Below are 64,020 nucleotides of genomic sequence, written 5' to 3'. Positions count from 1 at the left end.
AGCTTTCCGCTTAGAGGTGCACACTTGGAGAAAGTCCACAAGCCAGCAACCACCAACAGATGCAGCCTTCCTCCAAAACAACAAGGAACCACTAAGAATATCGATTTCACAGTAGCTAAATAATCCCCAGCCAGAGGCCACCATTGCCAAGTGGAACGAAGCCCACCACCCCCATTTCCACCTACTCTCCTCAACCAGGCTTTTCCCCAGGAGCCGCAAAAACACAGTCTGGAGAGGGAGGACTGTTCCTGAGCTTGGTCCAGAAGGGCCAGAAGCAACTCCTAGAGTAGGGATGGGGGTCCAAGGAGCACATGAACATCAGGAGCAGATCTCAAGGCTAAAGGAAACTGAGTTATATGAGATGACAAAGTATGTAATTCCCATAGATGGCTTTGAACTCCTACTGACACTTCGGTTCTAGTAATTACAGAGCTTCCCCTCTTCCTAAGTTAGATCTTTTCTACCAAAACTGATTGCATGCTTGGTCCTTTTATTTTGCTTATTTAATAGCATCTCTGCATGCAGCTACCCCAGGAAGTCTTCTAAAGTCAGGGAATGCCAGAGCTAATATGAATCACGACCAAATACAATTTCATTCTGTCCCTGCATGGAGGAGCTGATTTTATTCTCAATTTCTGAAAACAGTATTAATCTTATTTTTTGGTAAGATCCAACCCAGAGCAATTCAGCCACAAAAAAGCAGGTCCCAAATCCCTAGAAGTGGGTGGGGATTACAGTAAGTGTCCTAAAACAATTCACCTGGGCAGCTGAAGTCACTTTCCAGTGCATAAAGCAACCTTTGGTTTCAGAATCATTCTCTGTCCACCAACTCAGATCATCACAGCGGTTTATCAGAGACTCGGTTTTTACAACTGGGTCATGACTGATCTGGACCTGACCTTATCTTGATGTTCTGCTCCAGACTAACAGAGCTATTGTGTGTGCTTATAAATCCTGTTTTGGACTATTTTGCTGTAACTGTTTTGGGCTTTTTGCCTGGAAAGCCAAGCCCAGAGAAGGGCAGCCTTCAAGCGCTGTTCCTGCTATCGTTACCTGGCAAGAAGGAGCTTTAATTGATTCCGGATGCTACGACTTCGGACTGAAGTCCAGCTGTGGGGTCTGTAGCCCAACAAACGTGCCCACAAAATGGTCCAAGTGGCTGTAAGAGAAGAAATAAATGAACAGTTTAGCCTAGGACAAGTTAAATCTTGATCGCTTGAATTCCGCTGCTTTTGTTATGTCTTTGCCCAAATTTCATACGAGATGCAATGAGGGAAGGAATGATTTCCCAGTCTGTATTCACCAAAGAGCAACTCTTCACAGCTTAAAGCAATACATAACAATTGAAAACCCAGAACGTAACATAGAAAATGTTGCCTTTTCAAATCTGTATTTAGCTTTCAAACAATATAAAGGGATGTTTGCATTTCCTCTACACTTTGTGACTTTTGGAAATAGTTTAATAGAGCATTTCCAGGGAAGCAACTCTTGCTGCTGCTGTCCACCTGACCTTTCTCACTTGATTGCGCTGCACAGAAGACCAGGTCCTTAGCATTTTTGCGTCTTTGAAGTGGAAAACTGGTGCCTGCAGCTCAGGGCAGGAGAAACTGAAGTTGTTGCACCTTGGGAAATACCCTCCATACAGAAGCATGGTGGTGGCCCTAGAGCCCCCCGGTTTCCTCTGTCACGGCATATATAGAGGGAAAAGGCTAGAGACATGTTCAAATAAAGAGCAGTAATTCAGTGGAAACAGACAATTTACCTTTCGTTTAAAATATTCTGGAACGGCAGGGGAGAAGGGCAAAGGAGGTAGAAAATTTGCCCAAACCCCAGCAGATTCTGCTTAAAGAAACCCCATTTTCCTCTGCCAGAGTGCTGGAAGGGACCTTTCAGAAGTGCCCAGCCAAGATCTCACTGCAGTGGAGCAAACAGCAGTCCCAGATGGGGTTGCTCAGGGCTGCAAGTCGGTGCTTTCCGTTGAAACGAGGGAAATCCTGTCCCCTGGACACCGAATGACCAGAGCTGCAGCTCAGGCACGGGGCGGGGGGGGGACGGGACGGGACACGGAGCGGGGACACGGGGCTCCCTGCGCTTTCCTGCCCCCGTAAGCGGGTCGAACCGGGAGAGGGAGACCGGCCGGGTCGGGTCAGGACGGGGATTCACCCTCGCCCACCCTCTCCCGGCCGCCACCCCCTCCAGCAGGTTCGGGGCGGGCTGCCCGGAGGGCGCGAAGGGCCGGGCCGGCAGCGGGCTCCCCACCGGGGGCGGCGGCGGGCGGGCCGGTGCGGGGCGCGGCGGACCTTTCCCCCCCCACCTACCTGGCGGCGGCGGCGGCAGCAGAGGAGCTCAGGCGGCACCGTCCCGCACCGCGCTCTTATAGGCGCGGAGCACTATCTAAACGCCGGCGTGGCCCGCCCCGCCGCACTGCTCGCCGCACCGCACCGCCGCGCAGGTGAGCGCTGAGACCGGGGGCTGGGGGTTCTGGGCCACGTGGGAGCCAGGGCTGTGCCCGCCGCTGCATGCGGGGGTCGGGCTACGCGTGTTGTCCCCGAGGGGGGGGAGGGGAGGGCGGGGCGGCACAGGGGGTCGTGCTGCCCCTGTCCCGTCCTGCTTGGGGGAACAAGTTGGGACAGGGTCGTTGGGTGGGGAGAGGGAAGGGGTCGGGCCACACCTCTCTGATGGGCAAGGTGGGATGGGAACACGTGACTACCCCCCACCGGCGTGAGAACCAGGGTGCTGGGCTACTGGTGTCCCTGCCTGCGTGGGGCACAGGGCACTGGGGGAGGTGGGGGTACCCATCCCCGTCTGCATGGGGGACAAAGGGGCCAGGGGCACCGGTGTCCCTGCCTGCGTGGGGCACAGGGTGCTGGGGGAGGTGGGGGTACCCATCCCTGTCTGCATGGGGGACCAAGGGGCCAGGGACACCGGTGTCCCTGCCCGCCCGAGGGACAGGGTACTGGGGGAGGTGGGGGTACCCATCCCCGTCTGCATGGGGGACAAAGGGGCCAGGGGCTCTGGTGTCCCCGCCTGTCTGGAGCACAGGGCACTGGGTAAGGTGGGGGTACCTGTCCCCATCAGCATGGGGGACCAAGGGGCCAGGGGCTCCGGTGTCCCCACCTGCCTGGGGCACACACTTGTGACAGCAGGAGGTTGAGACCACCCGTGTCCCTGCCTGCATGGAGGGCTGGGGTGGGGGGGGTCTGGGTCCTGTGTTGAGGACTAAGCAGAGGAAGTTCTGTCCGAACATGAGGAAGAACTTTTTCACTCTGAGGGTGACGGAGCCCTGGCCCAGGCTGCCGAGGGAGGTTGTGGAGTCTCCGTCTCTGGAGATATTCCAGACCCACCTGGACGTGGTCCTGTGCCACCTGCTCTGGGTGACCCTGCTTCGGCAGGGGGCTGGACTGGGTGACCCACAGAGGTCCCTTCCAACCCCGAACGTTCTGTGATTCTGTGACAGGGTCTCCTTGCCTGCAGGGAGCGATGGAGCCACGCACAAACCTGCCTGTGAGGTAGCAGGGCCGCAGGACAGGGTGGATTGGGACATGTCAGGGTCAGGGCTGGGACATGCCCCTGCCTGCTTGGGCACAGGATGCCACGGGGAAAGCAGGGACCCTTTCTGTCCCACCATGGGAGTGGGTCCCTGCTGTGCGTTGTGCTGGCACTGAGGCATCTGGCCCCAGGGGTGTCCTCGGGTGGGAAGGCTGGAGACACTGCTGGTCCCAGTGCACATGCTGTCTATAGCATGTGCACAGGTCTGGGATTTTCTGGATGACATCCAAGGCTGGGGAGATGCAAGCCTGTTCTGAGACCCCAGGCCTGGATGGTTGATGGGGAAAGGTGGCAGCCCCCCACTCTGTCCCACCAGCACTGGGAAGAGCTAGAAGGAAGCTGTGACTAGCAAGGACCATAGGGATCAGGCTCCAGGCTTCTTGAATGCCTTGAAACTGCTGTCCTCTACCTGTATGGTCACACTAAGTTCTGCAGTGGGGCTGCTGCTCCCTCAGTATGCTGATGTGTCCCACAGTCCCAGCTGACATGTGGCTCTGGGGAGAGCTCAGGAGACATTTGGAGGCTGAAGCCCTAACTTTAGGGAAGCCAAATCTGCTGAGATCAGGTGGAGCGGGAGATCCTTGCTCTGGGGGAAGCCATGTGTTTGCACAGTTTTTGGAGGGGTGTGAAACTCCAGGTCTCGATAGGGCCCAGGGATCCTCTCTGATGGGAGAAGAAAAGGCTGGGGAAGCAGGTACTTGATTTCATTAGGTGCAGAGGGAGGGAAAGACTTTCCAAAGGGCACATGGAATCTGTGGAAAAGCAGAGACTGGAGGGCTCATCAAACCTTACAAAATTCCTGGAAAGCTTGACAAATCTGTGGAACTAATCTAAGCTTGCGAAGCTTTCCCTCAGCAAGCTGCACCATGGGCTTCCAAGGTCAGCCTTGTTTCATTATGTCAAGGAAACCCCTGGGTGGTTTGTGAGATTTGGGAGGCAGGTGTGAGAGCATCGGGCTCCTTCTGGAGAAGCCTGGCAACTCAACACATGGAAAGCACACTGGGGATCATGAAGCTGGAGCTCTCAGCCGAAGCATGGGAAAGGAGCTTGTAGGACAGCTGAATGCCGCTCATGATCTGCCCATATTCCTTGGGCATGAGGCCTCTAGCCCAGATGTGCATATTGCTCTTCTTGAGTGCATCCTGTAAGGACTGCTGTGACTCAGCCTTGCCTGTGAGGAGGTTCCCAGCAAGAGCTGGAGAAGGTTTGATAGGCAGGGGAGACATGGTTTCCATGTCTCCTCATGCCTTTACAGACCAAGTTCTGCCAGGGAGAGCAGCTCCTGGGAAGGAAAATGGTTGTTGAAGTTTGGTTAGGAGAGACAAACTGTTGATGAGCCGAGTAACTTGTAGGAAGACATAAAGGCAGCATAGAGGCATGGAAGAAAAGTTCTGTGTTGGTGGGAAAGGCCCTCAGAAGTCTGTGGTTCAACCTACTGCTTGGAGCAAGGCCACCACTGTCGCTGTATCAGGTTGGCCATAGTCGAGGCTGGAAAGCCTCCAGAGATTCCCCCCCTCCCCCAGTTTTGGCAGTAAGTTGGTTTTCAGTGCTGGGCCACGGGGTGATGAAAAGTGCGTAAGAACTGTCATGTCATCTCATGGCTTGGGTTAAGAGCAATTCCCGTATCTGAGGAAAATGGAGGTTTGCTCAGTGGCAGAAGGAATTTTGAAACACATTTTATGCTGGAGCCCTGCAAGAAGACCCAAGAGGAAGGGGAAGACATGGTACGCTGTGACTATGGAGAGAGCTCCTCCTCTGGAGGAGCAACAGAGCGCAGTCAGTGTCACCACATGGGACTCTCCTGCCAGAAAGCTCTCTCCATTGAAACAGCCTGTTCCCTGATGAAACCAATGTAGAGGGTTGCATGGCTGGAGATCTCCTGGGCAACCTGCAGCAGCTGTGGTTTGCTTGTGCACAGAAATGCACAATTTCCAGTAAATCAGAAATAAAACCCAGAGCTGCTGGCAACGTGTAAGCCTTTCTGAAAATATCATTTCTTTAAGTTTTGATTAAAACAACGAAAAAGAAACTAAAAGCATCACTTGGGCTTGCAACAGAGCAATGTGGGAAAAGCTGAAACCTGTGCAACGCCACACCTCTTGGCAACACAGCTCCTGTGAAATGATGCTGGTCTTTGGATACACACCTGCAATGCTGCAACAAGGGACAAAGTGCTGTATTTAGCAGAAAACCCTATCTTGGACTTAAATCCAAGTTTGATGTTCCTGTGCATGGAAAGCCAGCAGCAGCATGGTAGCGTTTATGACCAAAAAATGTCACCTTTGCTGTTCATGGCTGGGTATCCCTCTCCTCAGCCAGGTATTAGCCTGGGTTTTAAAGGTTCAGGTCCCACTGAAATTTGCCCTTGATCCAGTGCCTTTGTGGAAAGTGAGATGGTAAAGTGTCATGAGAAAGGATGGTCATGAGAGAGTGCTGTCGAGATAGCCCAGGGGTGATCAAGAGGTCTTGATCTGCAGTACCAGCACACTTCGGGATGTCTGACTGCATGCTGAGGTGGTTCGCATCGTGTTCACAGCTGGATTTTGCCTGGATGGGACAATGCCTGTGCAGAGAAATGGCCAGCTGAAACGTGTCTGTTTCTGTAACGAAGGGCATGTTGCTATAACAGAGCTGGCACCGCTTAACATCTTCCTGCTGTGGATGGTGAGTTGTGAACCTACAGGTGGGGTACCCAGAGGAGGGGTGCTGGTCCTTCTCCAGAAGAAAGGTCTTCTCAGGCCAGTTGGCACCCCCTGACAGAGCTTTCCCAGAGCGATGGGGTCTCACGTGCCCCCTGCGACCTTCCAGCAGCCCAAATTGGGAGATACTGCTGACTGGATGATGACCGCAGCAGGGTTTTACCAGGCAGCAGAAACCCCAAGAGGGAGCTGAGATAATGGTCTGTGCCCAGCTCCAGCTCCCTCCTTCTCCTCTCCATTTGCAGGTCGCTGCTTCCAAAGGCGCAGTGGATAACGCAAGCCGCAGAGATGATGTTGAGTTTGACTGTGGTTCTGCTGGTGACATGGACCTTAGGGAGTAAGTGTGGTTTCAGGGAAGGGGATCCAAGGGGAGACTGGATAGTTTCTCTCTCTCAGAGGAATTTCCTCTAACTCACTGGGCATCGTATTAGAGATGAGGATGATTCAGTTTGTGGTGAGAGCAGAAAAAAATGGAGCAAAACGCTGAACTTGCAGAGCCTGCAGGTTGGGAGCCTCACCTACTTCTGTTTACATGTATACACAGCTTGTAACCAGGGACTGGAGCTTCTTCCTAGTACAGTAATAAAAGCAATAAAAATTAACACAAAGGAAACAAAGTATGTGTTTTTTGACAAAGCTGATGTTGATACACAGAGCACAGCGTAACTCCAGTGTCAAAGCCTTTGCTTGACTCGCATAGAGATTGTTGGAGTCAGAAGTAATGAGAGACTTCTTCTGATACAATGAGAGAGAAAGACGAAACGAAGATTCTTTGGGAGTAAACTGGTGGGAGCCAGAAACTGTTCTGGGGACATCAGGATCACAAGCATGAATTTCTAATTTTAGACATTGCTTAGTGCTCAAAAGGAGTGTAAAACTTCTCTAAAAACACGTTTGTGTTTCAGAAAGTTTCAAAAAGACTATGGGAAAATATCACAATATAAATATAATTCTGTAATGGAGGTGCTTGTTTCATGCCTTTTTTTTTTTGCTGTTCACCAATTGGGTCCGGTCTCTTGCAGGAGCCCAGGAGAGCATCTCCTGGGAGGTGCAGCGCTACGATGGCTGGTACAACAACCTGCTGCACCACAGCCGCGGCTCGGTGGGTGAGTGCCAGGCCTGGGGATGGAGATGGAGGGACGGGGCGAGCTGGCACTTGGGCATCTGGCTTGCTCTATGACTGAGAGAGAAACCTTTTCTGATTTGAGCTTGAACCAGGCAGGTGACCAGGCAATGCCACCTCCCATGGCACTGAGACATGGCTGTTTGCACTCAGGGTATGTCCCTAGATGCATCTAAGAGCCCTGCTGGAGCAGTCTGGAGGGGCAGCTGCCCAGCTGTGACTCCGATGTCTTGGCCTTGCCACTTTTACCTGCTGTCCAGGCACCATCTGCAGGTCGCGCTGGTGTTGGATGAGTCCCAGACCAGAAATATGCCTTTGCAGGGCTGTTCAAAATATCCGAGGCGTTTCAGTGATGATCAGCAGGCATTTCAGTGATGATCAGGGGTCCTAGAGTTGGGAAAAGGCACCTTTAGCCAAAGTCAGCATGCAGTTCAATCAGCATTCAACACAAGGACAGAGACAGAAGAGTTCATGGTCCAGGCATGTTGGACCTACTCCTTTCGCACTCTGCACAGGGCAGATATTGCACTGTTGGGCTGCTGTGCAGCATTTACTGGTCTGTACTGGGACAGTGATGGGGGATTTCCCTGTGCCAGTGGTGAGCTGCTTTCTCATGCCTGCAACGAGCCCATGGGCCCACTTCCAGCAGAAGTTCCTGAGCCAGGGATCAGGGCAGATCAAGCAGGATCTTATCTAAAACACTAAAGATTGTGAATCCTTCTGTTTCCTGCAGCCCAGATGAGTCACCTACACGGTGACACAAGGCATGGTGACAATTACACAGCTTCCTCTGAGTCCAAATAACTCTCCAACGTGATGTGTATCATCAGCCCTTTGGTTACACCAAAGCCTGTCAGGGAGATCCAGCAGGTCCCTTGCAGACAAGATCTCCCTCTTCCAGAACAGACAGATCAGTCTTAACATTTGGAAACAAACCTATGGATACTAAGCCTGAAACTAAGCCAGTAATTCAGGATTTCCCCCATCACTGGGGAGCTCCAGCAAATGAAGCCCACCAGACTGGTGAAGAGTCTTTTGGAACAAACTCTCTCATCAGTGAGAAACAACCTCCTGCCTCTGGGCTTTTCAGTTAGAGGACGGGCAGTGGGTGCGAAGTCAGGGTGTTTCTCTCTTGTCTTCTCCCTTGTCTCTCTGCCTCTCTGGCTGTTCTCTCTCCTGTTTGCTATGGTGCTGGCAATCACCATGCTTGTGTATGATTGCATAGTCAACATAGGCAGCTTAACATTACTCCAGTTACCTGCTGGACCACACCACCCCTGAGCTCCAGGAGGCAATGGGGATGCACATGGACCAGAGAAGGACAACTGGAAGGGAACATGCTCACGGAGGATCCCTCCTAGTTTTAAGAGGTCTGATCCCAGTGTTGCGAGATTATTTTGGGTGTTGGTTCCAAAACTTGCACATTCTTGGCCACTGTAAGCTTCTATGCCAGCCTCTTGCTCTCTTCTGGGACCATCGCACATGCCAGTGTATTGTTGCATCTCCCATCTGCTGGGTGCCGCTGGACCTATGCCATGTTGCTTTGCTGCTGCAGGTGCCCATCTGCTGCGTCTCCTGCCAGCCAACTACGCAGACGGCGTCTACCAGGCACTACAGGAGCCCCACGTGCCTAACGCTCGCCAGCTCAGTAATGCATTGGCACGGGGACCCTCCGGGCTGCCCTCCTGCAAGAACACAACCGTGCTGGCTGTCTTCTTCGGTAAGAGCTGGGGCCTGGCACCAGGTGGAGAAATGTTGGTTTGTGTGGAAAAATGTTGGTTTCTCATACCCCAAGACCATGCATCGGAGCGCTCCTCATCCACTGCTTCATAGCAGACCCACACCTGGAAGATAAAGCCTTGGGTATTGCCATACCGAAGTAGTGTTGCCAAGAGAGTTTGCATGAAATTTCATCGATCTTTGGCAGTTGCCCCAAATGCTGATATTTGTTGTTTGGAAACTTCCTCATTTGTTTTAGCCATAGAGTTATCTCATTGCAAAATGCATGACAGATGCGACAAAAAGCTGCGCCATGAGTGACTGCTGGGCAGAATCGCTGCAAGTTGGAGCAGTTTCTGCTGTCATTCAGGAGCTCGGTGGGGTCTTGGGTCTCCAAGCCCAGAGATGTCTGTCTCTGGGAAATACCCTTGGCCCATTGAGAAAACAGGGTGAACCTGTCAGAAAAGTGGAGACAGTTAACTCCCTGTACAGCTTCAGGTTCATAGAATCCCTGGACACCCAAGCTCGTGTGCTTGACCCAAAATAGGCCACAGGAGGGCAGACACTGCTGTGGTACCTTTTAGCCTCTCCCTGGAGGTAGTTTCTCCCATCACACCAAAGCTCAAATGGGCAAACGGCAATGGCAGCTGCCAGGCTCAGCACCAGAAGCAGCCCTTGGCCTTGAAGGCCACAAGCAAGCAGGAGTTCAGGGAAATAATGGCTAAATGCAGAGCCTTGAGCCTGGTGAAGTGGTGGCCAGCAGATGGTCCAGCTGCCAGTGGTCTCTGAACATTCACTGGCGGAGTTTCTCCAGCCTGGTCCCTGAATAACTCTACCCTACTCATGAGATCTGGCCAGGAGCACCTGGGAGTGGAGCTTAGCACATGTGGGCTCCAGTCCAAAGTGACTTATTCAAAGTCATGGAGAAAACCAGCAGTGAAGGCAGGAAGGAAACCACTCTTACTGCACAGGGTGATCCCCTCAGCCCACGTATGGCCTAGCTGCTGACCGTAGGGTTCTCTGGCAGGTTTCCACGTGCTCTCGGACATCCTGGGGACAGAGAAACCTGGCTGCCCTGCTGAGTTCCTGAACATTCACATCCCATCTGGAGACCTAGTGTTTGACCCTGCAGGCACTGGAGACGTGGTACTGCCCTTCCAGCGCATCCACTGGGCGATGGAGACGGGGCAGAGCCCAAACAGCCCCCGGGAACAGGTTGGTAGCATTTTGTCTGCTCTTTGCCTTTTGGCTAAATTCATCTTCACCCAGCATCGGTGTCTGTAGCAGCCAAGATAGCGTTTGCAAAAACGAAAGGAAAGGACTGCTGTTTCCTTAAAAATATACGTCTCTTGTGTTTTTGAACCAATTGCAAATGAACCCAAAGCAGCACAGCCGCCAAGGTACTGGTTCACATGGAGCAACATTTGTGGTTGCTCAAGGTCGGTGTTTTTCTTGGGCAAAGAAAATGTGATTCTCTAGATCTGCCTGTGTCATCTATTTTAATGCAAATTTGAGTATCTTGCATGGTTTAGGGAAGGCAGAAGAGGAAAGGCTAAAGCAGGAGCAATTCAGTCTTCCTTGGCTGCTGAAGTTTTTACCACTTCAGTCAAAATGAGCACAAGTAGGGCTGTCTGTATCTGGTGAAACAAGTGATAGCTGGAGCCTTTTTAGTACAAGTGTAATGAACTTGCATAACCAATGTATACACTTGTGCCACTGTAGAAGGTGGGTAATTATGACACATTATTTAGGCACCAACTTTTATCTTTAATAATGCATCACAAAACTGAGCCGGTACCATCATAAAGTTGTAAAACTTCTCTGCATTTCAGTCATTTTTGAAAAAATCCAGATTTTACCCCAGTTTCTCTGTGTTTTGCTGTGCTGAGGCTGAATGTGTTCCCAAGCCCAGGTGCTTTTTCTTTCATGCTGGTAAACTTCCCAATCAAAATTGCCAAAGCAAAATACCCCCCTGAACCTTTCACGTGACAAACCATGATGACATCAGATTAGCAAGTCATGTTTTTAGCCATATTTCAAACCTTAGAAAAATGAAAACTCCAGCATGTTTTCAGACTAAAAAGGATATTTTCATGAAAACATTTGGCAGGGGAGATACTCAACAGTGGGACTCCCTGCTGCGAGGACAGGGCTCCCCAGAGGGGACAGCTCCAGCGTTTCCTGTTGCCCCAGAGATGGGTTTCATTCCCTTCCACCTTGGTCTTGCCTGCATAGGGATCCACAGGTGTCTGCTTCTGGACATAGCCGAAAATAATGGGGATGAAAACCTCAAAATGTACTTTTGAAAAACCTGTACCTGGTCTTTTCCTGTACTTTGCACTAATCCCTGCAGTCTGCATAGAGATTGTCAGTGCATATATTTGCATCCCGATAGCTCGTGTTAAAACAGGGGATGGGGTGGCTGCTTTGCAAGACCAAAAGGGCCGGGTTGGGGCTTTTCAGACCTTTTTTTTGCACCTTTCTGCCGAGACCCTGGTGCCTGTTAATGCCTGTTCTCCGTGCCTGCCCTAGATCAATGAGGTGACAGCTTGGCTGGATGGCAGCTCCATCTACGGCCCTTCGCACTCCTGGAGTGATGCCCTGAGGAGCTTCTCAGGGGGACAGCTGGCATCAGGGCCCAGCGGGCAGCTTCCGAGGGAGACAGACGGGAGGCTCCCCATGTGGAAGGCGCTGGATCCATCCACAGGACAGGGTGGTCCCCAGGGGATCTATGGTAACGGTGGCATCCTCAATGGGTTTACAGATGCTTGGCTTCATCGGTGACTGTGAACAGGGGGAGCAGGAGGGCCCTGGAGCTGAGCGCAGAGGGGACCCCAGGAAAGGGCAGGGGATGTGGTGAGCTGGGACACGGGGATCAGTAGTCCCATGGGAGAGCACGCAGTTTCCCAAGGGGGAGGAATATGCGTGCCCCGGCAAAGGCTTCCCACGCCATGCATTAAAGGTGCTGCATCGCTGGGAGACAACGGGTCATTTCCCAGCCAACATGCAGAGACCAGTAGGTGCTGGTCTCTCTGATCCAAGGTGATCTCATCTGGGAAAAGGGGCTGCTGCCCATAAAATCCTGCTCAGCTTTCTTTGAAATCCTTACTTGCTCGACCTTTTGTCCACGCTGGGGGCCCAGTGCTGCTTCTTGCTCACTCAGACTGCGTGTCTCCCTGGGGAGGAAGGAAGGACAAAGGGATGCTGGGCTGCAGCCACAGGGCTGAGGCTGCTCCTCCAGCCACAGATGAAGCTAGACCCAGTGGCGGCATCCCCCACTGATGGTCCTGGCGGCTCTTGCAGACCTGGGGAGTGCCTGGGGGAATGAGAACCGCTTCCTGCAGGCTGAGAGCATTGCCTGGTTTCGGTATCACAACCACCTGGCCGCAGCACTTGCCCAGGCACATCCAACCTGGTCCGATGAGGACCTTTTCCAGCATGCTCGCAAGAGGGTCATCGCCACATTCCAGGTGAGGGATGGGACCCCCCGGTTCTGCCAGGACCCCCTATAACCCTCCCCATCTCTGTCCCTGACCGGACTCCCCTGTGCTCCAGAGCATCGTGCTGTATGAGTGGCTGCCGACCCTGCTGGGGACATCCATCCCAGAGTACAAAGGTGAGGGGCAAGCGGGTAATAGAGCTGTGGGGTGTGTGGGGAGCAAGGGTAGGGGCATCATGGGAGCCGGGGAATGGGGTAGAAGGGTGGGGGTTAGCCCCCTTTCCCTCCAGCCTAGCTGCTGGACCATGGCTGCTGCCTTGCAGGTTACCAGCAGCACCTGGACCCCAGCATCTCACCGGAGTTCGTGGCAGCCGCGGGGCAGTTCCTGGCCACCATGGTGCCACCGGGTGTTTACAAGAGGTAGGATCAGCCCAGTGGGACTGTGGGAGAGCAGTGCCCATGCTAACAAAGGGGATGCCTGAGCTGGGGTGGTGGCAAGGGATGATCCCTGTCCCTTCCCCGCATCCTGCCCCTTGCTGGGAGGGCCAAGTGCAGCCCCAGCTGGGACCTGTGGGCTCAGCCCTTCTCTGCTGTTCCAGAGACCCCAGGTGCCAGTTCCAGGAGGTGGACGGTCACGGTGGCTCATTCCCAGCGATGCGGCTCTGCAACAGCTACTGGAGCAGAGAGGTACAGGGAAGGGAGTGCTGGGGTCCTGAAGACATGGCAGGCTGGCCAGGGGTGCTCCATTCTTTGCTTTATGTTACGGAGGACCCCAAAGGCGTCTGAAAGGGAAATTGGGTGCAAAGCATGACAGCCAACCAAGGGATGTGAGATCCTCCCCATCCAGACATCCCCAGATATTGCCTCCAGCTGCAGCAGGCTCAGACCTCAAGGTTGAGCTGTCATGGAGAAAATGAGCCTGGAAGAAGTCGCTGGTCCCCCTATACCCAGGGTCTGCACTCCTATGGGCACCAGTTCAGGGATGTGGGTCTGCCCTACGTCCTCAGTCCTGTGGCGAATCACCTGCTCTTCCCATCTCCTCTCAGAGCGCCGGGTTGCAGCAGCCAGAGGCTGTGGACGTGGACAACCTCCTGCTGGGAATGAGCTCACAGATTGCAGAGCGGGAGGACAACATTGTGGTGGAAGATCTCCAAGGTCTGCACTCCCTTGCACTGAAGCTGGCGTGTTGGTGGGGTCCCTCTCTCCTGGGCCTATGCAGGGGCTGAGGTGGGGAGGCATGTCCCATCACCACCCCAATCAGCACTCAACCACATACTCAAATCAGGTTCAGCCTTGTTAATGGAGGTGCGGAGAAGCTGCGGGGCATGTTAAGCATGTTACTGTGACTGTCCTGGAAATGGCATGGAGATGATCTCCATGTTCAGTATGGCCCGTGCCAGGGGGCCGAGGCCAGCCCAGCAGCTCTGGCAGTTGGGGTTGCTCCTCTGGCTCTGCCCTGCCATCACCATGGCTTCGAATCTACCCACAGATTACTGGTACGGGCCCCTGAAGTACTCCCGCACTGACTACGTGGCCAGCTGGCTTCAGCGCGGGCGAGACCTTGGCCTGCCCACCTATAACCAAGCCCAGGAGCGATTTGGGTTGGAGCCTCTCCAGAACTGGTCAGACCTTGCTCCACACCTGGAGCAACAGGTAACAGCAAACTGGTCTGGGAACAGAAAGTGTGTGGGTCAAAGGACGTTGGGGCAGTCCAGGCAGCAACTGGCTTGTCCAGCAATGTAAGAGGAACATCAGTGCGCATTCTGCCCTAGCTCATTTTCATGCCTGGGGGGCTGTTGCATTGGGGTAACTGTGCAATCACATGGCATGAATAAAAACGTCCCGCCCTAGTGTTAGCTCCTGTGCCACTTTGTGCTCTCCTTCTCCGGGAGCTGAGATGCTCTGGGAGTGATGCTTAGTTGCTCAAGTCCAAGCCATGAGCTCAAGGCTGCGTGGGGCTGAGCATGCTTCCAGCACATGAATGTGAGATACCTGAGAAATGCATGTTCCTCGCTCCTCCTGAGGCTGTCCAAGGCTTTCTGAGGCCTCAACAGAATTCCCTCTGCTCATACGTGCGGTGGGTGTTTCTGGCCAGGTCCTGGAGAAGGTGGCTGCACTGTATGCCAACAACACGGCCGGGCTGGAGCTGCTCCCTGGAGGCATGTTGGAGGTTAACAGCTCCCTCTTCAGTGCCATCATCTTGGACCAGTTTGTGCGCCTGCGTGATGGTGACAGATTTTGGTTCGAAAACACCAGGAATGGGTAAATGCCTCTTCTTCGTCTGGCACACAGAGTAGGCTGCCCACTGCTCTGCCAGCTCCAGTAAGGTGTAACAACTGGTGCTGGAAGGAAAATCATCCTCCAGCTTTCTCTTTTCCTAAAAAGTGTGGGGAGCAAATCCCTCAGGCCACCAGACAGTGACACCCAGAGACACTGCTTGGCCCCACATCTTTTTCCCCAGGCTGTTCACAGCAGAGGAAATCAGGGAGATCCGTAACACCACATTCCATGATGTCCTGGTTGCTGTCACCCACGCAAACTCCACAGACCTCCAGCCCCACGTGTTCGTCTGGAGCGACGGTGAGTGCTCCATGCAATGGCAAGGTGCAGGGAGCAAATGACACCAGCGAGTTAGGGAGGAAAGCAGACCCATTTTGGTGACACAGCTGGTGACTCAGTGACACAGGGAAAGCATGTCTGGCAGTTTCTCAAGCCTGAAATGTGCTATGCCTCTAAGCCAGCAAAATGTAAGGGTTTCTTGCAAGCAAGGTGGGCAGTGCTGATGTTGAAAGTGGGCTGAAGTCCAGGCAGGAGTATTGCACGAGTCTTGGAAAGATCACTAGGTACAAAAATGCAACTGATGCCCTGGAAGGTCGTGCCGGGTTAAAACTTGGCCTCTGCCTAACTCATGCTGTGTCACACTCCTCACTGACGTGTCCTCTAGCTCCTTTGATCTACAAGCACACACAGGTCTGCAGGTTAAACTGATGAGTGACCCGAAAAGTGATGAAGTTTACAGATGAGTTAAGCTTTGCATACTGTAACTGTGTAATGTTGCCTACTTTTACCTTTAATTGCATCAACCCCTGAATGTGCCCTGGGCGCTGCACTGCAATGCCCACTCCTGCCCGGCTGCTCCGCTGACAGCGTTGTTGGTTAACCACAGCTGCTGGAAGGGCTGGCCAGGCTTTCCTGCAGATGTGGTTGCAATGGCAGCATGAACAGCGCCAACAGGATTTCAGCCCAGGGAGAGCTCAGGGCTTGTGTCTCAGCACCTTTTGGGTTTCCAGCAGCCTAGGAGCAGACTAGTTCCATGCTGATGTGCATTCCTCACCCTGGTGCCCTCCTGTGCCATCCTTGAAATGAGCTTTCCTCTCCCCACCGAGACCCACAAAGAGTCCTGCTGCCATGTTCAGGGTGAGGTGTGGCCAAACACAAACTCGCCTTTTTCTCTCAGGATCTTGCCACACCCTTCCCATTTACCAAAAGTGTTTTATTTGGTGCACATTCCAGCCCTTGCAAGGCGCCTTGGTTCCCTTGGTGTACTGTCCATGCAATTGCACCAGGATGACTCCCTGGACTTGCACCATATGGATGAGCAGAGACCCCGAGTCCCAATTTGCCCTGGCACAGGGTGCTTCTGGCTCAGCCCATCCCATCGGGTGAGGTGATGCTGCTGATCTCCCAGAGTGCTGGAGTCCAGTTCTGTGCTTGGTTTGCTGTGGCAGGCAAAGATTCAACCCAAAAACAAGGATTGCCCCCTAAGCTCTGGATTTCAACTCAAGCATCCCAGTTTTGTGGTGCTCCCTAGGTCACTTGGCAATGAACCCCACCAGCATCTTCATGCAGAGGTTCCTGGGGATGATAGAGGTGAGATGAGTAAAAGGTCCATGACACTCACAGCCTGTCTCTCCCCATGCAGGGGACCCGTGCCCCCAGCCCCAGCAGCTGACAGCTCAACACCTGGCCAACTGCACGCCCATGGTGGTGCTGGACTACTTTGAAGGCAGCGGTGCAGGCTTTGGGATCATCATCGTTGTGCTCTGCTGTCTGCCTTTAGGTTTGCTGCTCCATTTCTTTACCCATCTCCTTTTCCACCGGAGAAAGGGGCTGAGTGCCCATGGACCAAGCATCTCCCAGCAGGAGCTGCTGAGTCTTGGCCACTCTTGAGGTCCTTGGGTATCACATGGAAACGGGGCTTTCATGTTGCAGCCCTGCATTAATTAAAACCATGGAGCATTGAACTGGGGGTGATGAGGAAGAAATAAACCCCTCTCTGCCCCAGTCGTACAGGTGATGCTGCCAAGGCGGGAAGGAGCTTTGTGATATTTCATGCTTTCCTTTCCCATGTGTCCCCAGTGACTCTGTTTGTTGCCTGGATCGTTGCCGTTCTCCGCAAGAGAGATTTCAAGAAGCTGCAGAAGAAGCAGGGCTCCAGTGTGAGGAGGGAGGTGACCAGCGAGGCGATACATGGTGAGGTGGCACTGTCGATCCCGTGATGGTGTCTGGTGGTGCTGCTGAAGTCAGGGCACATACCGAGGCAGGGCTGGGCTTGGAGCTTGTATCCCAGCTGGATGTAAGGAGAAACAGTTTCCCCAGAAGGACAGTCAAGCAGTGGACCAGGCAGTCCAAAGAGGTTGTGCAGTCTCCATCCTATCCAAGACCTGGCGAGATAAAGCCTTGAGCAGACTGGCCTGACCCTGTAGCTGGTCGTACTTTAGGCAGGAGACTGGGCGAGAGACACTTCCAACCTGTGTCCCTTCCAATGACCCTCTAATTCCAAACCTCTCCAGATCACACCTTACCTGAAGGAAACCTATGTAAAGCAGCTGGACAAGTAGCTCCAGGACAGGGACTGTATATCCTTGCTCTGGATGCTGCAAAAACACTGCCTTGCTGCTCCATGACTTCTACTCCTCCTGTGTCCTTGCACTTCAGCTCTGTGGTTGGGAGATCATTGTTTTCTCCCTAAGATGTGTCTGGTCATGCAATCACTCCCAAGCTGCACCTTGGTGAGGGAGGTGCTGGGATGAAAAGGAGCGCAGGGATGCCTTTGCCTCTAAGTCTTGTGCTCTCTCCCATCAGCCTTGGAGTGGCACGGTCCCAAGACAGACAGCTCCCCCATCCTCATTCAGCTCCAACCTGACAAAGTGCTCAAAGTGCTGGATGTGAGAGGGTCTGTGCTCCGGAGCATCAGCCTGAAAGCCCATCAAAGGGTGGAGGTGATCGTCTCCAGCAACAAAGGCAACAAAGCTCTCCTCCTGAAGAGCCCCAAAGAGTATGACCTGGTGAGTATCATGATGTCTTGGGTATGATGCCTTCCCCTGGACCCTCCACTACCCTCTGCCACTGGTCACGTACACCCTGTTACCACTCAGTCCTGGGCACTGGGAGAAAAGTAGCTCCCTGAAGGGTGGCTGTGGCCTCCTGAGAACCACCAGGTCCAGTTCATACCATGGAGAAACCACAGCAGCACTCACATCCCGACTGAACATCTGCTTCTCACAGCTGTTCTGTGGGGTCTTTTGCAGGTGCTGCTTTTCAGTGAGGAGGCAGAGAGGAGCAACTTCATTGGGAAGCTACAAGGCTATTTGGAGGAAAGCGGGCTTGATCTCCATGTGTCTGAGATGAAGGAGAAGAGCCTGATGAAACGGGCAGTCACCCAGGAACAGAGAAAACAAATTCTGGAGACTTTCTTCAGGCACCTGTTTGCGCAGGTATGTAGAGGCGTGGCAGACTATGATGCATGGAGGAAGGTATTTCTGATTTGATTAAGCAAAGAACGTTGTTGCCGTTGCTTTCTGTAAGAGCTGGTAAGCCATGGACAAGGAAGCTGCTGATACTTTCAGGACCAAGGGACATTTTCCCTTGCAGAAGACAAAGGAAGTTCTGCTCTCTTGCAAAGAGACATTTGGATGATGTCACCAAGCTCTCCACAATCTGTCAGTGGTGTTTAGTGCGAAAGTCTCATTGTGTAGGAGGGACATGGGACTTCCCCATGGTATCTGCCATGAGTTTTATTCCAGGGGAGCCACTGGTCTCTGTGCAATAGGTCAGGCAAGTGAACATGAGCCTTCTGCTCTGCCAGCACTCATGGGATTTCTTTTCTGGGACACAATCTGCAGGTGCTGGAAATTGACAGGTCCGATGCTGGAGAGCTCAACTTTGAATCTTCACAGAAGGCAAAGGAGTCTCTAACATGTGAGCTGAGCAGGGCTGAGTTTGCCGAGGCCCTGGGGCTCAAAGCACACTCCATGTTTGTGGACTCCATGTTCTCCCTGGCCGACAAAGACGGCAATAGCTACATCTCCTTCAGGGAATTTCTGGACATTTTGGTGGTCTTCATGAAAGGTAGGAGGTGGAACTGATGTTCGTTTGTTGCCCCAAGTCCTGTTACTAGGCTCTGGCAACAGCACCAGCACAGTGAAGGAGAAGATCCTACCGGCAGGTCAATCTGTAGACGCATCTACAGATTAAAATTCCCTTCACTTAGGGTGCTGTGGCGCAGTGACAACATAATTATGTCTTCTATAAGACTATCCATCAGGGGAGCTATCTCAGAGCAGTGATTTGCTGATCTGTCGCCTCCATAGACAAGTCTACCCTGTCTTCTGAATGGACCACGCATCCTGTCCTTAACAGACAATAACAGCCACATCAGATATAATATCTGATCCCCCCTAAGTGGCAACTGGAAAGGTAGATTCGTAGGTGGAGGTGGTGATCACCAGATTCAACCGAAGCAGCTCCCAGAAAAATCATTGCTGTGTAAAAGCACATTTTGAGTTTGCAAAATAATGCACAAGAAAGAATGTGTATCCACCTGATTTTTCACCTTGCACTTGAGAAAGCCAAGCATACTATTCACAGTCACTATTCAAGCTGTGATCAGCAGCGTGCTTTCAGTCTTTTCAGAGCTAGGTGAGACTTCACTGCTGCAGGTCTGGAATCTTGAAGACAATGTTTGAAAGCACTTTTGCCTATGAAAATAGGATCTTGTCTTACTTTGCCTCTCTTCCTCCCCACCAGGGTCCTCAGAGGAGAAGTCCAAGGTGATGTTCAGGATGTATGACATTGATGAGAATGGGTTCCTCTCCAAGGAGGAGTTTCTGAGGATGCTCAGGTACTTCGCCTCATCTCTCTAGATGTTTACACAATGTCTGTAAACATAAATGGCTTCAGAAGCAGCTCCCAGTTTCTGTGCTTCACTCCCCAATGGTGCTATGTGAGACCCCATGGGTTCAGCACTCGCAACCAAGAGCCGATTTCTCCTGTGAAATCGGTTTAGGGCTCTGCCCTGTGTTATCTGACCGACTCAAGCTGTGGTCCTCTGAAGTTCCCATCTCCCCTCCTTGGTCCAGGTCCTTCATCGAGATCTCCAACAACTGCCTGTCAAGAGACCAGGCAGAGCAGGTGACCGAGTCCATGTTTCAGGCCTCAGGGTTTCAGGACAGGGATGAGCTGACATGGGAGGATTTCCACTACATGTTGCGGGACCACGACAGCGAGCTTCGTCTCACCCAGCTCTGCATCAAAGGTCAGCGGGCAGGAGCACTGGGTCATGCCAGGATCTGCAGGGCTGGAGGCCACAGGCAGCACCCAATGCGTAGCTCCCAGATCTTGTCCCATCAATCTCTCCAGCCCAACTGCAGTAATGGGACATCAGCTGTCCACGCATGACATGTTTGGGGTCAGCTCAGAGCCTCTCCCCACCCCACTCCTGCCCAGGGGAGATGCCTAAACCTTGTCCACCACATCTCACATGCTCTAAACTGCTGTTTGTCCTTTTGGCTCCTGAAAGGTGTTCCCGAGTTGTTCAAACAAAACCTGCAAAACCGCGTCTCCTTCATAAAAAAGAAAGAGTCAAAAAGGTAAGCTCTCCTCCTTAGTCTTGCTGCTGCTGCTATTTCTTCTTCTCTTTCTGCCTGGATGCATGTCTGTCTTTCACCTGGGACAACCATGCTGGGACATGCCCATGAGCAAGCCGAACGCTGCAGTGGGGCTGCTGCCCTCCTCCCCTGGCACCCAGGCGGGCAGAGGGGAGGAACTATCTCCCGCTGAGTCCCTGTTGCATCCATGACACGGGGATGGGAGTCCTACCTTGCTTTTCAGAGGGGAAGGTTATCTTGAGTGAATCCGGCCTGGGTACTATGCAGTTAAAGCTAATGCAAGCAAGCTTGCAGGAAAGAGCTGGACACCTTCTTAGCTGAGCCTGAGATGGAAAGTGGAGAAATGGGGAGAATTTTGGCAAGCCCTTCCTGCAAGTACAGCCTTGGGCTAGACATAGGTGTATTCTTAACAGAACCATCTCAGAGGAGGAGAAAGACCCAAACATGGACACCATGAGCCACTACATGGAGCGAGAAGGGCAAGAGCTGAGGAAGAGACCAGGCAGAAAGTGAGTACGCCCTCTCCTCACTGGGTGCGCTTCAAGGGTTTGGGTTCAGCCTGTTTGCTGTGTCTCGTATTTCTGTGTCAGATTGGGTAACCCTCTGGTCAAACGGCACTGCTGCAAGGAGCCACCACCCCCATGATGGTGGTGCAATGTATGGAGGGGATGTGAGACCGTCGCTGCAGGAGATGCCCCAGCCCAGGGAGGCAGATCACAGCCTCTCGCTTGCCGAGCAGCTACAGGAACAACCCTGTCTCAGTGGGGACAGTGCCGTAGCGGGGTCTGGGTGATGTGCCTCTACAAAAAGAAAAAAAAAAAAAAAATGAAGTGGCCAACTCCAGAGCCCAGGATGGTGGTTTTTAGAGTGTATGCCTTACCCACAGAGAGGCCCTTTGCCTGGCAGGTCCTGCCTGTGCTCCTCCACCCTGTGGGATGCTGCTAGTTCACTTGTGGGCTGCCTGCAAGAGCTGCAGGAGAGACTCTGGTCATCACTGATGTGCCAGAAGAAAATATTTATGGAAGGAAGCAGTGAAGTGGTTGTTATTCATGGCCAGAATATCCTTATTTGCCTTAATAGCTCCAAGCACCTTCCCTTACCCCAGGATAGGTTTGGAGGTGTCGTGGTTTAACCCCAGCCAGCAACTAAGCACCACGCAGCTGTTCACTCACTCCTCGCCCAGTGGGATGGGGGAGAAAATAGGAAGAGTGAAAGTAAGAAAACTCATGAGTTGAGATAAAGGCAGTTTAATGGGTAAAGCAAAAGCTGTGTGTGCAAGCAAAGCGAAACAAGGTATTCATTCGCTACTTCCCATCAGCAGCCATCTCCAGCAAAACAGGGCTCTTGGGAAGACAAATGTCATAACTCCCCATGTCCTCCCCTTCCTTCTTCCCCCCCACTTTATATGCGAGCATGACATCACACGGCATGGAACAGCCCTTTGGTCAGTTGAGGTCAGCTGTCCCGGCTGCGTCCCCTCCCAACTTCTTGTGCACTCCCAGCCTACTTGCTGGTGAGGTGGTGTGAGAAATAGAAAAGGCCTTGACGCTGTGTAAGTAGTGCTCAGCGATAATTAAAATATCTCTGCTTTATCAACACTGTTTTCAGCACAAGTCCAAAACATAGCCCCATACTAGCTACTATGAAGAAAATTAACCCTATCCCAGCCAACACCAGCACATTCTCCACTCCTTATTCCTTACCATTTACATCATGCTGAGGTCCCACACTATCGAATACATTACCACCTCATTAGCCACCATCCCCCTTCCCATCCTTTGATATAATATGCAGGTATCATGCCCTTAGTCTATGGACCACCCCGTAAAATATCTTTAGAATGTCCACAGAATGTCCGCTGAGTTCATTTAGTCCATGACTTTGGGCTCCGTTACAGTGGTCTCTCAGGACAGGAGAGGTGGTGTGTCGCATGGAGTTACTGGGCACCAAAGCCAGCTCAGGTCGGGTCACTGCCGCACTTGCACTGCTTCTTGTGAGGCTTGTCCTCCATTGGTTCAGGTGGTTCCTGCTATAGTAGTTCCTATAACATGGAACTCAAATCATGGGTTACAACAGTTTAAAGGTATTTCCATTACAGTCTTCACTCCTGGTCCCTTTGGACCAGACCACAGGGTTTAACATTGCAGTTAACTCCTCCCCTTGCCTCTGCTGCAGCTTGGACTTATCCATGGACCATAGTTCCTTAGGGGAGTAGCTGCTCCAAGTAGAGCCTTATCTATGGGTATATCTATGGTTATCTTCAGGAGTATACCTGCTGTGGTGTAGACTTATCCACAGCCACAGTCACTTGGAGGTGCTCCTGCTCCAGCTTGGCCTTACCCACAGTCACAGTCCCTTCAGGAGTGTACCTGGTCCAACATGGCTTTACAGAATCACAGAATGGTAGGGGTTGGAAGGGTCCTCTGTTGGTCATCTAGTCCAACCCCCCTGCCGAAGCAGGTTCACCTACAGCAGGCTGCACAGGACTTTGTCCAGGTGAGTCTTGAATATCTCCAGAGAAGAAAACTCCACAACCTCCCTGGGCAGCCTATTCCAGTGCTACCCATGGCAGCAGTCCATCCAGGGGTGTACCTGCTCTGTCATGGGCTTAGCTGTGGCCACATGCTTTGAGGTGCTCCAGCATGACCTCATGCACAGCCACTGATGCTTCAAGGTGTACCTTCTCCAGCATGGACTTATCCACAGCCACAGATGCTTTGAGGTTTACCTTCTCCAGCATGGGGTTATCCTTGGGCCACAATCCCTTCAGAGATATATCTACTGCAGCAAAAATATAACCATGGCCACAGATGCTTTGAGATGTACCTGCTTTGATGTGGGCTTATCCACGGCCACAGATGCTTCAGGGTGTCTTGCTCCCATGTGGATTCATCCACAGGTCGCAGTCCCTTCCACTCAAATTCGTGCTGGAGTTCCAGCCTGTTCAGTACAGCAGCACAGAAACAGCAGTGATGTCCTGGCCATCTGCCAGGCAAGGGCATGGCCATCACTGTTATCAGAATGTTCCCAGACACAGCAGAGTAGCGTGGATAAGCAGTATAGCACCACAACAAACAGCAAAAGCAAAAAGCAGCCACTAAAAAGCACTAAAATATAATATACAGTAAGGCAAGCATGTCCCACGACAAGCACAGAAGCCTGCTAATTACTAGCTAAACAGCAATAACAGTTATAGATTCAATATTGATTGAATATTGCTATGAAAATTACCATTTACAGTTCTGATCTGTGGTTTCATTTGTCACTGTCTGCATGTTTGTTAATAGCTTTCAAAAGTGTGTAGACTGTGGGATGACCTGAGATCAACCACTGACGCTGTGGTCTGCAGATCACTGCACTCAACAGCGTGCAGAGGTGATTGCTGTGTGGCACAGGGAGGAAGACCCAAATCTGCGCAGCATGGCCCTGAGTCATAGCTTGCTAACTAAACCTGGAAATGACTCCAGCCCTACTCTTTTTGCCAGGGTGAATCAGTACCAGCTGCATTTGTACACCGAAGCACAACAGAAGAAGTACGAGCGGAGCAAAGTTCAGCAGAAGATCCAAGAGTTCAAGCGCTTCATTGAGAATTACCGGCGCCATATTGTGTGTGTGGTCCTCTTCTCCGCCATCACCGCTGGCGTGTTCGTGGAGAGAGCCTACTGTGAGTTCCCACCCAGCCCTGCTGCCCTAGATGCGGAGGAGTGCGCGGGCTTGGCTCCTCAAGGCTGCCAGCTTCGTGGGGCATGCTGGGGTGTGAAAGGTCCTGGCACAGCTTTTGGAAACAGTGTTGTCCCTCCCCTGGAATAACCAAAAGGTTACTGAGGTTGGAAGGGACCTCTGGAAGGGTCTGGTCCAATGCCCTACTCAAAGCAAGCCCAATTTCAAAGCTGAATCAAGCTGCTGAAGGCCTTATCTAGAGCAGGTTTGAAGAGCTCCAAGGTTGGAGATCCTGCCACCTCATTGGGCCTGTGACAGTTTTTGACCATATTCCCTGTGAAGAGTTTTTATTTTACATCAAACCTGACTTTGCTTCAGTGAAACTCATGCTGTTGCCTCGTCCTTTCACTGTGCATCTCTGAGAAAGAGTTTGGCTCTCTCCCCTCTGTAACACCCATTAAGTGGTTGCAGACAGCCACGAGGTCTTTCCTGATCCATCTCCTTCAGCCTGAACAAGCATGTTTCCTTCAGCCTTTCCCCTACATGACGTCCACTAGCTCCCACCCATCCTGGTGGCCTCCACTGAGCTCATTCCGGTTTGTTGATGCCTCTCAGATACCCAGCTGAGCCTGAACCTGTACCATCCCCTCCCTTGACCACCAAGGAGACCCTGTCACCCAGCCGCTCTCAAGGGTCTGACATGGAGAATTGTGCCGCTGTCCCCACACAGCCTCATCCCTGGTGACCTTTTCGTGATGCAGCCACACAGGTGGCTGTCCCCTTGTTGCAGGAAGGAAGGGTCATGGCTCTCAGCACCGGGTATGTTGATGCCCCCTCTGCTCTCTCCCCAGACTATGCCTTCGCATCCCCCAGCACTGGAATCGCACAGACCACCTTTGTGGGCATCATCATCTCCCGGGGATCGGCTGCCTGTATCTCCTTCCTGTACTCCTACATCCTGCTTACCATGTGCCGCAACCTCATCACTGTCCTGCGGGAAACCTTCCTCAATCACTACATCCCCTTTGATGCTGCCGTGGACTTCCACCGCTGGGTTGCCATGGCAGCCCTGATTTTCTCAGGTAGGTGGGGTTATGGGGGATGTGTCAGCCACAAACCACAGCTAAAGCAAGAGGAACAGCCCATCACGGCACAGCAAGACCAGGCAGAAGCTTGAAGACCTATACGGAGCCTGGAGAGGCATAGGTGCTTTGCACCAGAGAAGAGGAGGAACCGCCAGGTCCCTGGGCAGATCAGCAGGGTCTGCTGCATTTCCATCCACAGCAGCAGTGATGCTTTTCTCTCCTGGTTTCTGTCTCTTACAGTGCTCCACACTGCAGGTCACATAGTGAACGTCTACATCTTCTCAGTCATGCCTCTCAGCGTGTTGTCCTGCCTCTTTTCCAGTGTCTTTATGGATGATGGGTAGGTGAAATTTAAAGCACTGTCCGGACAGAGTGTCCTGGGCACAGACGGGAACAAAAGTGGAAACCAGCAGTTTGTTCTGGCCACTCCATGGTGCAATCTCTTGTCCCTCTCCAGGTCACAGCTCCCACAGAAGTATTACTGGTGGTTCTTCCAGACTATTCCAGGTGAGACCACCTAGCAGGCAGAACACCTGCACGCCTGTGCTCAGCCCAGGTGGAGCCCTCGTGGGGCTACCCTGATCCCTGCTGGGACCTCCCAACCTCTTCACTCACAGGCATGACGGGAGTGCTGCTGCTCGTGATCCTGGCTGTGATGTATGTGTTTGCCACCCGCCACTTCCGGCATGTCAGCTTCCAAGGCTTCTGGATCACCCATCATCTCTACGTGCTGCTCTATGTCCTGGTAAAGCATTTGGGCTGGGAGGGTGGGTGGTGCCAATGCCCTGCAAGCCCATGAGTCAGCCTGACCAACAAGGTGAAATAGCTGGGGAGGTCCCAAGGGAGATGGTGACTGCAGTCCTGGATCCCGGCTGCTGCTGAGCTGCTGCCAAATCAGACACGGGGCAATGGCTTGCTGTGCCAAGTGCCATGCTGATGGGGCCTGCTCCCTGCCCAGGTCATCATCCACGGCAGCTATGCGCTGATCCAGCAGCCCCGCTTCCACATCTACTTCATCATCCCAGCTCTCATCTACAGTGCAGACAAGCTGCTCAGCCTGAGCAGGAAGAAGGTGGAGATCAGCGTGGTGAAAGCCGAGCTCCTACCCTCAGGTACCACATCCTCCCCGGCCATCTGGGGCTGCAGCGATGGAAGAAATGCAGCTACCAGCCCTGCCAACACCGAGATGGCAGCAGTTCCCAACCCAGGTCTGGTCCCAGCAACTGTCCTGCTGACTATCACACGTGCTGGTGGCTCAGACTGGCACCTCCAAGAGTTAGCTGCATCCTGTTACACGTGTTGTCCCAATGCCTTTGCAGCACCCCTGTATGGCAAGGGTCTCCTGTGCCATCCCTCCCCACACAGGTAGGGAACCTGAGGCACAGAGCGCATGCCATCACACCCGGGGATCAGTTGTTTACCCAAGAAGAACTGCTTGGCCCCCGGGCTGTGCCCCAGCACAGCCTCTCCAGCATCCTGAGCCTTGTGCCTGCCTCCACGTCTTGTGCTGATGTCCCCTCCCACCCACGCTGCACATAGCTCTAGTGCTCCACCTTTCCTTGAGCCCACTCATCTCCTCCAGCCTTTCCTCTCCAATGCTCAGTGTCTCCACCTTAACGAAGTCCTCATCCCTGTCCTCTCCTAGGTGTCACCCACCTCCAGTTCCAGCGGCCACAGGACTTTGACTACAAGTCCGGGCAGTGGGTGCGCATCGCCTGTGTGGCCCTGGGCACCACCGAGTACCACCCCTTCACCCTGACCTCGGCGCCACACGAAGACACATTGAGCCTGCATATCCGGGCCGTGGGGCCCTGGACCACCCGCCTGCGGGAGCTGTACTCCCCTGAGAGCCTGGCCGTCATCGGCAAGCTGCCCAAGGTGAGCCCTGTGCTGCTTCTGCGGGGACTGGGACATCCGAGCCCAAGAGGATCTTGGCAATGGGTTGCACCCAGCCCAAGGCACTTCTCCAGCCTTGAAGGAGGCCAAGACCTGGGCAAGTGGAGGAGTGACATGCTCTGCTGATGGCTGGCTCCCTTCCAGCTCTATCTGGACGGGCCCTTTGGGGAGGGCCACCAGGAGTGGAACAAGTTTGAGGTGTCGGTGCTGGTGGGAGGAGGCATCGGGGTGACGCCCTTCGCATCCATCCTCAAGGACCTGGTCTTCAAGTCATCCATCAACTCCAAGATGCTGTGTAAAAAGGTAAGAGGAAGCCTCTGGAGGACAAGAGTCCTCCCGAGATGCCTTGTGCTGCTGATGGCCTCTTCAGGGGCAAAATCCCCCATGACCTGGCTGAGAAGGACTCCCATGGATGTGCGTGCAATGCTGGCCCCATGCCGAGCCTCATCCCCATGTGCCGCAGATCTACTTCATCTGGGTGACGCGCACACAGCGGCAGTTTGAGTGGTTGACAGACATCATCCGCGAGGTGGAGGAGGCAGACGGGAAAGACCTGGTCTCCGTGCACATCTACATCACGCAGCTGGCCGAGAAGTTTGACCTGCGCACCACCATGCTGGTGAGCCTGGCCGCCCACCGGGGAGGATGCCATGCCACGCTGGGTTATGTTGGGCCATCTGACGTGCACTGATCTCTCTTTCAGTACATCTGCGAGCGGCACTTCCAGAAGGTGCTGAACAAGAGCCTGTTCACGGGGCTGCGCTCCATCACCCATTTTGGGCGCCCTCCCTTCATACCCTTCTTCAGCTCGCTGCAGGAGGTGCACCCTGAGGTCAGTGCCTGGCTGAGGGCAGGAGGGGGTCTCCCACTGGCCCGTGTGGACGACTGGTCCCAGCCTCTCCCCGAGGCCATTGGGACCTTTGTGGTATCTGCACCAAGGGGAAGGCAGAAGGGGCATGAACCTGACTTTCCCTCTGGAGCCCTGATGAGGGTCACTAGTGCCCTGCGGCATCCAAATACCCGCTGCTATGGTGAGAACCCCACTGCAGACCTGCCATCCTTCCTCCATGGCCCCAGTGGGTCCAAAGGGATGTGACAACATCCTGAAAGCCTCTTCAGGCGGGGCAGACTGCTCAACTGGTGCCTGTGCCCAAAGCTACCGAAGGGCAAGGGGCCAAGGGGAGCTGGGCTGGAGAGAGAGCCTGTGCTGCTGGGTTTGACCCCTTTGGCTCCCTCCTTCCCCAGGTGCAGAAGATCGGGGTGTTCAGCTGTGGTCCGCCTGGAATGACAAAGAGTGTGGAGAAGGCTTGTCGGCAGCTGAACAAGAAGGACCAGACCTACTTTGCACATCACTACGAGAATTTCTGAGCCTACCCTGTGCTGTTTCACCAATCCTGCAATCTCCATTGGAAATGTGTGTTCAACCCCAGCACCTGTGTGGTGATGCTTTTGGCTGGTCACGGTCCTGAGCTCCCACCCACCACCATCCCCAGGAGAAAGCCACCCATGGGCGAGTGCACAGATGCTGAGACCCACAGAGCTGAGACCAGCACGTGGTGCACCAGTGAAGCGCTGCCTTCCCAGCATTGCTCCCCACAGCCCCACTGTGAGCCCCTGGCCCTGGGCGTCCTGCTACCCCACATCCACTCCTGCAGCCCTGTGCCCAGGGTCAGGCTGGCATGTCCCAGTCCAGAAAACCCAGTGTTCGAGTCAAGCCTGGCTCTGCCACCTTAATCCCGCAAAACAGAGCTCGTGCTCTGCCAGGTGGCTCAGGGATTGTTGCTGAACAGCTTTGGGGAACAGCTTGGTACCCGCACAACCCGAGTTCTCAGCACTTTGCCCCAAAACCCAAGCAGCACACACAGGGGATGAGGACCCAGAGAGCTCCCCACCATCCCTCTCCTTGAAACAGGCTTGGCTTTCCCAACGTGTTGGTTTGTGCCTGCTCGTTTTCACTCCGAGCCTTCCCTGGGTTTGCATAGGGTCTTAGTTGTGTTTGCCCTGATTTCTTGTCGCCATCCTTTGATCAGGGATCATTTGTGCTTGTGTAACTAATGCCTGGCTTTGCATTGCAGGGCTGCTGCTCTCAGAGGCTGTTACTGGCCTTAAATAAAGCTGACTGATTGAAGTTTTAAATCATTTTCTTGCCTCCTGTAAGTGGGTCTCGGTCACCTGGAGACTTGCGGCGCAGTGCTGCCCTTGCTCCAGTTACAGAGTATTTGCAACAGCCCACTGGGAAATGGGTTAAACAGGAGTGAGCTTCCGCTGCACTGGTGACGCACGTGGGGTGGGGTGGGGTGGGGTACAGACCTGAGCCCAGGCACAGCCCCTCAGACTGTGTCCTGCCAGCCTCAGCACCCCCAGCAACGTCCCCGTGGTGGCAACGCCACGCAGCAGGACCTGGCATGGGAACAAATTACAGCCAAGGATCTGAAGAAGGAATAGTTTCAGCCCTTGGGGTGTTAAACAGCCCCCCCAAGACCACGGGAGTGGCCAGCAGGCCCCCATCCATGCCAGTGGGGGCCCCCAGGATGGGAGTTGGGGGCTAGGCTCAGCAAGAAGAGCTGGGCAGCCCTCCCCTCCCCACCACCACGCACCCTTCAGCAAGGCACATTTTAGCAATTCTCGGACAGTCTCCACTAACACCACGTCTGATTACGAGGCGAGGCTCCCAGGTAGCTTCTACCTGCTCAGGCTGACACATGAACAACGCAGTTTGCTCCGAGCAGGACTTTGATCGCTTCTCTTTCTGGCTACAGGAAGTTTCCCTGGGTTACATCTTAGCCCCATAAAACACAGCACAGACTTGCAGGCCCTCCGCCCAGATTAACCTACCCAACCCAGCAACAAACACAAGCTTTGATTTGCAGGCCCTTGGGTCATTTAAGGTTTCGTGGTGCTGCCAGCGCCACGCTCCCCTGCAGCCTGGTGAGACCAGCAGTGCAACAGCCCAGGAGTCTGCAATCCCCAGGGCCCAAAGTCAGACCCCTTCAGACCACCACCACCCACCCAACGTTTCAGTGGACACAGACACATCGGGTAGGCAGAATTTATTGAGCAAAGTTCAGTCCCAGCCCAAGAAAGGGACTAATCAGTACTAAAATTAACATGACTGTAATCAAAGATTAGATTTTGTTATGTGCAACCTGCTACCTTGTTAGTACCTTGTTCGTGGCTCACAAACTCAGCAGGAAGGCCTGGTATCCCTGAAAAGCTATGATTTGTTAGCAGTGGTAAAACCTTGGAGTGATGCTGTCCCCTTCTCACCTGCGCTCCCCTCCGTGCTAAAAGCGAGCTGTGCCCCCCAACAGCGGCCCCTCCTCGGGAGCCACACAAGGGCAGGGCTCCCTGCAGTCCCTGAGACAGGGCAGTTCCCCTGCAGACACCCTGCAGCCTGCCCTGCATCGCTCCTTTCTGCCCCACCGGGAGCTGCTGGGGATGGCACAGCAGATATGGTCCCCAAACTATCTACTCCAAAAAAGCCCTGGGCTTTGGGCCCGCAGTAAGCTATTGGCCAAGACCATGACGACAACGACCTGAACGTGCAGATGCTTCCCTCAGGGAAGCTGGCCAGGCTTTGTTCCACAGGCTGTTACAGCCCCCGCGCGTCACCAGGGGAAGGTGTGGCCAGAAGGCGCAGCAGGGCCGCAGGGCGATCCCGTGCCCCGGGACTGCCAGGCAGGGAGAGCTGCGGCAAGCGCAGCCCCAGGGCCGTGCTGGGGCGGGAAGGTGGAGAGCCAGCATCTCCGACCCGGCTTCACCCACGCAGCTGGTGACAGCCGCCCGCACAGACAAAGCCGCAGCCCTGCAGGCAGCTCTGCCCGCCACACGCACAGACAGCATGCTCTGCCGGAGGAGAGCCAGCTGTGCGAACCATCGTCTCTAGCCAAGCAGCAGCATTTTGATTCAAGTTATTCCCCATATTCCCTATTGGTTCTCCATTTGTAGTTACCTGTCAGTCCTCTAATGGTGTGTCCCTCAGTGCCACAAGCCCTCATCACCATTTGATTTTCCAGCTCTGTTACAAAGCAGCGCCTGCATAAGGTGACTGTGTAAACATGCAACAGCCATACATCAGCCTCCTGCGGCCTCATGCTTCGCATCTCAGGCAGGCGGTGTAACGGGGGAGAGGGCTGGGCACCGTGGCATCTTCAGGGGTTGTGGTCAGTGGGGTCACACTTCAGCATGACTTTGACCCCCTCGCCCCTCCTGGTGGTCTCGAACGCCTCAAGAGCCTTTTCCAGGGGGAAGCGGTGCGTAACCAAGGGCCTGACGTTGATTCGCTTGGATGCAAGCAGAGCAATTGCCACGGGCCACCTGCAAGGGCAATGGAGAGCAGGAGGTGAGAGCAGCCACCAGCTTGGAGCCCCAAGGTAAGAGCATGGAGAGCCTAGGTTCATTGCAGTAATGTCCCCAGCCCAGGCAGCCAAGCGGAGTTTTGCCCACAAACAACCTTCCAGAGCAGGATCCTCAGGGGAGATGGGACAAGCAAACTGCTTTGGGCTGCTGAGCTCCGAGAAGGCAGGCACTGCTACACAGACACATGGCCATGAGAGGCTGCCTAAGCGAAAATCACAGGAAACAACTACACACCCGAAGCGTCGAATGAACAACGACACTGCGCGCCGCTCTCCTCCTGCCCTGCCTCCTTGCCTGCAGGCTGATCCCTGCGGAGCTCAAACTCACCGACTCGGTGCAGGAAGAAGAAAGGAAAAGCCTCTCATCAGCTTCCAACCTCTGCTTTGGTGGAGATTCGTGCAATTTGGTTGCCTTGCCGCTCCATTTGAGTGGGCCAAATTAGAGTGATGGGGATACAAAGGGATGCAGCAGCTAATCTAATTCCCAGACCAAATCCTTAAAGATTTCTCTCATTTTAAGGAGCTTGACTATGTCTCATAAATCCTTCCTGGAAAACAACCTCTACAAAGCACAGATTCCTGCTCTGCTAGGAAGAAACTACAGCTCTGAACACAGCAGAAACCAGGCTGCAAGCGTGCAATGCTGGGTCTCACGGCCTGCCCAAGGTGAACAAGACCAAAGAGAGAACAGCTGAGCTTTTCCTGCCTTCGGGGCAAGGCCAGCTCTCAGTAGACTCAGAGACCTGCCTGTCCACAAACCGTGCAGTCCAGCTCTCCTTAGAGAGCACATACACCTTCAAACTGGCTCCAGACATATCTTCAGCTCCACCAAAATGACGAAAACTAAACAACGCTCTTGCTCACCCAAGCATTTGCTGATCTCTGATACAAATGACGATGTGAATTCCTTCCATGATGAGCGAGGAGAGCAGAGCTGGGCACCACCAGCAAGGCTGGGTATTCACAGCTTGACACAGGATCTGGCGCTCAGGATTTTGACTCTTTGCCCAGAATTAAGATTCCCCGTATCACTTGCCTCAAAATTGGCAACGTAACAGTTAGGAAGGTGGATGCCAGGAGGCAGCCAGCCTTTCACAAAGCAGTGCGGGGCATCAGCGCCAGGCCAAGCTGCTGCCAAGAGATCTCCCAACCCAAAGAGTTGAAGCAGCTAAAAGCTGTGTGTTCCTCTCTGCCATGCCATGAGCCAGCACACCGGTGGACAAGCCAGTCTCTGCCAAACCACCCCTAGCACTTGGCCTTCCCTTTCTACAGGGCACGAGTTGAAGGTACAAATGTTAATTTTGATTTTTTTTTTCATTTTGGCTTGCTTGCTTACAGCAGAGTAAGGGTTTGTTGGGTCTCTTCCTTTTTTTGCACCAAATGCTGCATGAGATAGGACAGGAGGACAGCCCAACTGGGCTGCTTTGTTGTGGTCAAGTTTGCAGTGCAGGGCTCTTCCAGGAACCAAGGCAAAAAATGCCAGACATCAGCCACACTGTCTGCACTGCAGCGCCCGTATTTCAGAGTGACATGAGGTTTAACCAACTGTAAGGAAAACCAGCCTTTTCCAAGTCTTCTCTCCCTGTGGAAAGCAAGAATTTCTTAGGGACAGACATGGAGTCACATCAGCCCACCCTGCACAAGACTCACGTGTTGCAGTAGCGGAATATCCCCCGGATGTCCACCTCCCGCACAGCGGCATTCACAATGGGCACAGTGACCATCTCAGGCCCCAGCCCCACCAGCACCAAGGTCCCACCAGAACGAGTGGCCTGGAGAACAAACACATAAATATGTTGTATTTTGCAAAAACCAGTCACCAAGGTCTACGAGAAGTCTGTGAAAAATTAAAGCCACGCTTTGTGGCTGTAATGGAGTGTCCAGGGCACAGCAGAGAAACCAGGGGAGAGGCAGGATGCTGTCAGGAGCCCATAAGCATGAAACACACAATAAACAAGGCTTAAAAAGCAATCTTTCAAAAATCCCTGAAGGATTTGGGGATCTAAATCTTATTCTGAAAAATGACCGGCACTTAGGAGTACGAAACGGACTTTCAGATTTCAGCGGGAGATATTTAAAACTAAGAGCCTGATGCTCCACTGGAATTTCTCTTTCTGCAGCTTGTCCCATTTGTCTCCTGTCCTTTCATTGTGAAACTCTGCACTACCTTCTCCACGTCCTCCCATTAGGCAGTTCCTGACAGCAAAACATCCCCTCTTTAACTGCTTTCTTCACCTGCTGGAATCAATTTTCTTAAGTATTCTCCTTATTTGGACATAACTTCAATTTAATGAAAGCTGCTGCCCTACTTGCACCAGCTGCCTGACACGGCTGCGTAGCCATGCCTGGGTTTTGGGGTCTTACTGTAGCCTCTTTGATAAGTGGTACAGCAGCTGAGCATCAAAGCAGACAGTTCTCTCCACGCTGCCTGCAAAGACATCTTTAATCGTCTCTCTTAGCTGTCTAACGAGCACCTTGTCTCCCCCATACCAAGTGTGCTGAAACTAAGCGCTATGGGAGTGAAATAACGGTCATTCACTACAGCGTCCCAGAAAGAGGAAAACAAATGGCAGCACTGCTCTAGCCGGGGACAAGTGGTACTCACGTAAATGCCAGCCTGGATGCAGGCTTGCACTCCCGTACACTCCACAGTTATCTCAGGCATGCAGCCAAGCAGACTTTCCACCTTGGAGGCCACCTCCTGCGGGGTCTCATTCGTCACCTGAATGGTGAAATCTGCCCCCACCTCCTGGGCTTTTTGCAGGCGAGAGGCAGATAAATCTGGGCAAAGACAAAACAAGTCAAGAACTGGAGCATTATGTGAAGCAGAAAGCGAGAAAGAACGTGAGCCTGCAATCTGCTTCCTACCCCCATCTGACATCTTGGCAGAGCCACCTTGTTTGTTTTCTCTCTCAGAAGAGAAGACAGCATTTGTTATGTGGCAGGACAAGATGGGAAACTGCAGCCTGCTAGAACCTCTCAAGAATTTATGTAGACCACCCAGACCAAAGGGCTTCCCACCCTTGATGCAAGCACGCCACCACCAAGGAGCCCTGATGCAAGCACACTCGTCTGGGCGCTGAACATGTGTGCACAGGGCAGCACACAAACCAGGAGAGGAAAGGGTCTACATTCCCTCCCTCAAATTCACACAGCCTTCAATCAGGAGGAATAGAGGAGACCTGCTCACTTTTCTGGGCAGGCAGAGAAAGATGAGCGATGAGGACAATTTAAAGACACAGGAGATGGCTTTCCAGCTGCAGACGGGAGTGTGCTTCACAGAGACTAAACCATAAACGCACAGATGAAATACGCATCATGCAAAGCAATGTCCGAGTGAAGGAACAGCTGCCACCCCTAGACTCAAGGAGTGTCTTCTAAGACAATCAGTTCGTAGACCTCCCAGTTTCTCTTTGGTACCACAGGAACACTGAGAGTGTGCCAAGACAAACCAGAAGGCCAGGCTTAACTCCAAAAGGCATGCACATCGATGCTGCAAGCAGGAACCACCGCAGGAACAGCCATAGGCAAGCACTGGTGTGTGGCTGTCCCGAGACTGCAGAGCGGAGGAACCGCAGTGCAAAGGCAAAGGGCAGCAGGAGGGCAGGACAGACAGGGCAGCATTGAGCTGTTTGAACAGCGCGGCTGTGTCCTGCCAAAGCTGCCACTCTCTAAGACTGTCCACTGCCAGTGTCTCTCTAACAGAGAGGTGTCTTTTCATGAAGCAGCTTCACTAATTCACACAGGACCTTAAGCTATTAGTGAAAAAGAACTGTAAAAAACCAAGTTATATACATACTCAGCAAGGTAACCCAGGTAGAAGCCTACACTGAGGCAAAAAAAAACCCCACTTCCTTTTGCATTTTCCTTCCCTGGCTCTCCAGATTATTTGCTATTGCTCACAGCCTCAAGGATACCTCTCAAAGGGCACTAGGCAAGATGCAAGGTTGCTCTGACCTTACTCCCTGATGGCCCAGAAATCACCTGGCTATGAACAAACACCAGATGAGAGCAGATCACGAGCTTTCTGAGGGCTTCCTCGATGAACCATCAGCAGATGCTTTCAGCTGAGCAAACTGCAGAATGCATTAGTTGTCAATACAAAGTGCATCCCTGCTGCTACAGACCTCTCCCGTCCTTCTGCCCTCCTTGTAACAGCACTGGAGGTTGCTGAGCATCTCAGGCAGTTTCTGTCACAGATGAATGTGCAGGCAAAGCCCGTAAAAAAAAAAAGAGAGTAGATCTGGTAACATGGTGGACCTCAGGTACCCCACTAACACAGAGCAACAAATCTGGTGATGATAAATGCCTGTGAGAGCATGGCTGTACTCTGGTTCTCTGTCCAGAGTGATCTCCACAGCACTATAAGTATCTTTTGCAGATCCACAAAATGGTTTGTACCATGGAGCGAGCTGCCCTGGCAGGCAGCCACAGTTTGTCTCTTATATTCGACATCGCTTGGAAGTAAGCCACCCAGCCCTCCCCAGGCACCACTGGTGACCAGGACATCTCTGGAGATAAGGAGGTGGACAGCAGAGAAGAATGGCATTTCCCAGGCAGAAACAACTTCTTTGCCTTGCACTGAAGCAGTGCTCTACAGGGGCCTGTGTGCTGGCACCGGAAAATACGTCTGGATCAAAGGCGGAAACTGAGCTGTAACAGCCAAGATTTCCTAGACCCAAAACTGCAGGGTGAGCAATGTCTCCTGCCAGAGGTCCTAGGCCTGAAGATTTGGAAAATGATGCCTTTTCCAGGGACACGCTCCTCTCCAGGACATACAGCACACTCATCCACCACAAAGAGGAAAATACACCTTTCACCAGGGCACAGTCTTCAGTGCAGTCAGAGATGGGGGGGGGGGAAATATCAAGGGAAAAGAGAAGGAGGAGAAGGCCACTGCTCTGACACAAGCTGCTCTGACTGAGCCCCAGCGCTGGGAGGAAGCCAGGGCAGAGGACCTGCCCTGCCCATTACACAGCAAATGTGACGTTGCTTACCAGGAGGGGAGGCGATCAACATGCCCACACCGGCAGCAGCAGGGCTTGGAGTGCTGGGTGCAGGCACACCCACTGAGATGAGCACCCACGAGATCTGTGGAGGGAGTTTCAAGAAGGGATAACAAAGGGTAACAAAGTGCAGACGAAGGAGGAAAAACCAAGGCTGAAAGGTAAGGGCAGCATGACCCTAGAAGCCCTGACGTGGGCTCTCGTCCCTGTGCCTGCAGCAGGCATTAGTCATGTCTGCCCCTCCCAAGCTCTGAGCGCTGGGCCTCGGGCTGCATGTATGGTCATGCCTGACCCTCTGCTAGCTGAGCTGCACTCGGAGACCTCCCACGCAGCACGAGCAAGGGCACGGGCATTTCTGAGGCACCTGAAGTGCCAAGAAACACTTCTGCCTGGCATGGCTGGTGTCTCAGTGTATGGATGAGTGGGGCTCAACCACGCTCCCCGTGAAGCAAAAAAACCCCCACACCTTTGCTATAGTCAGCCTCCGGTCTGCTGACCTGCTCGGGGAGGAAGCCCTTGGGGCGGAGAGGCACACTGGATGCAGCAGTAATACCATCAGACCCACGTGTGATAACATCTTGATACCCCTGGCCTCAGTGAATTACTGCTAAGCACCTACCGAAGCTGACAGATCTACAGGTTATTGAACGAGAAGGTTACCGTATTGTTTATTGCTCCAGACACTTGCAAACTTTGAGAAGGACCAAGTCGTTCAGATTTTAAACTTTACTGTGGCTGAGGACCACACAAGTCCCGGGAAACCGGTCAATTATACAATTAAATGATTGCACCTTGCCTCTAGTCAGAACTTTGTTTTCACTTCCTGGCCACTGGAGCTAATTAAAGTTTTGACTACTAGACTAAGAATAGCCCATTCTTGTACCTCTGCTTCCACAGAAGTTATCAAATTACACTTAAGCTTCTCATGACGGTTTATGAGCCAGCTTAACAGACAAACACTCCTGAAGCTCTCACACTTTCTACACTGGTCTTTCACAAAGCAGTGAACTCTGTCCAGTTACTCATCTTCCCTGACTTTGACTTCCAGGGTTTCTGAAGGCACCGGCACCCAGGACTTCAGCTTTAGACATCAGATTTAGATAGTTTCCCATAAGTAGGAATTACTAAGTGTACCTTTAGTGACAGAGTAAGGCAAGCCAGCCCAACACTGCCATACAAATACTCAAACTGTCACTTCATTTGCAGGGGAATAAGGCTGCTTTTACATGCATCTGAAGAGAAAAACAGTTTTTCAGAGCAACAGCAATGTCCACAGAAAGGCAGAAGGACAGGAGAAGGCTGCCCACAAATATCAATCACACCCATTCAGGAGCAGAGTGGAGAAAGCCGTAGACCTTAGGGAAGAGTAGATGAGGACTCATGAAACAAACCTTCTGCACCCAACTGCAGTCCACCAAACCCATCAAGCCCGCCTCCAAAAGGGATAACACTAGTCTGCTGGGAATAAAGCACTTCAGGGAGAAAAGCAAAGGTTATCAGAAGCACCAATACCTTTTATCAGGCAAGCTGCCGTATCTGGGAGGAAAGGCAAGCTTTAGCACACACAAGCCTTCAGAAGGGTAGGGCTGAGCACCGGTCTCTAACTACAGTGCCAGCCGCTCTCCAGGAGTCCCAGAGCAGGGACCCGACCAATCGGCAGAGACATAACCTTCCAAATCCGTTGCCTCCAGATGTGCCAAAGACACTCACTGCAGAAGCTGCAGGAGCTGAGCTCTCCCCAGGTCATGAAAAAGCTCTTCCAAATATTTCTATATTTGTGTGAGGCTTGTCAAAACAAACACAAACATTTAAAGCCTTAAGTGCTGTGCAGACAAAGCTCTTCTCGGACAAACACATCATAAAAACTCCAGGCAATGAATTCAAAGAATCTGGCAGCAAAGCACAAGAGGGCCTTTGGGACAAACAGTCACCTCACAGGTGTTGGCTCCCAAAGCTGATGCAAAGAGCAGTTCCTTGAGAAGGGAGCAAAGTCTGCAGCAGCAACGAGCCAAACTAAACCCATTCCTCAGCTCATGTCACATACAAATATTTGACTAAGGACAGCATCTCCATGGGTGTCTCTGAGCATCTGAGCCAAGCACCTCTCGGGTGGGAGATGTCTACAAGTCAGAATCACTACCTAGGCCAAGGCATAAAGACAAGCAGGGGTTAATTCCATGTAGCCGAGCTTGCTGACCCTACAAACCAGGCACCAAGAACTTCCTATGGCCACCTGGAGCCCTATGGCACATGTTATTCAGACCTGCTTGCCAAAGGTCCCCAGGAGCAGTCTACAGGCAGGAGCAACAGCAGCTCCCAGCGATACAGGGAAGAATACACCCAGGCAGGAGCGGGGATGGGGCAGCAGGCTGAATCAGCTGCCTCAGCCCCACCAACCCCTGCCAGCTCACCCAAACCCTTCCCCACCCAAGGACTGGGTCACCCACCAGCCCCTGCACCAGCTCAGCTCAGCAGCAAGGTTCCTCATGCATGATTCAAGAGGCAGAGCTGCTTTTCCTGCTATAGCAATCATCCTCCTCAGATGACAACACTTTGCAAAATCTGAGACCTGGACTGATCACGCCCACCAAGGACACACACCTGCAGGGTGGGGCCAGCAGAGAAAAAAATGCCCTGGATTCAGCATTTAGAGAGGATAAGGATTTAGAGAGGAAAAGGCAATAATCTGCCTTAGGTTTTGACACAAGCCACTACTGAAGGATGCTTCCGCAAAGACAAGGGGGTGGGACCTGAATTCTATCTCTCCACCCGAGGACGGAAACACAGTAACAGAGAGGTCAAAAATACACCTGGCCTGAAGTGTGGGGGGTGGAGTAACAGCCTTCTGAAAGGTCTGCTGGGCTTTGGCCCAAAACCACTGCTGCAACCTGTGCTTGTTGTCTAGTTGTACCTGCAACCGCTCTTCCTAGCCACCACAGCTCAGAAGGATCAAAGAGTAGTGGAAACACCACTTCCAGGCCCTGTCCAAACCCCAGGTGGAAACTTCAACCAGGGAACCTCCTGAGGCTACTCCAGCTCTCACTTCTTCTGGGCAAGCTACACAGAGAAGAGCCTGACCTTTCAGGAGAGGTGGAGGGAGCTGGGCTGGGTTAGCACGGCAAAGAGAAGGGGGACTGAACAGCTTTCTGCAACAACCAGAAGGGCAGCTGCAAAGACAATGGAGACTTCTTTCAGCTTCTTCATTAGGAGGCAGTGCAATTCTGCAGTAGGTACTCAGGAAGAGGTGATCTCCATCCTCAGTGGTTTTCCAGGGGCAGCCAGACAAAACCACGGCTGCAAGCGGCAGGGGGCCAGAAACCTCCAGCACACAGTTACGCAAGGAAGGCCCATTTCTGAAACACAGGGACCCTGAAAAGGCCACTTCAGTCATTGCAGATAATCAGTAGAAAATGAACCCCACAGCAGGACAGCAGAAGGAAGGGCAGCAAAAGAGAACTAGAGAGGGACAATGTGGCTGCACACAGAAGGGACTGTGAAAACATGTGTCCAGGTCCTCACCTAGCACTACAAAAGAAAGGAAAAAAACCTGCTCAGAGACAACCTCCAAGAACAGCTCCCAACAGGGTATAAAGTATGCTGTGTTGCCTGATCTGCATGCCTAGGTGAAGAGTAGAAGCAGATATAATCAAGGTCTATAAGAAATACGGGGAAGACAAAACCTGATCCTCAAGGTTTGATCTATGAGCCAAAGGCAAAAAACAAAGTTGAGGTCAGAAGAGCTCAAAACAGAATTAAAAAAAAGAAGTCAGTGATCACAGGCACTAAGAGCAAGTGAAGTTTCTGTAACTCAGAGCTTTGTCATACAGACACATTGCCTCATCCCAAAAGACCTGTTCAAAGTCTGAAAAAGGTCTCTAGGCTTGATCCAAGGACCACTCCTTAGCCTTTGGTTTATTCTCCTTCAAGCACTGTAGCTACTCCACCCACACAGCTTGTCTGTGCTAGGAAGCAGAAGCTATTACCCTGGTCTGCTAACCTAGCAGAGTGCAAAAATCAAAGCCTTGTCCTCAGGAATGAGGTGTTCATTAGGATTCCCTCCAGACAGGCACGCTGCTACTCCATTCACGAACAGCCCCATTGTGCTTGGGCTGCCTTCCTCAGCAGTTACCTTGAAAGAATACGCGGAACTAGTCAAAGTGTTGTTTTGTGGTAAACAAGCACACTCTTAAGGGTTACAAGGACTTACCCGTAATTACCACAGCAGCTGCGCCCATCATCTTAGCAACAAGCACGTTAACAAGGCCAATTGGTCCTGGGTACGAAGTGGAGAAAGAGAACATATACAACTGACAGACAGCACCAGCACAGGGTCTGAATATGCCCAGAGCTCAGCATGTTCCTAGGCTAATGAAGGCTCCGACTGTGTTTACAGATGGGCAGCTCTAGGATCACAGCATCACCACAATCCCAGGGCAGAGAGACCAGCTGCTGAGAGCAGCTATTGCTACATGAGGGTCTCAGCAAGTAAAACACCACCCGTTCCTCTGCTCCCTCGAGCTGGTAGGCTCAGAACGCCCAGACACTACACTTCGCATTTAGGATGCTCAAAATGCAGCAGCGTGGTGCAGCATGGCCAAGGACAGCCTCACGGTCCCCCTTGGCATCCCTGTAACTCTGCCAGGATGCACGCTGACAGCAGAGCCTCGAAGCACAGCATGCACCCTGTCCACCTCCCTCCATGCCGAGGCACGCAGAGAACCCAAGGACCGCGTATGTTCACCCTACCAGAGCCAGAAACAAAGACTTTGCTTCCCAGAGTGACTCCTGCCCTTCTGCAGGCGTGGATTCCCACGGAAAGGGGCTCAATAAGGGCTCCTTCTTCAAAGGTGACATTATCTGGAAGCCTGCAAGAACCAGACACAAGGAGCAGTCACCAATAAGGTTTATGAGGGTGATGAGGAAAGCCATGACACTCGAAGACCAAACATCGGTCTAAATCAGTGGCAAAATACACTCTCACCCTTGGTCTGAGAAATTCGTGGCTGGAAGGCGTTTGCAGAGGTTATATCGTCTCCTTCCCTCCTTTGAAGCAGCATCAAGTACACCTAAACCATGTATTAGTGACATTTGCCTAAGCACCGAACACAGGGATCCACAAACTCCCCCACATCATCTCTCCAGTACTTGGCAAGTCAACCCTAAATCTCTTTTGCTGCTCATCCCCTTTGGAATAAACCCCACAGCTGCGTATACACCACTTCGACAGCTGTCCTATGGCTGAGCCCCATCACTGAGCTCCCAGATCCCTCATCTGTGATGAATCATTCAGCTCCAGACTTTCAGAAAACATCTTGCTGCCAGTGGTGATGCCACATAGAGCACAGGCAGCCAGACCCAGGTCTCGCCATCACGCCCTGTACGTCCTCCTGTGATGTACCAAGTGTTTCAACCAGTGGACTGGTGCCAGCATGCACCCTCCCAGCAGTCAGGTCAAATGTGTACAGTGGGTATGAAACACCTTTTAGACAGAAACAGCACCATAATGCAGCTCGTGTAAGTGATGGAAAAAAGCAGAGGGGGCTGAAACCCTTCTGAACTGCTGACAGAAATAACCCCCAGTCCCGCAATGCAGCCCTCCGGAAAGCCGCCAGCATGGGCTCTCACACAGCAAGTGCCGGGAGCTGTGACTGCGAGGACAGGCCTGGGAAGCTGGAGGTCAGATCTTAGCCAAGCCAACACCAAGCCAAAGTAACGGAAACGACAGTTGTGGGAAGGCAGCTGTAAGATGAAGGGTAAACCAGTAGTGACATCCCAGGAAACATGCAAGAAATGTTTGTTTCTGTCTAGCGCCAGAGGGGATAAACTACAGCTGCCTGACAAAGCCTTTGCAAAGTGACTGCCATCCAAGCCTTGTACATGTTTTTTATGGATCAGAAAGCAATAAAACCTGTTGTGTTCAAGCAGAGAATGCTCACTGTGATACTCAAAAGGGTCAAGAGGAGATTGCTTCAGCTAATCCCCCAGTGAGTAGATACTTCTCTGCAGAGGGAGCCCAGACTAACTTGTAGCAGTAGCTGGCACTGTGCTTGTAGTAGCGGCACAAGTTCCCATCATCGGGAGGCGTTGCACAGAAGAAGATGGTTGGAGACAGGTTATAGCGTCCAGTTTTGCAGAACTCATCCATTTCTCTTGGGACTCCAGGCTCAATGGCCACTCGATCACCTGCCAGGGTGAAAGCAGACTGTGTTACCTGGGAAGAAGGTAAGCACACAGGTATGAGCAGCACTGGACAACCACAGAAGACAGCATGAAACCCTGGCACCAGATAAGCCTGAGGGACATATGCTAACTGAGAACAATCATGCTGCATGCACCAAGCAAGTTCCTAACAGTTCCTTCATCAAGATCTTCACAGTTACTCAAAAAGAGCCGGTGTTTCCGAGGCACAGACACAGAGCAGACGGAAGCTCAGTCACACACAAACCTCTCTCCAGCTGCCCTGCACTAAACCTTAGCAGATGAAAAGGCAGCCCTCACCCCAGGAAATCGCATGGTGCTAAGATTTTTTTCACAATCTGTAGCAACTGGAAGAGGAAATAATTAGGACAAAGCAGGTGAGCTCTTCTGGCCACCATGCTGCCAGCTGGGGAGCTCATGGTGCAAAAGTGCACCCAGGAGTCAGGCAGGACTTATCGGGGAACAGAGACATCTTGATGCTGCGATGGTGTAGCCCAGGCTGCTGGAAGGACACTTGCTGCAGGACAAAGAGTAATTATTTAATGGCAATCACAAGGCAGGATGGACTAAAGACAACAACTGTGTGACCACAATACAACTTGCAAGTACACAAGGGACACAAGACAGGCCCTTATTATTCAGCAGAGGAAGCCAATCGATGCCATATCTCCCAGCGAAGCTCTCCACCAACAGGCTTTCAGACACAGTGACAAGCAGGAAGTAAAGACCCATCTAGTCCACTACACCACCTGTGATATGGCCAACGGGGGATGTCTGGAGGTGAGAGGAGCAGGACAAGCACATCCTGAATGTCCTCCCAGCCTCCCATTATATTCAGCTGTGGGGCCTCCCAAGCTGCATGTGGTTTCTTTGTATTTAGTAACCCTCGACAATTTCTCCTCCACCTTCCACCACGTAAACTTTTAGCATCCACGGCATCCTTTGCCAAAGAGACCTGCATGTCTACTACATCTTAGGTGAATGCTGCACCTGGCTCCCACTGTCCCTCGCTCTTGTATTGGAGGAACCAGAGAACATGCAATCTTTATGTGCCCTCTCCCTGCCCTCCAGGAGTCTTCAGACCTGTGTTACACATCCTTGAGTTGTCTCTCCAACTCCTAGCTCGAGTTCCTAGCTTAGTCATTCATCAGAGAGATGCTGCTCCACATCTCGTCATCTCCTCGTCCTCCTCTGAAACTCTCTCACTTCTTTTCTAACCCTTTGGAAAGGAGATCAGAACTGCATGCAGAACTCCAGATGCGCAGTGATGTTCTCTGATTGAGCCTCTGTCCCTTTCCTAACACAAATTTGCATTTTTCACCATTACTGAGCCAACGTTCCCATGCACTTGTGTCAGAGCCAAAGGTCTCACTCTTCAGCAGTGATGGCCAGCCCATCATTTTAGATATACAGCTGGTTTTGTTTCTTCTGCTGTGGACAATACTTTATGTTTATCTGCATTGAATTTCATCTGCATCTTATTGCCCAGGCACCTTCTAAGGTCTCTCTTGCCAGCTATCCTGTGTCCTCTCCATCCTGCCTAAGTTGCTATCATCTGCAAACTTTGCAAAACTCACTGCTCAGCCCATTTGCTAGGGCATTCATGAGCACAGCAAACTGTAGAGGTCACACCAAGGGCCTGATACAGTTGCTCCAGTGATCTCTCTCCAATGCAGGAGGCCATTTGCTCCTTCAAGAACACATAGAGCAAAGTATTATTAACAGCAGGCTGTTGGCAAGAGCAACGTACGTGGTTTCTGAAGCTTTACCTAGCTTCTTCAAAAGGCATCTTGTACCAGCATCTGCATGATAATAGTCAGACCAGCTCAAGATACCCAGCATAGAGCATACCTAAGAAATACCATGAACTACAGCAGCCAAGGTGTGCGATTAATAGCATCACAGTGACACTCTGAAGGAGAAGGTCACACTGTGAAATTCACAGCTCAGAACATCAGATAAATTTACCTAACAGAAAAGCACAACCTGTTACCAGCACATTCTCAGGAACTGATTAGCAGGAAAACAAATAAAAAGACAGTTTTGGTTCCAATTACCTGGTTTCAGATGAGTCACTCCTGATCCCACTTTGACAACAGTCCCAGAAGCTTCATGCCCCAACACCATAGGGTCCTTCACGACAAAATCCCCAATTCGACCATGCTGCCAGTAGTGAACGTCGGACCCACAGATCCCAACAGAATGCATTCGCAGGAGGACCTCTGACAGAAAACAAAGAAAAGCTCCTTGTAGAAAAACTTACCTTCTCAGGCACTGGGAGAGTGACACATGTGATGTCCCTGTGCCCCACAACAAAGGCCAAGCCAGCATCAAAACATCCGAATTCACTAGCATTAAATAAATGTACTGGAACAGCATGTGCACTCGTTAGGATGGATGGCATGTTCATGAGACACCTGCTGAAATACAAACCTACACAAGGATTTACAAATCAGGAGAGCTTAAAATATGGTAAGACCCCTATCAACGAAAGCTAATGCAACCCAAGAGGGGCTTGACTATTCCTGGAGCAAGAATAAAAGAGCAAGTCCATTTAATTTTTCTTTCTCCCTAAGCTATGATTTCAGCCCTGGAGAGTTAGTGAATCAAATTTCTATCAGCCCATATGCCTAGCCTATTTAGTCCCGCAATAGGATCATCTGACATGTCCCAAGAGCTGTTTAATGTGAAATACATGAAGTGATGAAACAGGAAGGAAAAAAAGCCAGATAAAGGGGCGTATCTGTCACTGCTCCAGCTCTTCCTTTTACGTGGAAATGTAGCATTATCTGTTTCAGCCACACATTCTTTTTTTGGATTCTTCTAAACTTTCTCAGAAATATTTTATCTCTTTATAATATCAAGGAGTGACAAAAGAGAACGAGAAAAGAAATAGATGAGCAAAGAAAACAGACAGAAGCAGTCATCTCTAGACCTACCATTGGGACCTGGTTCCGGGATTGGACGGTTTTCCTATGGACAAAAAGAAAAAAAAAAAAAAGCATTCAGCTGCTTGTGCATAGCCATGGGAATACCTCGTGGGAAGTCAGCCCAGGTTAGCTCAAGTAAATCCGCAAGCAGATTGGGTTTTTGGTTCTGTCTACTCAATAAGACATTGCTGTGCAACAAGGAGGGATATAAACGTGCAGTCCACACTTCCTCCCTAAGCTCATCTCGCTCTGCTTGCACAGTGGAGTAACAAGGGCACCCGTTATGAGTGAGCACACAGCCAGCTTGTAAAACCACTCTCCAAATTATTTTGCAGTAATTTCCCCTTTCCTGCCCAGATAAGAGCCACACACTAAACTTTCCTGCCCTGGAACAGTCTCAAGTTTTGGCTGAATCCTTCATCCCACTGACTGACAAAAAAATTCACCTTCTGTAACCAGGAAGATTCTGAACCACCTGTTTCTATAAAGGGTTAATACTGCAGTGTTTATATTATTATTATAAAAAATAGGAAATATTTTTACTACATAATAATAACCTAATGTATAAATCAATTGTAAACATTACTGTAAATCACATTAAAAGCCACAGCCTCTTGTAACTGGCACGGCACCTCTTTATGGGATGAATGATAAACCCAGAATCACAGAAGTAGTCACTTGGCCCCCAGTCACCCTCCCACCCAAAAGGTCTGCAGGTCTTTTGCCTTCACTGAACTCCCTCAGCTGCCTCAAAAGACAAAGGAAGAACTTTGCTGGGTTTTACAGCACCAAGACAGTACAATACCCACCTAGCACCCACCCTAGGATCATGTCTCTAAGAAAAGCCCCACCAGAGTAGTTTGTGCTGACAATGGACTCTTCATAATCCATGTGCTGCTCAAATTTTCAGGCATCTTAGACCCCTGTACCCACAGTTCAAAATTGGGCACAAGACCTTTGAGCAGACCTCCTATTCACAGTTTCTCGTCAAAAATTTGGTGTATATATATGAATGAGCCCATGGTCAGTTACCTCTCCTGGCAAGAGCATCTTCAGTTTGTAAGAAAATTGATCTCTGGATTTAAGAGATGAGCAATCGCTTTATAGCAGTCCTCCATGTACTAGCCTCACCAGTTAGAAGCTGCTAGATAACAACGAACACGAGATTTTCTGCTGCCCTACTGCAGAGCAAGCGGGGTATCCCTTCCTGCTTTTGGGGAGCGCTGTTTTGCATTTTAGCTAATCAAATACATTCTCAATCCCAGCATATTCCTCAGCTTGCACTTTGTACTTCAGCAATTTAAACATCACTAAAAGAGAAATTCTGGAAACACGTTCTCAAAGTGCTGCTCTGCTAAAATACCTACGGAATAATCAGTGCTGTAAGTGGGCAGGATGGCCCAAATTCTGCTGACTGGAGTGCAAATCTAAGTACAACTCAACCTACTGAAATCTTCTAGGTTCACAACTGTATCCACATTTTTTCTATGCAAGGTGTTCGCTTTGTCCCACTAAGGACATAGCCCAGAGCATCATTTTTAAAAGAAGCTGATTTAGATGTAACCTCTTATATAGAAAATGTCCAATAAGCGTGCGATCTGGTAATACCTCAGAGGTACAGACCACCTCAGCTACCTCACAGGGACTGAAAAGAACAGCCCATGGTGAGTGATAATGCAAGCCAACTCCTAGCTGAAAATGTGTATGTGGCATTCCTCAGCCCAGAAAAAACCACTTTTTTTTCGATAACAGCTGTGTCGAAAAACAGACATCTTGGTGGAAAGCGAATCCTCCAGCCTGATTTGTAGAAAACTGGGAGTGACCAAACTGGAAGACCGCAAAGTATTTCAGGACGCGTGTTCTGCTCACTGTCCGTTGTCCGTTGAGAAGTTTAGACACAGCAACTGGTGTAACTGAGGACGTGAAGGAAATGCAGCAAAGTTTTTCTGTGAAAGGAGACATGTAAAGAGAGGATATGGTACGTGCACAAAAACCAGTAAATCCTCAACAGGCAGCAAATGGGAGCCTATGGCAATCACTTAAGACCAAGCGAAGAGTCAACAAAAATGAAGCCAACACATTCTCGCACAATGCAGGCCAGCTACTGAAGTCATGGTGACTCTCCACATGGGAAACACATCCCTAAGAATCAAGAAGTGTGTGGGAATCACAGCGAAAACGATCTCACCTAACTTTAGGTATCAATAAGGCATTTAACAACATTGGTGTTCACTGCCTAGACTCCTTACATGACCAGTGGGGCAATACAATGAGTGCCATTTACGTCACGGCAAAGCAACTTTGGAGAAGCCCAGAAGGATCACTCTCCGAGGGGCTGCCAGTAAGGCCAGGGGAGCATTGACAACCACCTCCGATGTCTCCAGCAGTACAAACACCCCAAGGAAAACTCACGCATCTGGGTGTAAGCCAGTTTAGAGACCAGTAACATAGACAGGACGGAGACAGTATCCACCCTCACAAGTCTCACACACTTTTCTGTATCACGGGGCTTTGGAAACACCTTCTTGAACTAGAGGAACCATCTCAATTCTCTCTCACTGTCACGATATGTTTCATTTCTAGTAAAAGTCAGGCTGCATGTGCTTCTAGTGAAACTGCAGTTATATCAAACGTGGCTAGGAGCCACAGGGAATTACACAAGTGAGCACTGCTTAGCCTTTAGCATGTGTCACTTCAGCTGTGCAGGAGTAGTAAAAAATCAACTGCTTCCCTGACAATCATCCCCCACATGAGCTGCTGCAGGTATCCAAAGTCTGCGAGTTCACAAGAGCCCTCCCACCAGAACCATTTCTGCAGAAAACGGCCTGTCAATGTTTGCCCATGTAAATCTTCCTTCCCCGATCTGGCCCTTGCCAAACTGGCAAACACAAATCTCCAGCAGCATCGCAACGATCCACCCCCCAGGAACATGCAAGCGCTGGCAGTCGGAGCAGACTGAAGAACCAACCGAAAATCCGGGCTCCCCTCTACAGGAGGGCACTCCAGCACGGGCACAGGTGTCACCCGGGTGGCTGCTCCCCCAGAACCTCCCTCCTGCTTCTCCCTTGGGCTCTCGCAAGCCTGATGAAGCAACACCTCAGCAACACCTCACCCTCCGTTTCTGCTTTCTGGGAACAGGCCAGTCTACTGAACAGCACCCACTCCCCGCTCCCCATCCCCTCTTCCCCCCTAAAGAGGGGTTCAGTGGCCCTTAGCCTTTGGGGCAGCCCCATGCTTTGGGCTCCCCTTGCCCCCTGGCTGGGCCGCCCCCGAGCACGGGGGCAGCCGCTGCCCTTCACCGCTCCCAGCCCGGGGCCAGTTCAGCTCACTGACCCGGCACCAGTCGGGGGGACCGGGCGGAACGGACATGTGTCGTGCGTGTCCCCCCCCGCCCCGGTGCCGGGGGCTCCGTCCCGGCGGGCTCCCGGCCCCGCGGGGAGCTGCCCGCCGGCGCTGCGGGGCAGCCCGGCCCGGCTCGGCCCGGCTCCCCCCCACCCCGCCCGGGCCGAGCTGCGGGGCCGCCCCCGCCGCCATCCGGCCCGGCCGCCGAGCGCGGCCCCGCTCCCGGCCTACCCCCCGGGCCCCGGGCCCCGCCGAGCCGCGCCGCGCAGCGGCGGCCCCGGAGCGGCCCGCTCCCCCCGGCCCGTACCAGGCGCAAGTCCCCGGCTCGGTGCACCACCACCGCCAGGTTCTGCCCCGGTGCCGCCATGGCTCGGCGCGCCGCGGCTGCGCTGGGCGCGGCCCCCGGGGTCCAAAGGCCGTCGGCGGGGCCTCCCGCAGCGGGGCCGCCCCTCTGCCCCGGCCGCCCTGCGCGCCAGGGCCGGCGCCACCCCCGCGGCACGCAGCGGGCAGCCCCGACCCCCGGCCCCAAGCCCCGGCTGCAGGCGCAGGCTCAGGCTCCGGTTCCAGGCCCAGACCCAGGTCCAGGCTCCGGCTCCAGGCCCCGGCCCCGGCCCCGGCCCCATGCCCCGGCTCCAGGCCCAGGCCCAGGCCCAGGGGCCAGGCCATGCCCCGGCAGCAGGCCCACGCCGCAGGCCCCAGGCCCGGCTAGGCCTCCCCCGCAGGGCGTCCGGAGCCCGGCAGGCCGCAGCGTTCAGCCCCCTCAGCCCCGGGAACTCCCCGCATCTCCAGCAGCGCCTGAGGAGCAGCTTCAGCTGGGGGCCCACTGGGTGCCCTCCCTGCACCCCCACCCCAGCCAGACGCAATGGTCCCGGTGTTTCAGAGCTTAACTGGGTGCCACTGGGCCCTGTTCCCGCCCATGGCGAATCCTGTGTCAGTGCGGCGCCGTGCACATTGGCTAAAACCGACCAAAACGTGGGCCCGTTGGTTTGCCTGGACGCAACCAGACATGGCATCGTTGGAATGTGGCTGTCTCAGCTGGGAGAATGGCTTGCTGGGAAAAAACTTGAGATTATGGAGATTCTGCATTTCAGGGATAAGAGATTTTCTGCCCAAGATCCTTGGCTAATGGAGTTGGCAAGTCTCAAGAAGATTATCCTCTCCAGTGCTCCCTAAGAGCAGTCTGAAGCTGAAAGCTTTCCGAGCTTGACTTCCTTGGAAAAACAGAAAGTGCAGAGGATATGTCATGCAAAGTTGCCAGTACTGGCTAAAAATAGGCTGCACTTCCAATAATATTGCTTGCTCCTACTTGCATGAGTGGGAGTATCTATGAATTTCCTTTCCTTCTTGTGAAAACCTTTCACTTTACAAGCAGACAAGGGCATTTCTTTTCTCCCTATCAGGGTCATTCCCCGTAATGCTTATCTGAGTCGGAGTCAGTGTCAAATTAGTGGCTGTGAGCTGCCCTTGTGATCCCTCTGAGGGCAGGGGAAGAAGCCTGAGCGCGAGGGAAGCTGTGACAAAATGCCTTACTCAGTGTTTACATCACAGTGCAATTTCTGTCCTATCCACTGCCTCACTGGATGACACAGGAATATTTACATTTATGCAAATTATGGGAAGACAAGGAACAGCCATGTCTTCCTGGGCATGCTCGTTTTCTCAAGGCGTCCCTTTGCACTTCTCCTTTTTGGGACATATGTGTTGCTCTGTCTGCATCCCAGCTTGGAAGTCACTGTGAAATCCCACAGCTCTACCAGCAACCTGCAGCATGGCTGTTTGGCTCCATAAATCTGAAGAAGAGCTGGAGGCATCTGCTTGGGGCTCAGCTGAGAACTTGGGGCTCTTGCTACAACGCAAGTCCTTTGGATTGCAGGAGTCATCTTCAGCTCCCACAACACTGAATCTCGCTCTCCTGATGGACTCTTTTACCCAATATCTCTGATTTTTAGATAAAACTCTGAACAAGTGGAGTTGCCCAGAATTAAGCATGGCTGGGGATGCCCAGGAAGCTGGTGATTCCCATGTGGCCTTATTCCTCCTTTTCTCGAGGGAAGTTTCTCACAGGCTCAATGTTTGCCACAGATAATTTTTCTCCATTTGAAACTACCTCCATTTCTTCGGGCACAGTTGCAGACAGTGCTTTGGTTCTGTTGTCTTCTCTCCCGGGAGGAACTGATGGTGCTGGCTTTACCTCTCAAGGCACAGTGATGCCCTTGGCCAACAGGGCCCTGTGACCAGACAGCCTCTGCTCCTGCCCTGTAGCAAGTTCCTCGCCAGCATTTGGGCAGACAAGCAGCTTTTATTTGGGGCAGAAGAGCTTGTTCCTTCAGCTCTTCCACTCCTCCCCGCCATGACTGTCAGCACTGTGTCTTCAGTTTCCTCCCCTTCTCTTCCCCGCTTTCCTTCTGGATCAGATCCGCTTCACATTTTCCGTCTGTGTATTCTCTGCCAGTATTTGCTGCCTGGCAGCTAGCTCCAGCGTGCAGACTGGGTCAGCTCTTGCTTCAAGATCTCAAGGACTTTGCTAGCCGCTACAAGTCCTCTGAGATCCTCGTTTAAAAGAAATTTTTAAGCTCTTGCCATGGTCCATTTCTCTTTGTTTGCCTTCAATACTGTCTGGCAAGCTCTTTTGACTGCCAACCAAAGAAAGCTCTCAACAAACCATACTTAGGACTTAGTTGCACATTCATTTCTTATTCGCTTATGCTTAGGGGAATCCAACTTTTACTGACCACGGGGGTCGTTCACATTCCTTCAAGCATGCAGTGGTGGTGCTATAAAGAGCATGTCATAACTGTAAGTTGACCTTGCAAAACAATCCTTATTTCCAGAACAGTTTCACTTTGCATTAGCTCAATAAAAATATATGTTTGCCTTTTTAGTCAATGATCAGGATCATTGTTGTCTTGCTAGGTGAGAAGGTAGATGTTTTGTTGACATGATTATAACTCAGTTCACTTGTAGCAGTCAAACTCAGCATGTATTTTCCTTGTTTGCAAGTTATGAAACACCCCTCTGGACCATCTCAGGTGAGGAGAGGGGTGACGTGACCTCAGGGGAACTCATCTCCACATCTGGGAGGAGGGCAGCACCACAGGTTGCACACCCGCTGGTTCCCCATGGAGAGTGAAGACAGTATTTTGGACCCCAGGCTCCTGGCAGTGATCCTTCAGCAGTCCCAAATGATGGGGCAGCCTCGGGTGTGGTGCTGGCTTGGGGGCTCTGTGTGGAGCAGCCAAATATCTGCTGTAAGCATCAGATGTCAGTGCAAGCCTCTGCCTGGTCCAAAATGTAACCAAAGGGCTGAATTCCCTGTAGCCTGAGCTTGCTCTCTCCACCTTCATGAGTCCCCCATCTCCACGGACATCTCAAGCAGGACTTACATTGGAGGCAGCTACTTCTGTTCCCTTCCCCTTATTTACCCTAGAAAGAGTTTCCGTGTTTGCCTGGGAAGTAGTGTCACCCTCAACAGGGTCCCTCTGAAGCTTCTTGCACATCCCAGCCTAGCAATTCTATTTCTGACCAACTAGATGAAATGTTTTCTCCCAGATTTATGCAGAAAATTCTAAGACGTCTGTCCAGATCTGCCAGCACCTTTGACAACAGTTAGAAAAAGAAGTGTCCTGGTTTTGGTTAAAACAGAACCGATTCTGTTTTAGTGAATCTTCCTTACAGCTAAGTTCTTCTAAGTAACTGAATTTTTCTGGAGTTGGCTGCATATTTTACAGACAGTGTCCTTTCCAAAGCTGATAACACCTACTCTTTATAGTCTTCCTGAGCTAATGGCAGGAAAGGAATGCAGAAAAAGGCCCTTGTTTGTAACTATTACTATGGCAGTCAAGGTCACCAACAGATCTCTTAGGTCCCACGAATGAGGAGTCGTAAAGGGTCGCACTTGCAGGGAGGGGTGACCGAATGTTGACCACTGAAGAATTCCATTGCATGCATGTCATACTCAGTTTAAAGCTTGGGGATCACGAGGATCTCGTTCTCTTTGTCCATGGCCGGCTTCTGAAGAGGACCCTGCTCATCCTGCTTGCAATCCTGATCCAGATTCTGATCTGTGCATCCCTGAGTCCAGTTCCTGTCTACTGCTGAGGCCAGTCTGGGAATTCCTGGTGCTGCCTGGCAGCTGCTGGCGGGACACCAGCACCCGCGGCACCCAACTCTGGGAAACTCAGTATCAGTTTTGTATATTTTGTTTTATTTCTCTTAATATTAGTATTATTAGTATTATTAGTGTTTTATATTTATATATAAATATAAATACTTTTTATATTCAATTTGTAAGTCTCTCTCCCTTTTCCTTCTTTTTCCTTTCCTCTGGTGGGACGGCAGGGGTTAGTAGAAAGCGTCTGTCACTCAATTTATTGGTGCCCTGCTCTAAACGATGACAAGAAGTAAATTAAAAAATACAGTAAGAAGTTCTTCTTTCTCCCAAGGAGAGAGATGCTGTAACAGGACCTCAACTGCAGAGCCACCAGCTGCTCTCACCTCCGAATCAAAGTGAGGACAAGCGTGAGTGCTGTGTGAGGTAGGTCACGGCCGCTGGACCTAGATTCAGATTAAGATCAAGTGGCATTCAATAATCCTATGGAATAGGTTGAAGTGTGGGCAATTATATTCTGAAGTAGTAACAGTGGGTTGTATTTTTATATATTAACTCCCTGCAGGGACAAGCCCTCAGATAATTTTATCTTGAGAAAATTTGTGCCAAAAAAAAAAGAGCCTCCGTTGCTGAATATGCCAACAGGGCTGCAGCTCAAATATCTATCAACAATCCATATTTTTAAATATTTACTTATACCACCCCCACCCCCCCCAACCAGTTCCTTTGCTGTTTTGGCTTTTCTAGTGCACCACCACAGAGCTTGCCTCTGCTCCTTGTCCTCTGAGCACTTCACAAGATGCTCCATTGGGAAGATAGATAGAGAAATATATTGGCATCCAACATTTCCAACCGCCTTGTCAGCTGCACAGGGGCGGGAGAAGATCCTGGGAGCCTTTCTGGCTGCTGGTTATAAATTTTTACAGCATTGCTCTATTCTGGGTCAAGACCTTGAACATTTTGTCTTCAAGAATCAGCCATCCCTGCACGTACGTGCCACCACGCACTGTGCCATGGTTTGATAAGTCAGATACTTCATAAACACGTAGTTATTTGCATAGCTCAGATTAACAGTTTCATCAGAAATCATTCTCAGCCGCTGACTTCCTTGTCCACACCTGCTTGCATCCTTGCATGCTGATAAAACATCACACTTCAGATCATCCCATCGATTGTTTAATGCAATTTTCCCCAGAGGAATAATTTGAAATCCCCTTGTGAGACAATCATTTAGAGATTTTGCGTCAGCTTTTTAAGAGCATGAAGGCATGCACTTTCCCCCATCCTAGGAGAGGTGGCCATACCCTTCATGCCAGCCTTCCAGGTCTGTCCTGTCCCCAGGCCTGTGGCAGGACCAGAAGTCCAGTGGCTGAACCACCCCTCTGCATGGTGTGTTTATTCTCAGAAATACAGAGCTTACAAGAAATCACTGTTGCAAATGAGCTTTGTCCAAAGGACGGCAGCAGATCTGGGGCATGTGTTGTGTGGCTAGCGCTGGAGCACATGTCCACCTATTTTTTTGATGCATCCTTCCCTGGAATATCCCGAGCCCACACATGCAGTAGCGTGAGTCACGCAAGAGCCTTGCAGGCTGCACAAGGGCAGGGTGCAAACTGCCATGTAGTCACCCAAGACTGTTTGGTGGAGTTTAGGGTTTCTCTGGCCACAACCCAGAGAAACTCTGCTGTACTCCATGACTACCTCCTGCTTTGCATGCCCAGAAACACCTCTCCAGCTAGATTTGCTAAGCCGTCGGATAGTGGCAGAGCTCTGTACTTTCACATAAGTGCATAGTGGTTAAAGCACTGGCTCAAGTGCAAGTATGGAGGGGATTGAGCCCAAGGCTGATGGGAGCAGAGAGCCCCAGGCTCTGGTCCTGCTCTCAAGAGCTTGTAAGGACAAATTGTTCTCCTAGACATCTGCAGTTATAAAACAGCTTTACAAGCAGCAAGATCTTCTTGCTAATGTATTTTGAAGTCTCCCATACTGCTTTCTTCCTTGCTTTAACGTTGCCACCTCAAGAGCAGGTAAATCCCACCCTACCACGTCCACTTCCATTTGAGGTAAAATTTTACTGAGTTTACAGCCACTTTTCACTCAAAAGACTTCCAGATCTCCCCAACTTTACTACTATTCGTGGGAGCCAAGCACTAGTATCATTTCCCTAGCCTAGTAGTCTGCCTGTGTATAGTCATTCTGCATGTCAGTGTACTATAATGAGATTTGCTTCTTTGCCCAAACCAGCAGAGAATGGCACTTGGGCAGCAGGTGTTTAATACTGGAGACTTGCCTGGATTAATTCGTAATGTTAAATCCATGACACCCCCATATGCCACAGCCATGCAATACCCTACTGAAATTCCTGCCTAAATTAAAATCTGGTATTAACCCTGCACAGGTGGGCAATAGACACCAGCAGTCAAGAGCCCATATCCTCTCTCTAGCTGTGGATAATCTGCGATGCATCAAAGCAACAAATAAAATCCAACTATTTGACCCTTTCTAGCCCCATAGGAGCCTTATTCCCATTGACATAAGAGAAGTGGGACAAAGAAACACAGTCATCAGAAACTATCACCATAAAATCACAGAGAGATTTAACCTGCAAGGACCTACAGGGGATCTCCCATCTAGCTCCTGGCCAAAGCAGGGTTAACCTCAAAGCCACATTAGGTTGCTCAGGGCCTTGTCCAGTCTGGTGATGTCCTCATGGTTGGCAATTCCTTTCCAAATCTTTGGGCCTGTCCCACATCTGCACCATGCTTACATTGAACAATTTTTTTTTTCCTAGAATGTGCCTACTGCAATTTAGAATAACAAAATCACAGAATCATTTAGGTTGGAAAAGACCCTTAAGGTCATCGAGTCCAACTGTAAACCTAACACTGCTAAGACCACCACTAAACCATGTCCCTGAGTGCTGCATCAACACGTCTTTTACATACCTCCAGGAATGGTGGCTCAGACACTTCCTTGGGCAGCCTGTTCCAATGCTTGACAATCCCTTTCGTGAAATAAATTTTCCTAATATCCAACCTAAACGTCCCCTGGCACAGCTTGAGGCTGTTTCCTGTTCTCCTATCACTTGTTACTTGGGAGAAGAGACTGACACCCACCTCATTACAATCTCCTTTCATGTAGCTGTAGAGCGTGATAAGGTCTAATCTGAGCTGTTGCTTCTTGTCCTTTCTCGGACATCTCTGAGAAAAGTCTGAGTCTGTCTTCTCTATATTCTCCCTCTAGGTAACTGAGAGCAGTCATTCGATTCCCCAGAAACTTTGTCTTCTCCAGTGAGACAAGCCCACTTCCTTCAGCATCTCCTCATATGCTATGTACTCAAGCCTCAACCATCTTAGTGACCCTCCGCTGGACTTCACAGTCGACCAACCTTTCCAATACCTCTCTGGAAGGATATGCTCAAAGTCCTGCTTCCATGAACACAGGCAAAATCAAGTTGTCAGTGATGTTACCTCCGCTCCATTGCAGCATCCCTTTCTCCGTGTAGCACCCTGAAGCTATCTGTCTGCATAAGCATGATTATCTCGTTCATGTCTTTGGCTTGTTTTCTGTTTCTTCTGCTACTCGTCACATATCATTGACTCCAGAATGGTTTAGGGCTCAGCCACGTGTTCCTTGCATTCACCTTGCATTCAGAGAAATGGCTTGGTCCAGACTTAACAGTGCAGTCAACAGCCTATGCTTTGGGCTTCTAGTATTTCACTATTATTTTTATAAGTACGTACCATGGCTATTGATGATGGAAGGACAGAGAAGCTGCCTGGATGCTTTTCAGAGCTTTTGCCAGTCTTCCTGCATAGCCCTCTCTGTAATCATTGCTGAGTCCTCATGGGCAGCTGAGCGCTGATAGATCCTTGAAGGAGAGGTGAGGCCAGTTTTGGGGGAGCAGTTTCATGACTGTGGGACCGGCTGAAAGAGCAGAAAGGTCCCTGCCAGTGAAGCAGAAAAATGGGACAACAGAGCACTAAACAAGTCGGGCCTGGTGAGAGATGCAGATCGGTAACTCGAGAAGGACTAGCTACAACGAAGCCTGAAGGCAGAGAGGGGACACTGGACCATGCTGTGGTGGAGACAGGGAGGGTAGTGAGGAGCAGTGATGGACCTTGGAAGCTATTACGTTCTCCACACATGAATCAGGCTATGCGGAAAGTCCAGCTACTTCTCAGCAGGGAACAATACTCCAGGATAGGCTCTGGATGATACACTGTTTTTGCACCTTGTCCCTTCCTTGTGCTGGGTCATTCCCCAGGGTGTGCTTCATGGAAGGGCCTGGCCTTTTTTAGCACTAGCAGCACCAGGCTGGAGGCAGTGGTTTGCTTTGTTTTGTAGCCATATCTAATCCATGCCTCTGCCATCCACCACAAAGTTCAACACCAGCAGTATGAAGTAATACTATAAAAAAACCCCACATGTCTTTAAATACATCTCAAATAACTAAGCACTGTGGAATGAATCATAAGCCACACTCCCTTGACAGATGAGGAAACACAGGGAAACAAAAACATTAAGTGCGGCAAGGAAGCTAGGTACTAGTTTGTTGCCCTACCCCTCAAGGTTTGTTTGGGAAGTTAAAAAAAATGTGTTGATTTTATTTCTTGTTAAACAGGGTGACCTCTTTACAATAAATACAACCACCCAGGGCTAGAAGTGAATGCTAGATCTCACAGGGGATTGAGTAACTTCCTCTTCTCAGGGGGTGAAGCTGTTGTTTCTAATGTGGTGTGGACCCCATTTCTGAGACAGGTGTGAGCAGCAGAGGAAGTCTTGGCTCCAGTGGAATGTTCCCATCTTGGCCCTTGGATAACATGAATAGCCCATAAGGGCAAAAGAGGTTGAGACTTCAACAAAAACAATTTAGAGTATCTGGGTAAATGTCCAGGGGTAAGATGCTGAGAGAAGAAACAAGCTCTGCACTATGAGCAGATGAGGTAAATGCAAGTGGTCCATGCTGTGAACATCCCCATCCTCGGGAGCAGGGACTCGGATACACCAAGAGCAGGGACAGGCTCCTGAATGCATCCTGGGTCTTGGACTTTAGCCGGGTAGGATGCCACTGACATAAAAATCTACCTAGCCAGCAGGTCCCCTGCTTGGAGAGTAAAACCCAAAGACAGACAGAAGACATGTTGTGAGCCCAGTGATAACCTGGGGAGCTGCAGCATCCAGGTTTCTCCTTCCTCTGGCAGCACGACACACCTGGAGAGCTTACCCAGTGTCACCAAAAAGGCCTTGAACAGCACAGTAGTTCCCCATTCAGTGGTCTTCCCAGAAACGTGGAGTGCCTAACAGTGCAGTCTCCCAGGAGAGTTCTTGTTTAATGTCATCGTCAGTACATAGAGGTGTGACATTCTTGTCCTTCTCTGCTCTCCTCCCAAGAATGGAAAAGATTAACCAAACATCATCTACAGTAACCATCGAGGTTAATTGTGACACTGCCAGTCTGTGCTCCAAGCCAGATGGATGTCAAGAGCAAAGAGCACTTCATGACATTTCTGCAGAAAGTAATCTGATTAGATAGCTCTAAAATTAAGCAAACATGGACAAACCCTAGTGCCACCCTCTGTCTGGCTGATTACTGCACAAAGCTCCGGTTCCCAAAGCATCAGAAGAACTCAGAGAAACCTCTCTTACTGATGAGAATATCAGTATTTTGGGGCCAAATAAAATCCTCCTTTCCAAAGGCTGTGGATTTTATAACAACAGATGTTCATGTGTTTCTTGTTTGCTGACCAAACCGCCAAAGGCTTGAGGAGCACTTCTGCCAAGGGGAAGGAGCAACCCAAGGAGATCACAAAATCACTGCCCACTCTGAAATCTTCAGCCATGGAGGAAACATAGTTCCCATTCAGTCCCTCTGTTGTCTACTGTTAAATAGCCATTCCTATTTACAAGCCTAGGGACAGGAATGGACTATCTACATACCTTTCATAAAAGTAATGCATAGTCTCTGCCACCTTCTAATGCAAACTCTTTGGGAAAAAGGTCAGCATTAGATGGAACAAATGCATAACAAAGTGAATATATGAGAATTCAGCAGCTTTTCATCTCCAGAATTGTCTAGAGAAGAACATGGGAACACTAGGAATGTTCAGAACATCTCGTCATGGTGGTTTCCACAAACTGGAGATACCCCAAGACTGTCTGAAATGACACTCGCTTATTGGCTTTGTTATGCATTTGTTCTGCCTAATGCTGACTTTTTTTCTAAGATGTTTGTATTGGGAGGTAGAGGAGACTATGCATTACTTTTATGAAAGGTATGTAGGATTTGCGTACTCACCCTCACACTGTGAGCAGCAGGAATGATCTGGAACATCTTTTTTGAGTCCAAATAACCAAGAGCTGGGTGTGGTTGGAAAGGCGTGCTGGGCTTGGCATGACCACTGTCCATGTACAAATGGCATTCCTTCAAAAATACAATGGAAAAGCAACTGCTGAAGGAGGAGGCTGAGCATGGAAAACTGGCTTGAGTTGAGCTGGGGAGAAAGCCTAGCACGCCAGTGCTGGGAATAGGCTGGAGTCTGTCAAGCCACAAGCCAGAGATGTTGGGCTGCCAGCTGGAACACAAGGTAGTTCTTCTGCATCCGCCTGAAGACCAACGTGACTGCAACTGATGAATGCTCAGCTTTTTTCAGTGTGTGGACTATAGACTTTCACCCAGTAGCAGATGACATTCATGAGCTGTGAATTCTTTGCTGCTGCATGGCTGCACTGACCTGCACGTGCATGGTGATACATCCTACTCCGAAACTTGCTCTGGAGATCAGTCTAACAGCTCATCTGCAAGGCTGCCGACAACTCTCTCTCTCTCTGTGATTTGCTTGTTCTAAGTTTGCACATCATGTTCCTTTTGGAACGCAGTGACTGGTTGGCTTCTTCCCTGGGGAGCAGCTGAGCCCAGCTGGGGAGAAAGCGCAGAAGTAATAGCCATGACAAGGAGATGGGAAGCTGCATCTCCAGAAGCAGCAGCAAGGAGGAGCAGGGAGCAGGCATTGGGGTGATGCAGAAGGACCAATGGCCTCACACAGAGTTGAAGTCCAAGCTGCAGAGCTGACTAGACCCAAGTCTGGAAGCAAGGACACCTACAAGGACACAATGCTGGAGGAAAATGTTTATGAACCTCTTATTTTTCTATTCCAGACTTGTTCCTCTGAGTTCCCTTTAGCTGAAGGGTGATGTATTCTAGTTTATACCTGGGTTTGTTATGCTAGCAGTCTCTGTGGGGTGTTGGAAAGTCTGAGATCCCTGCCAAAAGTTTGGCTGACTCAGAGTCGCGACACACCCTGGCAAGAAGTAGAAGCCAGGGTCCGAGAAAGAAACAGGATGATGCCTTGAGAAACTCTGCAAAGACTTGTTTGGTGGAATGGTGCCTGCTCTTTTAACTCTTGGCAGATGGCCATCCTTTACATCCCTGAGCTAAGATGGAAAGAGGCCAAGAAGATGTCAAGTCTGGCCATAACTTGCTGGCCATAGATAATTAATTGGTCTTTAGGATGCTGTGTACAGCCTGTTCATTTGTTGTACAATAGGGTGCATGATGTGCGGGGGGGTATGTGGTATACAGCAGGGTAAATGATGCATAAGAGTGATAAGGAGTTTCACAAAGATTAAGCAGAAACGAAGGACTATCAGAGGCCTCAGGCAAGAATACACCCAAGTACATATAACTAGCACATCGCAAAGAAGTGCAGGTAAACCAGCAGACACCAAGATAAGAAACTTGAGAAATCCACAAACTGCTCAGTGAGCCAACTCATGACCATATGTGGAAGAAAAGACCCAGAATTCATGTAAAGGACACTAAGAGACACCTCTTCAACAACAACAAGGAACCACCAGGAACCACCAGAGACCATTGAGGACCCCATGGAAGCCCCACAGAGACCCAGGCCACATGCGTAATGATTATGCAAATATGATAATTAGTTCCAGGAAACAGAATAAATATGTATGAACATTCCAGTAGACTTAATGCACATGTATGTAACAGGATGATATAAGTTTGGAGTAAGGCAACATATGGCATGCATGTTAGGCGGAGCAATCCCCCGTGCATCTGGCACCGTAATAAAGAATGCCTGCTTTTTAATGCCACATTGGCATTAAGAAGTTTTACTCCCAATTTCGGTGACACATTCCCTTCTTCTTTCCAACATACCAGTTGGCTTACACATGAGATTTCAGAGCTGACTCACTGGTGCATTTTCTTCTCTTCCAAAGCAGTGTTTGAGTTGGAAGGTGCTGGTCCTATTAGAGAAGCTGTTTTGTAATCGAATGCTAAGCCCGTCTCTTGCAAGGTTGCGCGCTCCCACGGCTGAGACCATTGCTTCTGCTTATCACCATCACTTCTGTGTGCCCCAGCAAATTAACTAGCAGTCATTACCTATTTCTCACATGCATATTGGTGGACACAGCTATTAAAAACCTAATCATCACTAACATGCTGGCAGCCGGCTGCGAAGTCTGAGCCACTGGGTGTCTTTGTTTACCTGCTCACCACTTACTCCACAAAACGAACTTGACAGAGTACTTCAGCTCTTGCCTATAGTTTGTATTGCCAGCCTGTTTTGGCAGGGCCACACCACTTCTTCCCAAGACCTGCTCGTTTCTGCACACAAGTATTCTTACGATGTTGGCCACGATCGCCTCTGCCAAGAATTCAGGGCAAAAGCATTTATTTTATGACATTTTTATCATCACAGTTGCCAGGCTTTTCAAAAGACTGGTTAAAAGTGCACTTTTTGTTTCTTTGAACTGGATTTTTACAAGTGGCTTTGTACAGCTAGTGCTATGCTAAGTAGCCTCAGAGGCAGGGAAAACCATTGCATTAAAAATTTTTTAGTGCAATTAGCTCAACTCAGAAATGGAGCAGCAAGTATGACGTCACTACTTTTCTTATTTTCAGGTGCAAACCTGTTTCTCTTAATCATGCATGAGGAGTTTTAGAACCGCACAAAAGCAGTAGTATTTTGGTAGTAGAGAAAATGTAGTTTTAGACTTGAGTACAGTACAATTTAAATCTCAGTCAAACGGAGCACATGTTCACATTCAGCTGTCCTCCAAAGCATTCTTTGTCTTGGCAATGGCTCCTTCCACACATTACTTCTGGCAGTTATTTTTAAAAAGCCCACAGTCAGCCTCTATAGGTATTGTAGCTTGAGTTTTTCTAATGTTCTTCCCCCAGCCCTGACAGGAACCCATTTGGTATGGATGCCATCTTAGGGGTGGGAGAAGATTTCAACAGGACAATAAAGATGATTTCACAGATGTTTGTTACCATGGGACCCAGCATTCTATAGGACAATCCATTGTTTTCTCTCTGTGACTTTAGTTTTTCATACACAGATGCTTCTTGCCTGAGCCTTGGGGCAATTCTGTAGTTAACAAACTGAGCTTTCTGTACCAACTTCTCCAGCAAGCAGTCCTGCAGGATTACTGTGCTTAGCACATGTGGAGACCCCATGCCTCAGGTGCAGCATGGAAGCACCGCTGACCCATTATAGCTTCTATCCCATCAGTACAGCTGCAGCTCTGCAAAAGGTCAAGTCCACATCGACATGGATGTAACCAGGATTGTGTTTCTTAGCTGGGAAACAGCCGATGAGGAAAGGGAACCATGTGGGTTTGCAGGAGCAAGGCTGGGGAGAACCTCAGGATGCAGAAGAGTTGCTCGTTGGAAGAAAATGATTTCTCAGAGCTGTGAATCAGGCCAGTGCCTTCTACCACTGCTGAAATACTCCAAAAGACTTCAGTCGAGGAAGACAGGATCCCAGCCTTGCTGCGGGCAAGGATGACTCAAAAGGAAAGGCATGGTGTGACTCCACAGGTGGAGGAGGGTGGTCCCCTCCAAGAAGGCAGCAGAGGTATTTTTTGTTGCTGCTGTGAGCTGGGCTGAGTTGCCTGTTGTTTTCACGGGGCTGAAGCACAAAGGTTGCTTTGAGACAACTAACGAGCAAGGCAGTGGCTGGGAGGCAGCACCAACCTAACAAATTTCTGCTGTTCCCCAGCACTTTCCAAGGGCTTAGCCTCCATCAGGTCTCACCCCCTCTAGTACCTACAGCTCTTCTAAAATCTCCTGCTCCTGCAGGTTGCTACCATTGGTGCTGGGATGAGCATCTCCAGGGCAGAGCTTTCACTCTGGTGCTTCAGCCTCACCCAGGAGGGTTGGTTCTGGTCTGCCAGGGCAAGTGAGGAGCAAAGAGAGTGAGGCGAGGGACAGCGTGAGTCACACAGACATACCGAATTGCCCGCAGCAGTCTGAGGGTGCTCGTCTGTGGCAAATGAAACCCAGTCCTTTAGTTTTGTATTTTCTTCACACTGGAAAATATCTAAAATGGTTACTTCTGTGTAAGCTGAGCATGATCTAGGTCCTCTGCAATGTGCCTGACTCACCAGCTCAGCTTCTGCTCTCTGCTGGAGATCTTTGTGCAGTTATTAAGAGAAATTTGGTTTGAGCACATAATGGCACAGAGAGGGTTTTTTGTCCTAAAATGAGGAAAATAATACATTCTGTGTATTTGCTTTTGCTTTTCTACATTCATCTTCTTATACGATTATTTTTAATGACCATATTTAGAAACAAATTGTCCCTGTAGCGTTTCCCTGCCAAAATACATGTTTTCCTGCACAACACTTTTGTCATTTGTTAGCCCAAGCTTTGCTCCTAATGGCCTCAGTCACGCAAGCGTCAATGATGGTCCAAAGTCTGTATTTGCTGTTCCCTAAAAAGACATTTTCAAAATTATATAAAACAGTTGACCATTTTTCCCCAAAAAGAGTTAATGCATTTTTTAATAGTGACCAGAAATATCCACAATAGCAGGAGATCCTAGAAGAAGAACAAAAGAGTGAGATGCAGGTGACGGAGAGAAGGAATACGGAAATCTGCCCAAAAACCATGGGAGGGAGAAGTTCAGAGGAAGGTGTACGTAACAGCACTGTCAGGTGCTGGAGATGAGTGTGCACATTTCTCTAGCCCAATAGTCTTCACAAAGCAGTTTG

The 64,020-nt window shown here is 51.0% G+C and overlaps 2 protein-coding genes across 4 annotated transcripts; one reads left to right on the top strand and one right to left on the bottom strand.

Annotated features, from left to right (window-relative positions):
• The first annotated feature begins 6,517 nt into the window (after positions 1–6,517).
• On the top strand, positions 6,518–28,502 carry DUOX2 (dual oxidase 2). Of its 2 annotated transcripts, none has more exons than XM_075431281.1 (33): positions 6,518–6,585; positions 7,271–7,354; positions 8,927–9,091; positions 10,118–10,305; positions 11,623–11,824; positions 12,394–12,560; positions 12,646–12,706; positions 12,853–12,949; positions 13,129–13,216; positions 13,576–13,684; positions 14,019–14,182; positions 14,625–14,791; positions 14,991–15,109; positions 16,452–16,589; positions 16,889–17,002; positions 17,615–17,817; positions 18,061–18,246; positions 18,655–18,880; positions 19,559–19,652; positions 19,891–20,066; positions 20,331–20,391; positions 20,832–20,927; positions 23,904–24,082; positions 24,930–25,160; positions 25,404–25,503; positions 25,621–25,670; positions 25,781–25,908; positions 26,122–26,275; positions 26,809–27,041; positions 27,204–27,362; positions 27,523–27,678; positions 27,763–27,891; positions 28,305–28,502. In XM_075431281.1, exons 1-33 carry the CDS (start codon positions 6,537–6,539, stop codon positions 28,425–28,427), a joined length of 4,596 nt encoding a protein of 1,531 aa, XP_075287396.1. In that variant the 5' UTR covers positions 6,518–6,536; the 3' UTR covers positions 28,428–28,502. The 2 variants fall into 2 exon arrangements, with proteins under 2 accessions (XP_075287396.1, XP_075287395.1); XM_075431280.1 differs by having other exon boundaries at positions 20,331–20,400.
• A 1,592-nt stretch (positions 28,503–30,094) lies between these two features.
• On the bottom strand, positions 30,095–49,311 carry SORD (sorbitol dehydrogenase). Of its 2 annotated transcripts, XM_075431282.1 has the most exons (10): positions 49,201–49,289; positions 47,160–47,497; positions 45,561–45,594; positions 44,679–44,843; positions 42,447–42,606; positions 41,170–41,288; positions 40,631–40,696; positions 34,023–34,198; positions 33,068–33,189; positions 30,095–31,376 (listed from the first exon to the last, which is right to left on the bottom strand). In XM_075431282.1, the coding sequence occupies exons 2-10, from the start codon at positions 47,262–47,264 to the stop codon at positions 31,211–31,213; spliced, it is 1,113 nt and encodes a 370-aa protein (XP_075287397.1). In that variant the 5' UTR covers positions 47,265–47,497; positions 49,201–49,289; the 3' UTR covers positions 30,095–31,210. The 2 variants fall into 2 exon arrangements, with proteins under 2 accessions (XP_075287397.1, XP_075287398.1); XM_075431283.1 differs by lacking the exon at positions 47,160–47,497 and having other exon boundaries at positions 49,201–49,311.
• Between the last annotated feature and the right edge of the window lie 14,709 nt (positions 49,312–64,020).

Source organism: Opisthocomus hoazin, chromosome 10 (genome assembly GCF_030867145.1).
Source record: "Opisthocomus hoazin isolate bOpiHoa1 chromosome 10, bOpiHoa1.hap1, whole genome shotgun sequence".
Classification (NCBI taxonomy): Eukaryota; Metazoa; Chordata; class Aves; order Opisthocomiformes; family Opisthocomidae; genus Opisthocomus; species Opisthocomus hoazin.
Note: the sequence above shows the minus strand (reverse complement) of the source record. Positions and strands in the feature narration are given on the sequence as shown.

What these genes read in the sequence shown, in the direction of transcription:
- SORD (XM_075431282.1), bottom strand. Translation starts at nt 47,264, where the DNA reads ATGCCACATACACATTTTCAGCTAGGAGTTGGCTTGCATTATCACTCA. An exon ending in AGTGCCAGCTACTGCTACAA is followed by an intron (nt 41,289 to 42,446) that starts GTTAGTCTGGGC and finishes TGGTTCTTGCAG; the next exon opens with GCTTCCAGATAATGTCACCT. An exon ending in AGTCTTTGTTTCTGGCTCTG is followed by an intron (nt 40,697 to 41,169) that starts GTAGGGTGAACA and finishes CTTCGTACCCAG; the next exon opens with GACCAATTGGCCTTGTTAAC.
- DUOX2 (XM_075431280.1), top strand. Translation starts at nt 6,537, where the DNA reads ATGATGTTGAGTTTGACTGTGGTTCTGCTGGTGACATGGACCTTAGGG. An exon ending in CCACAGCCGCGGCTCGGTGG is followed by an intron (nt 7,355 to 8,926) that starts GTGAGTGCCAGG and finishes TTGCTGCTGCAG; the next exon opens with GTGCCCATCTGCTGCGTCTC. An exon ending in CACCCAGCTCTGCATCAAAG is followed by an intron (nt 20,067 to 20,330) that starts GTCAGCGGGCAG and finishes GGCTCCTGAAAG; the next exon opens with GTGTTCCCGAGTTGTTCAAA.